The 72,089-nt window shown below is 41.6% G+C and overlaps 1 protein-coding gene across 1 annotated transcript; it reads left to right on the top strand.

Moving 5' to 3' along the window:
• The first annotated feature begins 21,447 nt into the window (after positions 1-21,447).
• LOC106599349 (cadherin-6) lies at positions 21,448-46,851 on the top strand. The gene is made up of 12 exons (XM_014190544.3): positions 21,448-21,591; positions 29,798-30,133; positions 36,896-37,190; positions 37,407-37,526; positions 38,412-38,585; positions 39,489-39,676; positions 39,869-40,125; positions 41,219-41,355; positions 41,531-41,652; positions 42,310-42,427; positions 42,930-43,181; positions 44,395-46,851. The coding sequence occupies exons 2-12, from the start codon at positions 29,915-29,917 to the stop codon at positions 44,892-44,894; spliced, it is 2,382 nt and encodes a 793-aa protein (XP_014046019.1). The 5' UTR covers positions 21,448-21,591; positions 29,798-29,914; the 3' UTR covers positions 44,895-46,851.
• Positions 46,852-72,089: the final 25,238 nt, after the last annotated feature.

Genomic DNA, 72,089 nt, shown 5'->3' with positions numbered 1-72,089 from the left:
AAAAGGAATAATAGCCTACTGTCTGTAGTCATAAAAACAATTTAACTAAATAAATTGATATTATTTTGTTGGGTAACGGATCGGCTCTCGGAACTCATTAAGAGGTGGCTTCTATCTTTAATATAATCATTCATTCAGAAGGTTAACCCCATAGGTCTTAGCCCAGCACTAAATTAAAATAGATTACCAAATTCATTTTTCATTAGGTTATAATAATCCGTGCCTTCTGGGAATGTTATGAAGTCCAAAAGTTATGGGTGGAGTTAGAAATTATTACAATGGAAATTAACATTTAATCCTTCTGTCTGCATTATTTCACGACTTGGCATATAAGGGTGCAGTGAGATACTCTATGGGTAGGACGATACTTTTCTCGTCAATCATCTTGAAAAAAAACGTATACTTAAGAACTGAAAATCAACCAATGCTTTATTATCCAAATGTTGAAAGTGCGTGTGGGCGACGGAGAATGAGGCCATGTGGAGGAGAGTGATGTGGGCACTGGAGATAGGGGTGTGAGCCGGTGGGTCTGGGCAGGTGTGATGTAGTTGTCGTTTGCATGTGTATGTTTTGTATTGTCTAAAAAATATGAAATAAAATCGTACAAAAAAATGTCATAAGGAAAAAAGACAAGCTTACAACACATCTGATTATTCATTATGAATAGTATTTATTTTATTTATTTTGTTTACATTCTTCATTGTAACCATAGTGTTACAAATAATTTAACACACACAACATGAGCAGATTAACTCGGTCAAAACATTGCCTTATTAATTAAAGACTATCAGAAAGAATGTTGGTACTTGTTTATTTTGATCCAAAGCCACGAATGAGTGAGTCACTCAGCTTGATTCTGACAAATATAGCTTTATGCTGCGAAATAGCCTACTAAATAGGCCAAGCCTCAACAAATACATTAAATTGCCAAAATAAACTAGTACATTTCATAAATACATGAAGTAGCTCAGGGCTGGACTCTCTTTTATTCAGTTTCTTCTTCACATCAGCAAAGGACTCTGTGTTTCAGAAACTCATTTTATATAGAGGGGCTATCACTCTTTCACACTGTGGTAAATAAAGCCAGTTTGTTATTAATGATTTATTTCTGTTTTTATGGTGAGAGAAACCAAAAGCCCACCGTGATGCAAGACTCTAGTGCCAGAGAAGAGAGACTCTCGGACTGAAACATTCACACCTCCTTTAATTTACGAAAAGATAGTACATTTGTGCCACAGTTTAGACGACCGATAGATCAGCGTTCTAACTCCTCTTTGTGGTAGTGTGGTGCAATGACAGAATGACGCAATTTACCACAATCTGCCACCATCTACCACAAACGGTCTAAACTTTTAATTGAGGAACCACTGTACAGAATGGAATTCATTAATACAACAGTCAAAATGCCCAAGGCCTACAGTCTGTGTTCCCAAATACTGGAAAAAGTCTTTCACCACAGTAACCCCACACGGCTATAAAAAATAAAAGATATGGCCATTAAATAACACACAACAGCATGGCATATTTAGATAGTGGAATAGGTCTAGCCTAAATCATATTTACTTTCTATTTTACAGTTTGAATGCTTTAGATGTTTATTTTGGAAATGAAACTGTAAACTGCATTGCAACTCTAACATCTGGGCTAGAGTACCTTGATATACTATCTACACTGCCTTGCAAAAGTATTCCCACCCCATGGCGTTTTTCCTATTTTGTTGCATTACAACCCGTAATTTAAATAGATTTTTATTTGGATTTCATGTAATGGACATACACAAAATAGTCCAAAATGGTGAAGTGAAATGAAAAAAATAACTTAAAAAAATCTAATAATTTTAAATGGAAAAGTGGTGCGTGCATATGTATTCACCCCCTTTGCTATGAAGCCCCTAAATAAGATCTGGTGCAACCAATTACCTTCAGAAGTCACATAATTAGTTAAATAAAGTCCACCTGTGTGCAATCTAAGTGTCACATGATCTGTCACATGATCTCAGTATATATACACCTGTTCTGAAAGGCCCCAGTGTCTGCAACACCACTAAGCAAGGGGCACCACCAAGCAAGCAGTATGAAGACCAAGGAGCTTTCCAGGCAGGTCAGGGACAAAGTTGTGGAGAAGTACAGATCAGGGTTGGGTTATAAAAAAAATAACCCGAAACTCTGAAAGTCCCACGGAGCACCATTAAATCCATTATTAAAAAAAGTAAAGAATAGGGGACCACAACAAACCTGCCAAGAGAGGGCCGCCCAACAAAACTCACAGACCAGGCAAGGAGGGAATTAATCAGAGAGGCAACAAAGAGACCAAAGATAACCCTGAAGGAGCTGCAAAGCGCCACAGTTGAGATTGGAGTATCTGTCCATTGGACCACTTTAAGCCGTACACGCCACAGAATGAATAGTTATGCACACTGAAGTTTTCATCTTTTTTTTTGTCTTATTTCTTGTTTGTTTCACAAGAAAAAATATTTTGCACCTTAAAAGTGCTAGGCATGTTGTGTAAATGAAATGATACAACCCCCCCCCAAAATCCACTTTAATTACAGGTTGTGAGGCAACAAAATAGGAAAAATGCCAAGGGGATGAATACTTTCGCAAGCCAATGTATGTCCTTTGCAGATGCCCCATTACTGACAAAAATTTGTACATATTAAAAAGATCTGTAGCTGAGTAAAATGAGACGTAAAGTAAGAATTGAACGTGTAAATGTTAATTCATAGTCGTAACATAGATTACAGATCTAATTTAAAGTTTACGTTTCATGTTTCATGCATGGCTCTTCTTACAATCCTAACAATTTACGTATGGATTTTCTTACGATCCTAACGACAAAATAATTAGGGCTCCAGAGTGGTGCAGTGGTCTGGTCTAAGGCATTGCATCGCAGTGCTAGAGGCATCACTACAGACCCTGGTTCGATCGTGGGCTGTATCACAACCGGCCGTATTGGGGAGTCCCGTAGGGTGGCGCACAATTGGATAGCACCAGGTTAGGGGAGGGTTTGACTGGGGTAGGCAGTCATTGCAAATAATAATTTGTTCTTAACTGACTTGCCTTGTAAAACAAAGGTTAAATTAAAAAATATAAAAACGATACGTACGTATAAGCTTTTGGCAGCTATCTCGATCAATACTTATTTTGGACAGATTTTGGAGAGAGTAAAACCTCTCAAGCCCCTCCCCCTACCACTCACAACAATAAAGACGAGAGATCGCTTCTTCCTCTCGGACAAACAGTTTCAACCTGCTATTTACATTTCAGGTTTGGACCAACATAATCGGTCATATGGACACCGAAACACATGGAGACATTATTTTACTGTAACAGGGGAGAAGTTAACCTTTTGAACCATACCCTGTTTATGTTTAGACTCCTCACATTTCTAGCAGAGAAGACACTACTAAAACGCATATACCAATGAACATTCACTCTGGAAAATGTATGCTCAGTTTGTCGCGCGCGCGCATTACGGTACCACATGTCGCTAGCAGCATTTTGGTCAAATAAAGATTGTTATACTAGCTGTTTAGTCTGTGTTTTAATGTTCAATAAGCGTAAAACAATTATATAAGGAATTGGCAACTCATTCTAAGAAATAAGGTAGGCCACTTGACTTCAACATCTGAACAAAGTGGACAGGCTAGCATGCTGTTTAAACAGTTGGAGACGGACAGAAGGTTGGGTTCATAACAATTAAACTGTTTTGCCTTGTTAGCTGAATTCAGAGCTTGTGAAATTATACCAACATCCAAGTTGGCTAAATTTGAAATCGAAATATTAGCTGGCCACTCACTAGGACGTGGGCTTGTGCTTGAGAGATTGTTTCTAATGTCTGCTACATTATTAGTGAATGTGCATTATGCATGGTTCTGGTAAACATTTTCACAAAAATGGCATTTTTATTGACAGACCTGAAAGTCAGATCAGTGATTATTGCAAAAAAAGCAGGATAGAATAATGTAATAATTAGTGGGTCTTATGGTTGTGGAAGGCATATATTCAGCCTAGGTATAATTTACCAAGCTCTGAATTCATTATATTATTGCTGAATGTTTTAAATGCAGTGCATTTTACCTTTAATTGTACAACAATTGTAAAACAAATCTTATTTAGTGAAAACATACAAAAATTGAGATATACTGTATATATCGTGAATCGCCCATGAGTTTTAGGCCATATCGCCCAGCACTAGTTGGAACGGGATGTGGTTATGATATAGTAGTAGTCACTGTTGTAAGTAAACCGTCTTTTGTTTTTGGCTGGGTAGGTAGAGGATTCAGGAAGGCTGAATGACAGTCTACCATAATAAAGGCTTGAGACAGACAAGAAGAGAAGAGCGAGACAGGAAGAAGTAATGTCATAGTGTCAGACCAGGGAGCAGTGAGTTTGCATTGAGTCAGTTGTAGAGTGCAGGATTGCATCATGTAGGTAGGCTACAGATGTTTTGTCTGATATGCCTTCAACACTAGGTGAATGTTATCACTTTAATGACATTCTGTGGAGATATGAATTTATCTTATGTTCCAAATGTTCACATATTTTAGCTCTTCGTGTTGAACTTTTCCCCCGACTAGTTTATAGTATGCATGTTATCTTTGCAAGGTACCATGCATTCTCTCACATTCATTTTTTTAGGGGTAAAATGTGTAAATCTTGAGCTCGGCTCTTATCAGTACATTTTAGATAGCACAGAGTATGCCTTTATATACATACTTATACTCTGTACTTGTCTTGTAGCCCTTTCCTGCAGTCAAGTGACCAAAGCACCCTCTAGTGGCCTCATTGGTGGAATGTCATTAATATTTTAAGAAACATCATATTTTTTTTAAGCAGAAAATCCGGTGTTTCTATGTCAAACGGTTTTGTTATATTTCAGTCTCTATGATGTATATAAAGTGTAATATTGGGATGCAAACTCAAAAGTGAATACATTTCAAACTCTATATCTGACATGGCACAGGTGTCTTTTAAGCCCATAACCATGTGAGGTGTATACTTTTGTTCAGAGTAGATTTGCTTAAGACTACCAAGAAACACTCTGTGTGACCCTGATTTAGCCCACCGCAGTAAAAGGTTCATTTGAGAAACAACTGTCGCCTTCACATCCCGCTAGACGATCAATTGAAAACTCTAACATTGTATTTGGAGTCCTTCTCCCAGTCATTGTTCCGCTTAGGATTGTAAACTGTGGTCCTTTGCGGTGCCTCATATTGTAGCCTATTATTGCCTTGCTGTTTTTAAACTGCTCAGTGGGGGGCCATTAAGGTGGCGTGTTAAGGGATTATATACCATGGATTTAGATTTACACCCCATCAACACCTCAAAGAACCTACAGAATACTATTTCTAAAAGGAGGACGTGTCAAAGCAATGTCAATTTTCAAATAGTTTTTTTCCTTTAGCTATTTTCCTTTGCTAAGCTGTACTGTATTAATACATTTTTGGGATGTGTTTACTTGCAGTTCTGTTCAGATTTTACATCAGGTCATGGGTCTTACTGTATGTCATTAAATCCCCAAACCACAGCACTGTGAAAGGGATTTTTATCTGACGGACAAGGGGGGTGGGTGGGGAAATGTTCTTGTTTTCTCTTAGGAAAATTCATCATCAACTTATTTATGAAATACTTGGCAACTGTGCAGTAAGGCCTATGTGTTAAGTGACAGGACCGTTTGGCTTTTAATAGATCCGCGGCTTAGGCGGCGCATTACATCTTTCGTTCCTCTTGAAATTGTCCCTCAGTAATCCCCTTGGCAAAGAGTATTGCAGCTAGATTAATGGCAAAAACCCCAGATTTCAGAATTATCATCAGAGGGCAAACTCAAAGACCCTACTAATGTGTTATACAGTGCTGAATATGCCACAGGCCGACAGCTACAGCCCCTCTTGTTTGTGTGTTGGTTCCATTGTAAGCATGGTGTGGGTCTGGTGTGAGTTCTCATGGATAGAGGCTTGGAGACGTGTTGATGAATAGTACAGTATGACACAGAGGATTTAATACCAGTTGGCTGGCATACAAAGTCCATCTGTGGCAGTGGAGGGGGGTCGATTAATCCCTGTCTGTGCAGTATGAGGAGGGGAAAGAATGGAGTTTTATAAGGCACCAATGGTTTGTTTGATGGGTACAGGAGTATATTTTAGAACTCCTGAACAATCAACATCTGTCTAAAAAAACATGGACATGAAACAATTTTGGACAAGTAGATCGAGCATGTACTGTGAAAGAAAATCAACTCTCTTGAGTTTCTCAGAAAAGGAATATTACTCTGGCTCAAAACAGACCCACTGCTGGGTGGCTGCACGCAGACTCAGAGACTCAGTTTTTATCAAAAAAGAGTGCTGACACATTCCTAAACAAGGTTTACTTAACCTTGTTCTTCCTTTGTAGAATGCCTTCCCCTGCCCCTGTTTTACCCCTGCATTCTCTTAGTAAATGTGACATGACAAAGTCTATTGAGATGCGTGTCTAATACATTTCTCCCCCTGCTGTAGTGATGTCGCCCCAGGTCGCTGCTGGCCACTGCTCTTGCTGACAGTGGAAATCACATTCTGTCTGAGGAGCCGGCTGCTGGGTCAGTTCCAGCGATTATCCACGCTCAGCAAGTCCCACTCGTCACCGAGTCCCACTAGTCACTGCCTCTCTCCTCAACGATGACTATCTGGGGAATTCTGGAGGGGATACAGCTTTGATACCATGCTTCAAACACAGTTGAAAAAAAACATCAGAGTTGTTCTAATGGTGGTGTGTACTCAAAACAATCCTCTGTTTACTGATATATGAGTGTAGGTTTCCATAGGCCTACATACAGTATAGATTTACAGCAGGCCTTCATTATGGTACATAAATAGAGTGCCTGTCAAGATCTGTGCTACTTATTCAGCCTTATCACACGATATACTCCTTGACTTGTCTTTGGTGGTAGAAAGCATAAACCCTAGCCAATATGCTGTTACTGATTTAAGGCGGATTATGGTTTGCTGTCCTAATCTTAGGGTGAATCCTCTAAAATATTCATGGAGAACAGACCTTTGGGTTGAGAAAAGCAACAACAGCCATTTTGACCACATTATGTAATATCTCTGTGACCACACCTTGGTTTGTACAGCCTCTTTGTTACTACTCACACATCATTACTGAGTTTTCATGTTTTTATTTATTTATTTCGATGTAAAACATATTATTTCTTATTTAAACAGGGAAATATCCAAAGCCTCACGTGTACAGTTGTCCGAGATAACATACCATTGGGTGTATGAATGGTTTTATAGCAGTAGTAGATAATGAACAGTCTGTGCAGCATATAAACTTAGCATACAAGTGTTATTTTCAATATTAAATAGGTCAGTAAAAATCTTGGCTGTTGACATATTGTATGTGGGTGTTTTTATAAATAATGGGGCCAATGTGTGACATTGGGATCAACATTTCTAAATGGTTTGAAACAAAAATGAAAAGGATTTTCATGCAGTTTCACATGTGTATTTAGAGGAATAAAAGTGAATATATGCAAATTGACCCATAACTCCACCAACTGTATACAACATAGGACTAGGACTATACATCATTTAAGCAGGGTTCATACAGACATAGGCAAGTCAAATTCAATGACTTTCAAGGACTTTTTCAAACACTTTTGTAATTTTTAAGGACCTCAGTCTAATACAATTGTATGATTTATATAATTGTACATAGGGCCCAATAAAAAAGCATGCCAAAAGTGTCAAAAAGGTAGGTCATTACCACTTTAATAATAATGTTTTTTTTAGGCTTTGCCAATGCATTGATATACAAGTTATAATTACATTCTAAAATATATAATAATGTGGACATTGCCTGACTAAATAGATTGGATGCATGCATGATGTGGCCGACACAGGCACACAGAGTAAAACCATGCATACCGGTAGCATTAATCTCACCATTTGAATCTCACCATCACTGTTTTTATAATGAGAAAGTGACCAAAAACCAGGTTCCTTTTTTAATGTAAGGATTTGTATGGAAAGCCAAGTTGAAGCCAACATTATATGTTGTCTTCCTCATAATAGCCGCAAGTGGTTTATCGCAAAACATTAGCGCAACCCCCTTTCAAATGAAGAGTCGGGGAACAAACTAAAGTGGCCACATCTCTCACAAAAACTGATCAAAAATGATATCACAGATAATTATAAGGGAGCAGTGTTACCTTTAAATTGGCTACTATAATTACAAGGACTTTTCAAGCCCCAAATTGAGCAAATGTAGGCCTATTCCAGTACTTGAATATCTGAGCACCAAAATTAAGTTAAAGTAGGCTACTTCAAGCCCCTTGTATTGTTTAGAATTGCAGGTGTAACAGAAAACAAAATGTGTCATTTTATTTCATTACCAGATCAACTACGGTCCCATTCCCATTTGCTTTTAACATTACCACGAATTAGAACAGGTCATGGTAGAAATATTTTTATTTACTCAGCTCCGTGGTCCTGGAATTCTCTCCTGAAAATTAAAACATTTGATGATCTTGTCTTGTTGGTGGAGTTTAAACACTTGATTGATGTCAATCTCACAGAAGAGTGTATTTGTCTTTAGGACAGCTGTTTCTTAGTAAAGACATTTGTGTTTCTTTGACGTAATATGTAATTGTTGTACTGTATGTGTGTCCATAGTTTTGTCTAACGTTGTGTTAGTGTATGTAAGCTGTTTTGTCTGAAACGTTGTTCCCCCTGCTGCTATTGGAGCATGTCTCTCTTGGAAAAGAGATGTTACAGTGGGGGAAAAAAGTATTTGATCCCCTGCTGATTTTGTACGTTTGCCCACTGACAAAGAAATGATCAGTCTATAATTTTAATGGTAGGTTTATTTGAACAGTGAGAGACAGAATAACAAAAAAAAAATCCAGAAAAACGCATGTCAAAAATGTTATAAATTGATTTGCATTTGGAGCTGGAGGTTCTGGACCGTGGACCGTCGCAGGAGGTCCCGGACTGTGGACCGTCGCAGGAGGTCCCGGACTGTGGACCGTCGCAGGAGGTCCCGGACTGTGGACCGTCGCAGGAGGTTCCCGGACTGTGGACCGTCGCAGGAGGTTCCGGACTGTGGACCGTCGCAGGAGGTTCCGGACTGGGGACCGTCGCCGGAAGCTCTGGACTGGGGACCGTCGCCGGAAGCTCTGGACTGTGAACCGTCTCCGGAAGCTCTGGGCTGTGACTGCGCACTGGAGGCCGAGTGCGTGGAGCCGGTACAGGTGGCACCGGACTGGTGACACGCACTTCAGGGCGAGTGCAAGGAGCAGGCACAGGATGTACCGGACTAGGGAGGTGCACTGGAGGCCTGATGTGTGGAACCGGTGCAGGGGGCACCGGACTGGTGACACGCACTTCAGGACGAGTGCGTGGAGCAGGCGAAGGACATACCGGACTGAGGCGCACTGGAGGCCTGATGCATGGGACCGGCACAGGTTGCACCGGACTGGTGACACACTGTTCAGGGCGAGTGCGAGGAGTTGGCACAGGACGTACTGGGCTGTGGAGGCGCACTGGAGACCTGGTGCATAGAGCCGGCACAAATTGTACCGGAATGATGACACACTTCGCACGGCGAGTGCGGGGAGCTGGCACAGGACGTACTGGGCTGTGGAGGCGCACTGGAGACCTGGTGCGTAGAGCCGGCACACATGGTACCGGACAGATGACGCGCTCCTCAAGGCGAGTGTGGAGAGCTGGCACAGGACGTACAGGGCTGGGGAGGCGTACTGGAGATCTGGTGTGTGGAGCCGGCACAGATTTTACCAGACTGATAGCACGCTCCTCAGGACAAGTACGGAGAGCTGACTCAGGTGGCATCAAACTGATAACACGCTTCTTAGGGCAAATGTCATGCATCATACACCAACACAACAACTCTCTCCGTTCACTCTCCTCCAATTTCTTCATCTTCTCCCTGACTGGCTCTGGTTCACTCCTCGGCTCCGCCGACCACCCCGTGTGCCCCCCCAAGAAACATTTTGGGGCTGTTTTTTGGGCTTTCGTTGTGGCCGCAAACCCCGGCGTCGTCGCTGACCTCCCTTATCTCAAGGAAGGCTTTCGTGTCCCTCCATGATTTCCTCGCATGTCCAGGATATCTTCTCCTCCTTGATCTCCTCCCAAGCCCAGGATACCTTCTCCTCCTGGGCACGCTGCTTGGTCCTGGTTTGGTGGGAACTTCTGTCACGATCGTCGTAATAACATTCGGACCAAAGCGCAGCATGATATGGGTTCCACATGTTTATTGAGTGAAATGCACAAAAACAATAAAGAAACAACGAAACGTGAAGTCATGACATGCACACAGGCAACCAAACACAAACAAGATCCCACAAAACACAGTGGGGAAATAGCTGCCTAAATATGATCCCCAATCAGAGACAACGAAAAACAGCTGCCTCTGATTGGGAACCATACCAGGCCAACATAGAAATAAACAACCTAGATTACCCACCCTAGTCACACCCCGACCTAACCAAAATAAAGAATAAAAAGGCTCTCTATGGTCAGGGCGTGACATTGTCATTGTAAATAAGAATTTGTTCTAAACTGACTTGCCTATTTAAATAAAGGTTAAATAAAAATATTATTATTTTTTATATTGTGAATAAGGGTTCTAGGCTATGTCATTTGTTGTCATTATATCCCGAATAATTCATAGGAATAGTCTGTCCTATACAATTGCGCACAGTAGACTCGGGTGTCCAATCCGAGGCCCAAAAACATAAACCCATTTACCTTGATGCTATCCCTGTTAAATCTAAATGAGATCCTGATGTATATCAAGCAGACCACAACAGATGATCAACATCAGGGATGGGCAACTTTGATGGGGGTGGGGGCCACAAAAAATCTGACCTCATCATGAGGGGCCGCAGTTGCTACCGGGTCTGCATACCCACATAGGGTGGAGAGAAATGTTTGCAGTTTAAATATGATATCTGAGTGAGACTGACTAAGATCTCTGTCTGGGTCTCAGTTTACTGTTGCGAGTTAGAATAGCAGAATACACAAGGTGCAATTTCGAAATTTGGTTCATCAGAAGTTTTTCTCTTGTTTTGTTAGTCATTGATAGTCCCATGTCAGCAATCATTATTTTTTGATTGCTACGTTAATTTAGTGGTTTTGGACAGATCCATAGGTTTTAAATCAACTCGTGAATTTGATTGAATATAACTATGATTATATCTTAACAAATTACATGAAAAGAATGTGCAGATTATGATCAATGACTTATCAAGAGCTGTAACAAGTTGTCCAGAATAGGAAATCCTCACTGGTATCCTAGTTTATAGAAAGACCCATGTGTACTATCAAACACTTATTCATAACTGCATGTTTACCATTGTATCCCTATCAGCACAGTAATCTAAGTTAAAACCATCAGGCTTTGGTTAATAAGTAGGTCAACATGGTGGTCACTTAAATATACGCTATATATACAAAAGTATGTGGACACCCCTTAAAATTTGTGGATTCGGCTATTTCAGCCACACCCGTTGCTGACAGGTGTATAAAATCGAGCACACAGCCATGAAGTCTCCATAGACAAACATTGGCAGTAGAATGGCCTTACTGAAGAGCTCAGTGACTTTCAACATGGCACCGTCATAGGATTCCACCTTTCCAACAAGTCAGTTTGTCAAATGTCTGCCCTGCTTGAAATGCCCCGGTCAACTGTAAATGCTTTTATTTTGAATTATACAACGGGTGGGTCTAATCCTGTTGGGGCAAGGGGGCAGTATTTGCACGGCCAGTTAAAAAACGTACCCGATTTAAACTGGTTACTACTCTTGCCCAGAAATCTGGATAGAAAACACTCTAAAGTTTCTAAAACTGTTTGAATTGTGTCTGTGAGTATAACAGAACTCATCTGGCAGGCCAAAACCTGAGAAGATTTCATACAGGAAGTGCACTGTCTGACAATTTGTTGTCCTTCTGTTGCATCTCTATCGAAAATACAGCATCTGTGCTGTAACGTGACACTTTCTAAGGCTCTCATTGGCTCTCTAAAGCCGCCAGAAAGTGGAATGGGGTGTCTGCTGTCTCTGGGCAAAGAACAGCAGGAGAGTTTGTGAGTGGTCAGCCTGGGGACAGTGAGACTGAGATGCGCGTTCACGAGAATTCTCCATTTTTTTCTTTCAGCCTTTGAATGAATACAACGTTGCCCGGTTGGAATATTATCGCTATTTTACAAGAAAAATAGCATAAAAATTGATTTTCAACAGCGTTTGACATGCTTCTAAGTACGGTAAAGGAATATTTTGACATTTTTTGTCACGAAATGCGCTCGCGCGTCACCCTTCGGATAGTGACCTCAACGCACAAACAAAACGGAGCTATTTGAATATAACTATGGATTATTTGGAACCAAATCAACATTTGTTGTTGAAGTAGAAGTCCTGGGAGTGCATTCTGACGAAGAACAGCAAAGGTAATCCAATTTTTCTAATAGTAATTCTGAGTTTAGTGAGTCCCAAACTTGGTGGGTGTCAAAATAGCTAGCCGTGATGGCCGAGCTATGTACTCAGAATATTGCAAAATGTGCTTTCGCGGAAAAGCTATTTTAAAATCTGACACCGCGATTGCATAAAGGAGTTCTGTATCTATAATTCTTAAAATAATTGTTATGTATTTTGTGAACGTTTATCATGAGTAATTTAGTAAATTCACCGGAAGTTTTCGGTGGGTATGCTAGTTCTGAACATCACATGCTAATATAAAAAGCTGGTTTTTGATATAAATATGAACTTGATTGAACAAAACATGCATGTATTGTATAACATAATGTCCTAGGAGTGTCATCTGATGAAGATCATCAAAGGTTAGTGCTGCATTTAGCTGTGGTTTTGGTTTTTGTGACATATATGCTTGCTTTGAAAATGGCTGTGTGATTATTTTTGGCAGGGTACTCTCCTGACATAATCTAATGTTTTGCTTTCGCTGTAAAGCCTTTTTGAAATCGGACAATGTGGTTAGATTAACGAGAGTCTTGTCTTTAAAATGGTGTAAAATAGTCATATGTTTGAGAAATTGAAGTTATAGCATTTTTGAGGTATTTGGATTTCACGCCACGCGATTCCACTGGCTGTTGAGTAGGTGGGACGCAAGCGTCACACCTAGCCCAGGGAAGTTAAAACCGCATTCCAGCCGGTGTCTATTCCACAAGTTACCACCGGCTAAATCTATGATGTTAAAATGCCTATTTACTCTGTTCCATCTGAGTCCACAATCCACTGTCTCATCAGCCCAGCCAGGCACTTTATAAACTTGATCTCCACTACAAAGAGCATCTAGACATTATCTCACATTTCTTTTAGACTAACATTTAGTTTTCAACAGCGGAGATCTTTATAAACCTTGCTGTCTATCTGTTTGACATTTGCAACATTGTTTCAATATTCAAATTCGACCTCCTGGTGTCCCATAGTAATGAACGTGTCGGGAGTCGGAACGAGGCAGAAAGGTAGGCAACGTTTCTCAGCCAGTTGAAATCATGAATCAGCTGGCATCATTTTTATAGATATATACAAAGAAATGTCAATAAAACATTTTTTGTTACGAAACAAAGTGTAGCTAGTTTGCAGTCTTTCCAGCTTCAGTTTGAAGTGATTGTGTTAGCTGTGTTGTTGGCTAGCTCCTCTGAACAACAGTGTCCTGAGGAGAGAGCACATTTTCTATGCCAGGATAAATCGCGCCTCATTAGCTCGTTGTTATGAATGTATCCAAATAAATGTCACTAGAAAAAAGATTAAACAAATGCAAATGCAGCTACTGTTGTTATTCTGGCTGCAGTGTTGAACATGACTGTAAGTCAGCTGTAGTTGGCGAGCTAGCAAGCAGGGGATAAGAACGTTGCCAGCCAGTATGGCAATGGAACATTCAGAACAAACGACTGGGTTGCGTCCATAGATACAGAACAAAAAGACTTAACGACTGGGTCGCATCTCTGGCAACCGAACAGATAGAACGAACGACCAGGCGGCTTAGGTAGCAACTGTAGATTTGTGTCGGGACTATATCTTGCGGCAGGATGAAATAGTATGAATAAATTCATCAAAATAATGTTTAAAATGAAAATATGTCAATCATTATTTGGATATGTTGGTAACCCGTCTCGGGCCTAACACCCGTGCCAATATATCCTCCAAACACCGGCTTCTCGGGCATTTTCACTTATTAAGTGGAAACGTCTAGGAGCAACAACGGCTCAGCCGCGAAGTGGTTGGCCACACAAGCCCACAGAATGGGACCGCCGAGTGCTGAAGCATGTAAAAATCATCTGTCCTCGGTTGCAACACTCACTACAGAGTTCCAAACTGCCTCTGGAAGCAACTCCGGCACAAGAACTGTACAAGAACAGCTGCACACAAACCTAAGATCACCATCTGCAATGCCAAGCGTCGGCTGGAGAGGGTGAAATCTCGCCACCATTCGACACTGGAGCAGTAGAAATGCATTCTCAGGAGTGATGAATCATGCTTCACCATCTGGCAGTCCGACAGGCGAATCTGGGCTTGGCGGATGCCATGAGAACGCTACCTACCCAAATGCATAGTGCCAACTGTAAAGTTAGGTGGTGGAGTAATAATGGTCTGGGGCTGTTTTTCATGGTTCGGACTAAGCCCCTTAGTTCAAGTGAAGGGAAATCTTAACGCTACAGCATACAATGACATTCTAGATGTTTCTGTGCTTCTTTGTGGCAACAGTTTGGGGAAGGCCCTTTCCTGTTTCACCGGGACAATGCCCCGTTCACAAAACAAGGTCCATAGAGAAATGGTTTGTCGAGATTGGTGTGGAAGAACTTGACTGGCCTGCACAGAGCCCTGACCTCAACCCCATCGAACACTTTTGGGATGAATTGGAATGCCAACTGCGAGCCAGGCCCAATCGACCCAACATCAGTGCCTGACCTGACTAATGCTCTTGTGGCTGAATGGAAGCAAGTCCCCGCAGCAATGTTCCAACATCTAGTGGGAAGCCTTCCCAGAAGAGTGGGGGATGTTATTGCAGCAAAGGGGGGACCAACTCCATATTAATGCCCATGATTTTGGAATGAGATGTTCGACGAGCAGCTGTCCACATACTTTTGGTCATGTAGTGTATTTAGGACACAACTTAGAGGAGCATATCTGTGATTACTTAATAATTACCTGTATAATGTGTATATCCTTAATTAGTCTGGATATACTGGCTGATGGCTTAATTGAGACTGTAATATGCTGCTTTGTGAATTCATTGATAAACATTTGAAGTCAACTCAAGCCATTCAACATACTTTCTCGAGTTTATAAATGCATGAGAAGGCTCTGGCCTAGCCAGTATGTTAATACCATGGTGTACGCATCTATTAACGTTCCACCAGCCCAACTGTTGTTCAGCCATCCGTATGTCTGTGTGTGTGTGTGTGTGTGGTGTAACAGTTCAAGAGCCAGTGACTCCCACTTTTAGGGTTTAAAAAACATATATTTTGGTACATGCAGCTTTTCTGAACTCACCCACCACAACGACTTCTTTGATTTAAGAAATTCTGTGTTATCAGAATGTGCCTCAGACATATCAAATAATGCATTTAGGTCACATCAAGATTAAATCACATACAAAAAATCTACTAAATGTTAGTTTAAGTTCAAGCATCAGCCAATTAAAAGTAGTACACGTGATCAAAGGCTAGATGTTAGCTGTTCCCATTACAAACTCAGCAAGAAAAGAAACGTCCCTTTTTCAGGACCCTGTGTTTGAAAGAGAATTCGTAAAAATCCAAATATCTTCATAGATCTTCATGGAAAGGTTTAAACACTGTTTCCCATGCTTGTTCAATGAACCATAAACAATTAATGAACATGCACCTGTGGAACGGTCGTTAAGACACTAACAGCTTACAGACGGTCGGCAATTAAGGTCACAGATATGAAAACTTAGGACACTAAAGAGGCCTTTCTACTGACTCTGAAGAAAAAACAAAAGAAAGATGCCCAGGGTCCCTGCTCATCTGCGTGAACGTGCCTTAGGCATGCTGCAAGGAGGCTTGAGTGATGCATATGTGGCCAGGGCAATAAACTGCAATGTCCCTACTGTGAGACGCTTAAGACCGCGCTACAAGGAGACAGGACGGACAGCTGACCATCCTCGCAGTGGCAGACCATGTGTAACAACACCTGCACAGGATCGGTACATCCGAACATCACACCTGCGGGACAGGTACAGGATGGCAACAACAACTGCCAGAGTTACACCAGGTATGCACAATCCCTCCATCGGTGCTCAGACTGTCCGCAATAGGCTGAGAGAGGCTGGATCGATTTGGAGGTGGAGGGTCCGTCATGGTCTGGGACGGTGTGTCACAGCATCATCGGACTGAGCTTGTTGTCATTGCAGGCAATCTCAACGCTGTGCATTACAGGGAAGACATCCTCCTCCCTCATGTGGTACCCTTCCTGCAGGCTCATCCTGACATGACCCTCCAGCATGACAATGCCACCAGCCATACTGCTCGTTCTGTGTGTGATTTCCTGCAAGACAGGGATGTCAGTGTTCTGCCAAGGCCAGCGAAGAGCCCAGATCTCAATCCCATTGAGCACGTCTGGGACCTGTTGGATCGGAGGTTGAGGGCTAGGGCCATTCCCCACAGAAATGTCCGGGAACTTGCAGGTGCCTTGGTGGAAGAGTGGGGTAACATCTCACCGCAAGAACTGGCAAATCTGGTGCAGTCCATGAGAAGGAGATGCACTGCAGTACTTAATGCAGTTGGTTGCCACACCAGATACTGACTGTTATTTTAGATTTTGACCCCCCCCCCCCCCCCCCCCTTAGTTCAGGGACACATTATTCCATTTATGTTAGTCACATGTCTGTGGAACTTGTTCAGTTTATGTCTCAGTTGTTGAATCTTGTTATGTTCATACAAATATTTACACATGTTTAGTTTGCTGAAAATAAACGCAGTTGACAATGAGAGGACATTTCTTTTTTCGCTGGGTTTATAACCTGGCACATTTAGCCCTATGCTAATCTCACCAGGTGGCAGTGATTATTTCCTGTAACAAATTTCGCATCAGATTATCAACGATTTTAAACTTCATCCACAAACAAATGGCATTTTTTATGGTCAACTTGGCCACCAGAAGGATATGTTTAAACGTCCAAATTCAAGTTTATGTTTAAGGTTTCCAAATTCAAGCTTTTGATCACGTGTAACTATGTCAACGATTTTAGTTGGCTGATGCTAAACTTAAAATGTTTCTAATGTTTCCAAGTATGGCCCCACTATTCGTAATCTACTGGCACTGCCATTTCCTGTTGAGACGATAACTGTTGATTCTCCACAGTGCGCTGGGGCATGGACCAGAGAGGGGTTTTGAAGAGCCAGTCTGTGGGCCTGGGGGTAGGGATCAGTAGGGGTGTGCTCTGACTTCAGACTATCCATTCAACAATGTAATATATTAGCCTGGCTCTGCCAGAGCCTGTGGTGGGCATCCTAATTAGAAAGACATTGATGTGTTTCAAATAGCACCCTCTTCCTTATATAGTGCAGTACTTTTCACCAGGGCCAAATAGGGCTCTGGTCATAAGTAGTGCACTATATAGGGAATATGTTACCATTTGGGACTCCACCATTGGGTAGGCTAGCTGGAAGGGAATTGTTATATCAACTGGTTATGTGTATTATCGATCTGCTACATGATCATTGAGTACACGTGTGACTGTTGAAGCAATAAAACAATAAAATGTTCACTTTGTTTTAGATGGATTTATTTTACAAGTTATCCAGGCAGGGTCACTGTGAGGCTTGCCTCCTATCTCTGCATTCACCTCACATGTCACACTTCTAACATATTTTCAGATAACACTAGGTAACATATTTTCAGATAACACTAGGTAACATATTTTCAGATAACACTAGGTAACATATTCTCAGATAACACTAGGTAACATATTCTCAGATAACACTAGGTAACATTCTCAGATAACACTAGGTAACATATTCTCAGATAACACTAGGTAACATATTTTCAGATAACACTAGGTAACATATTCTCACATAACACCAAGTAGCATATTTTTACTTGTTATGTAACCTTTTATTTAACTAGGCAAGTCAGTTAATAACAGATTCTTATTTACAATGACGGCCTACCCCCAGGGACAGGGGCCTGGAATTAAAAATAAAAACATGAATACAGTATAAATATAGGACAAAACACACATCACAACAAGAGAGACAACAGAAATCTACATAAAGAGAGACCTAAGACAACAACATAGCAAGGCAGCAACACATGACAACACAGCATGGTAGCAACACAACATAACAACAACATGGTAGCAACACAACATGGTAGCAGGTCAAAACATGGTACAAAGATTATTGGGCACAGACAACAACACAAAGGGCAAGAAAGTAGAGACAACAATACATCACACAAAGCAGCCACAATTGTCAGTAAGAGTGTCTGTGATTGAGTCTTTGAATGAAGAGATTGAGATAAAACTGTCCAGTTTGAGTGTTTGTTGCAGCTCGTTCCAGTCGCTTGCTGCAGCAAACTGAAAAGAGGAGTGACCCAGGGATGTGTGTGCTTTGGGGACCTTTAACAGAATGTGACTGGCAGAACGGATGTTGTATGTGGAGGATGAGGGCTGCAGTAGATATCTCAGATAGGGGGGAGTGAGGCCTAAGAGGGTTTTATAAATAAGCATCAACCGGTGGGTCTTGCGACAGGTATAAAGAGATGACCAGTTTACACGAGTATAGAGTGCAGTGATGTGTCCTATAAGGAGTATTGGTGGCAAATCTGATGGCCGAATGGTAATGAACATCTAGCCACCGAAGAGCACCCTTGCCTGCCAATCTATAAATTGTCTCCGTAATCTTTCATGGGTAGGATGGCGATCTGAATCAGGGTTAGATTGGTAGCTGAGGTGAAAGAGGAGCGATTACCATAGAGGAAACCAAGTCTAGATTTAACTTTAGCCTGCAGCTTTGATATGTACTGAGAGAAGGACAGTGCACCGTCTAGCCATACTCCCAAGTACCTGTATGAGGTGACTACCTCAAGCTCTAAACCCTCAGAGGTAGTAATAACACCTGTGGGAGGAGGGGCATTCTTCTTACCAAACCACATTACCTTTGTTTTGGAGGTGTTCAGAACAAGGTTAAGGACAGAGAAAGCTTGTTGGACACTAAGAAAGCTTTGTTGTAGAGCATTTAACACAACATCCGGGGAGGGGCCAGCTGAGTATAAGTCTGTATCATCTGCATATAAATGGATGAGAGAGCTTCCTACTGCCTGAGTTATGTTGTTGATGTAAATTAGAAGAGCGTGGGGCCTAGGATCGAGCCTTGGTGTACTCCCTTGGTGACAGGCAGTGGCTGAGACAGCAGATTTTCTGACTTTATACAATGCACTCTTTGAGAGAAGTAGTTAGCAAACCAGCCCAAAGACCCCTCAGAGACACCAATACCCCTTAGCTGGCCCACAAGAATGGAACGTTCTACCGTGTCAAAAGCTTTGGCCAAGTCAACGAAAATAGCGGCACAATATTGCTTAGAATCAAGGGCAATGGTGACATCATTGAGGACCTTTAAGTTTGCAGTGACACATCCTTAACCTGAGCGGAAACCAGATTGCATAGCTGAGAGAATACCACGGACATCAAGAAAGCCAGTCAGTTGAATGTTGACAAGTTTTTCCAACACTTTTCATAAACAGGGCAAAATAGAAATAGGCCTATAACAGTTAGGATCAGCTTGATCTCCCCATTTAAATAAAGGACGAACCATGGCTGCCTTCCAAGCAATGGGAACCTCCCCAGAGAGGAGAGACAGGTTAAAAAGGTTAGAGATATGTTTGGCGATGATAGGGGCAGAAACCTTAAAGAAGAAAGGGTCTAAACCATCTGACCCAGATGTTTTCTTTTGGGTCAAGTTTAAGGAGCTCCTTTAGCACCTCGGACTCAGTGACTGCCTACAGGGAGAAACTTTGTAGCGAGGCAGGGGACAAAGAGAGAAAAGCATCTGGGATAGTCACATTAGAAGTGGTGGGAGATGAGGAAATGTTGAATGGGCAAGGAGGCATGGCTGAGTCAAATAGGAATCCTGACTTAATGAGGTGGTGATTGAAGAGCTCAGCCATGTGGTTCTTGTCATTAACAACCACATCATCAACATTAAGGGACATGGGCAGCTGTGAGGAGGAAGGTTTATTCTCCAGGTCATTAACCATTTTCCAGAACTTATTGGGGTTAGACCCACAGAGAGAGAACTGCTCCTTAAAGTAACTAACTTTGGCCTTACCTGATAGCCTGAGTGCACTTATTTCTCATTTGCCTGAACGATAGCCAGTCAGCCTGAGTATGCGCGTCCCGAGCCCCTGGTTCAAAGATCACGGTCGAACCAGATGCTGAACCTGTTTTTAGAATGTATTTAATTGATGGCCTACCCCGGCCAAACCCACTGGGCCAATTGTGCGCCACCCTATGGGAGTCCCAATCATGTCCAGATGTGATACAGCCTGGATTCGAACCAGGGACTGTAGAGATGCAGTGCCTTAGACCGCTGCGCCAATCGGGAGCCCATATTCCCATTTTCTCAGGTAACACTACATTCCGTTGTTCTCATTCCTGTGTAGTAACAAAGTTATAACAAAAGTAACATTGTATTACCAGGTAGTTACATCTTGATTGTTTGGTGTGTGTATAATGATATATTAATCAAATACTTCAGAGAAAAGGTTAATGTGACAACAGGAATGTGTGTCTAGGTCACCAGAGGGAATCCTTCCTCCTCAAAGATTAACAGAGTTACAGAGCTTGATACCCCGGACATCACATGGAAGCTGTGATGAAGCCGCTGTCAGAGTGAGAAGCACATCCCTATGACCCTTTAGCCATTCTAACCGTCAGACAGTGACAGTGCTCAGGTGCCTTCCTCAACCACCCACCCAGTGCCTCACAAATGCTGACATTTTCCTCTCATTACAACATTTCATAACCAACAACCCCAGTCTATGTGGATCAAGACAGCTTGATTTAAGGCAAGTGGAAAATAGTGCATAGTGTGGGATATCTGACATTTAAGTGGCTAAACTTAGTGGTAGCAGCTGTATAGATATAGGCACAGGACAATAACAAACTGCATTATTAAAATGCATTATTAAAATGCTCTCAAAACATTATCAAAGCATTGTCAAGCTATCTTTGTATGTTTAATTGTTTCAGTGGTTCAGTGGAATATTATCTTATTTTCAGATGTTAATCAGCTTTGAAAGGCAGGAGAAGAACAGTATCCTGTTAAAATGGCTCAGAGGGAAAATATGTGCCCTTGTCGAAAATAGGTTGTAAAAACCCCTCATAAATATCGGTGATGAATTCGTAATTTTCACCTCAGCCTGTCCCTTTAATCGTGGACCAGCGCGTGACACCCAATCAGAAGCAGCTAAGGTCCGACAACTTCCAGAGGGAGAGATGCTCATCATGAGCCAGAGAGAGAGAGAGAGAGACCACTCCGTGTTCAGTGTGTCGGTCGCATACAACGGATTCACACAGGCGCACATTGATTGAACTTTCTGCTACGTCAAACCGTGGTAAGTGTCAATGTGTTTTATTTAACTGAAATAGCGGTCGTAAAATATTGTCTTTTTGACGGTCTTTTACAATAGACGAGCACTTTAATGTGTTAAATTGTTCGGTAAACTGCGCTTCCTCCAGTTTGTTAAAAAAAATAGCTGATAACTTCAACAAAGTTGCTTTCATTTGATACTTTATAGCTACACTATCTCATAAATTGGTCTAATTGATCTTATCAGGCTAAAACTTGAATGTTTTCTTGAAAATAAAAATGCACTTGCTATGTGTCGAAAAAGCTGCATATTTTCATGTTCCCTGAATAGTCTGTCATGATACAATCAGACCCCTTCATTTAATCCGATTTAAAGTTATCTATTTTATTTTTTATCTTTGGTGGCAATTATGTCTTTGGTGATAGTGTTGTTTGGCACCGGTGGCTCAAGGTGTGGGTTCCTATTTCATGTTACATGTCAGGGAATTAAATCAAGGCTCCCTTGTAAAATAGATTTTTGTTTATTTTTTTTAGATTAAATCGATTATGATGGCCATGTTTGTTGAATGGTAATGGAAAGTTTCATGATATAGTAGACTACTGTAGGTTACTGTTTATATTGGCATTGTATTAGTGGTAAAGCACTCATAGCCAACAGTGTAAACCTTTTTGTATGTCCTATTACAAATGCTTGGTGTGTTCTGTTTTATTTATTGTTTAGACACTGGCGCTTTATTGCTGTGGACCTGGACATACTCTAATGTAGATGTGGGTGTTACCCTAAATCCAAGTCTAGTCTACCCGTTAGTACAGAGCTGAGGCAAGACACCTGTATCTTACCGTTCTCAGACGGCTATGTCCTACGTGCAGAGCATGCCCCAGGAGTTTGTGAATGATCAATTATGTAAAAAATGAAAATACAGGCAAAACATCGCCCTTTATTTTTCACAGCAATAATTAGAATGTATTTAACCCATGAATTCCAGGTGGTTGCCAAATAGCATTTTTAATGACTAAAATAAATAAATAATTGTGTTAAAGACCAATTAGCCTGTTCAAATTAGTCAAACATTTTTGTGGTGTGTATTCATGAATAAGAAAGTGTAAGTATGACTGATTATTAACACACCTTCTTGAGCACATAGTACTTCATAGCCAACTGTACCAAGACAGGCAATGGGTCTAAATAATTTTCTCTGAATGTTAGTAGCCTGAAATACTGTAATGCTGTTGTAAGAAGCTTGCAATACTGTTGGTTGATGATGATTATCTTATAAATGACCTGTTGTGTGGATGTTGTAAATATACCCAACATTCAACATTCTGAGTGTCTCCAGTACTATACAAAGCCCAGCTCTAAGCTAGTTTCCCAGTTCCCACCCAGGTCACTGTGACCTTTGGAACAAACTGCTTTCCACTGATTACTCCAGTAGAAAAGGATTGGTTATCCTACTGTCTTAAACCTAGATTAAAACAATTATGTGACCCTTCACTATGGGGAATTAGGATTCATTTCTATGTCCACTATGTGAGGTGTTCCAATTGAGTCTCATTTGGAAAATTCACACATCTCTTTAATTGTGCCCTCATGTGGTCACAGAGGAACATGCACACAGGAACGGATGTTCCCATATGGGTTTATTGATCACACAGTACACACCTATCTGTCTCTTGGAATAGCCTTTTTCTTAACTACTTTCATCTTACATGTCTAAAAGTGTTATTGAGAGTGAGTGTGAATAGTACATGCCACCCACTGTATTCTCAGAAGACCTATTCTTTATTCACATCATCCGTCAGCAGTTTCATTTTACCACAACGCAATCCGAGTGCACTCACATTTGTCAAACAGTATAATCGAACTGAATTATTTGAGGTCTGTATGCAAATGTCACTAGAGTTTGTAAATAGTGTTGTATGCTAATTAGCTTGTGTGTCACCTCATTTGACAATGGGCCATTGTCCCATGTGTTTGTCAAGCTAGCGAGAGGTTGGATTGACAAGCACAGGTCTGTCGTCAGTTACACAGGAACTTACCTATAAAGGTGTTTGTGATATTTTTATAGATCAAACTCCTGAAATTTGGGATGACGCCATGAATACTGGTCTTCTGAGAGAACAATGTACTATATCCAAGCCATTGAATAGCATAGGCAGAGCTATAATGAGTTGCTGAATTGTTATATTCAAATGAACAATTACTTTTGACAACAAATCGGCTCTTCTGCCTGGAATAGAAGTATTAAATTGTCTTTCGAAGACAACTTAAGCCCCTTTTCAAACATTTTCATGCACTGTTTGACAGCCATGGCAATTATAGCTTACTTGAGAGGGAGCCTTATCAGCAGTCCGCATGTCTATAACAAGGCCTAATGTTGTCATTAAATCTCTTTTTGTTTTTTAACACTACTGTACCTGGAATAACAAGGACAAAAAGAGTCTAAAATAACAACTTACATTCCCATGATAATCTATCAATGGACTGAAAACACTACATTTAACACACACAAAAATACAATAAATAGTCTTCAAAGATCCGTGAAGGCATAGGAATGAATGTATTATTTTCAGATAGGTTGGTGTACTACCAACTATGAAAACAAGCCCATCGATTTGTTATTGATTGAGAGTTGCAACCTCTAGTACAAGTGTTCTTTGCCACAGGCCTTATTTTGTATCATTGAAGGATTGGCTGTAAATGTGAGTTTGGTGTTTGAAATAGAGAGGAGCTCTTTCCCTGTTAAAGCTAATAGATTGTTTATTTCTTCCCAGTGCAGAATCCCCACCCTGAGGCTAACACGCACGCTGGTGTCATACCCACACACAATCTCTTCTTTCCATTAGAAATGTTAGCTTTATTTGTTTGGTTAGTTCTCAGGCTTTGTCAAGCTTAATTGAAGGTGAAAATACTTCACAGAAAGAGATTTGAAAAGAGGGCATTGATGTAGGAAAGCTAGTTTGAAACATAATTGCTAATGGACCCAGTCGCTCTATTAGAACGGCAGCTTAGTTTTCAGAAACACTTTGCATCTGCCATTTCAATTATTGAATTTAAGAATTGTGGGAAAGAAGGAGAATTTGTTGGTAAAAATGAAAAGCAATGTTTAAATGTTTATTTTATGCTATAGTTTAACCCTTGTATCCATCATCTGCTATGTGTTAACTGAGGCAATAGAGGTATTTGCTCTCCTATTGACCATTTGCAAGACGTTTAGCTGTGTATACAGTTAGGCCTAACATCAAGTAGTTTATTGACCAAACCTGTGGCATAACTTAAGATGGCCAGTGCTTCTTTCACATACATCTTAACCATGATGACACATGTTGACCTCTGGGGGTCATCCAGTGCTTGACCCTGCCCTCTTCCCACTGCACTGCTTTCTCCCAGGGGATTCGTCTTAATGCTGCTCCCCCTTCTGACATGTGTGGGTGTTTACTGTTAACATGGAACAGGGAGTGGAAGGTCAAACATTTTAGACTTGAAATATTGAATATCTCTTCGGCCCAACTCCCAGCCAAATTCTTCTCTTGCATGAGGAAAGTAGGAGTTGGTTGAATATGGACAGTGGTTTTGAATTAGATAATATTATCTAATATTATCTAATTGTTTTCCTATGGTTATGGCAATGGCTAGCAGTGTCATGATTCCTTTATGGTTCATTAGAGAAGCTGGAACACGGCCATAGAACAAGCCTACTGGGCACAGACGTCAATTCAATGTCTATTCCACGTTGGTTCAATGTCATTTGAAACAGTGAAACGACGTGGAAACAACGTTGATTCAACCAGTGTGTGCGCAGTGGGAGGCCCTCTCTCTCACACACACACACACACACACACACACACACACACACACACACACACACACACACACACACACACACAAACAGTAGCTCCACCAGACGCTGGCACATTTGCATTGTAATAGAGAGGCAGCCACATTCCAGTTCCTGGCCACAATGGCGGAGGAAAGCTCTGACTTGAAGACTCCTGCTGGGTCTTTGCACAAGCAGACCATAAAGCTGCCGTTCTCACGCATTCTCCTCCTCCAAGGAGGAACCCAAACAGCCACCCACAACACACACTGGGATACAGTGGGTTACACAGGAAGCGCCATTGACGAAGACGCCATAAATGAAAGACACACACAGGTTAAGAAGGTGTCATCTTCTTTAGTATCCAACACTAAAGCAATGAACCACTACACACGCATGGATGATTGAGGAAACAAAACAGCTTTGGGAGGTCTAAACAACACAAACACACACAAATGTATTTATCTGGAAAACTGTTAGCCGACATCTATGTTTGAGGGGAATTTATTTGTCCTCAAAATGCAATCATGTAGGAAGAGCTTCTGTAGGTACAATGGTGTGGAACTGACATGTGTCCCGCCATTCAAAGACAATGATGGAAACAGGACCAATACATACAGAATCAGAGGTGGCACAATGTAATGAGCATTGCCTCCAAATCACATCATGCCTCTTTTCTGGTTACGTAATTAAGAGGTCCCATCTGGTATGAGCATGACAGCGACCGACGCTCCTTGACAGTAATTGTGTTGGGGCACATGGCAGTTCCATTCAGGAAAACGCACACACTCAACATCTATTATCTCCTCTTGTTAAGATTAGTGCACACATTTTGCTTGGGAGATTATAGTGGGAGTGGGGAGGGACTGGGACCCTTGTAAGTGATGGGAGATGGGAGCAGGGATTAGCACCCATGTTGGGTGACAGTCTTCTCTACTCTGAGAATGCACCATAATAGTTGTACAAGCACAAATCAGACTGCTCAATGCAAATAGGGTCCGTTTTCTTTCTGAAGGGCGGGTTGCTATATTGAATAAGATATGTCAGGTTATCATTCATCATTTAATTTCACTCATTGTTTTTGTTTTCAACGGTACAAAACAAAGAAATAACAGATGTTACCTGAGAGGAGGAAATCTTTATCATTTAGAGCAGACAAGTCAAAGAGTGTTACAAGCAGAGCCAAGAAAAGTGATAGATAATATGGCATCATGAAGTCTATAGTCTAGACAGACTCCCCTCCCTAAACAGACAGATCAATAGGTATTGATGGCCTACTGGTCCCTGGGGAATGACAGTCAGCTGCTTGGTTGCCTATCGCTCCGAGTGGTGGCAACCTGATAGCAGCCCCCCTCCTAACATCCACCACCCAAATGCAATTTACCTTCCAGACATACCTTTTTTATAGCGAAGTTGGATACTGTGGAATAGATATAGAAAAACATGTTTTTCTGGCCTTGGGTGCTTTTAGTGTGCTTCTATTATTTTATATCAGCCTTAGCTGCTGTACCATACCAAATTCATACGCTTTTGTAATACAGTACACATTAAAACTGTTCCAAAAGTTAGTCAACAGCTGATAGTTCCACCTCCATGACTTATTCATTAGCAGTCTGCAGACAGTGTGCATGTTTCTGTGACACAGGAACCCATTAGGTGCCTTTATAAGGCTGCTCTGCCCTGTTGTTGTAGCAGTTCTTTCACCTGTTGACCGCCTTCTCCCTCTCCCTCCTCACACACAGGCAGCCCAGGGCTGACATTCTCCTTTCTTCACCTCTAATTGCTCCTGTGGGACTCATTAGGCTGTGGCTGAGGCAGTCTCATCAGGCTCGCTGAGGCAGTCTCATCAGGATCGCTGAGGCAGTGGCTAAGGCAGTCTCATCAGGCTCGCTGAGGCAGTGGCTGAGGCAGTCTCATCAGGCTCGCTGAGGCAGTCTCATCAGGATCGCTGAGGCAGTGGCTAAGGCAGTCTCATCAGGCTCGCTGAGGCAGTGGCTGAGGCAGTCTCATCAGGCTCGCTGAGGCAGTCTCATCAGGCTCGCTGAGGCAGTGGCTAAGGCAGTCTCATCAGGCTCGCTGAGGCAGTGGCTGAGGCAGTCTCATCAGGCTCGCTGAGGCAGTGGCTAAGGCAGTCTCATCAGGCTCGCTGAGGCAGTGGCTGAGGCAGTCTCATCAGGCTCGCTGTGGCAGTGGCTGAGGCAGTGGCTGAGGCAGTCTCATCAGGCTCGCTGAGGCAGTGGCTAAGGCAGTCTCATCTGGCTCGCTAAGGTAGTGGCTGAGGCAGTGTCATCAGGCTCGCTGAGGCAGTGGCTGAGGCAGTCTCATCAGGCTCGCTGTGGCAGTGGCTGAGGCAGTCTCATCAGGCTCGCTGTGGCAGTGGCTGAGGCAGTCTCATCAGGCTCGCTGTGGCTGAGGCTAAGGCAGTAGCTGAGGCTGTCTGCAGGGTGGCAGAACAGAAGGGGCTGAGCTGCTGTGCTGGGTTCTCACCCCCACCACATGACACAATCTTAAGCCCAGCTCTTCACTCCTGTCACCCCCACAGGTGTTGCTAGTCTATTGGTCCTCGCTCTCCACCCGCCTCCCCGCTGACTCCCCACAGCCTGTCAGACCCCCTCTAACCCCCCTACCCCGCCCTACTCTTCAACACCCTACAGCACAGCCCTCCTACACTTTAAATCTCCCTGCCATGAAATGCAAGGCTTTAAAGGCAGCAGGGAGAGAACGAGTGTCGTGCCACCTGAAGGTCATACTAGATGGTCTAGTAGGTTTGTGTTGCAGTGACATGAGATGGCATGTTGTCCAGAATAGAAGATTGACTTTTCCCCTGTGTATTTCTGAGTCTGTATTATGAATGTAATACTAATCTATATGGTAATGTATATTGGATGCATTTAGATAGATATTGTATGTATCAAATCCAGAATACAGACTGAAATAAATATGATGTGTTATTAATATAATGATTATTCAGCTTAATGTTTAGTAATATTGAGCAGCCTTTGGATGGTTTTAATGTGTTATTTTATTAACGTACAGAGGTAGGCTCCAGTGAATCTTAACCAGTGGCTTGTTCTTTCATCTCACACAAGTTGATATTCAGGCTGTACTGCATGGACCCTTGTCTCTCAGCAGGACCTGTCAATGAATTAGCAGACATGTTGTAGTGGGAATGTATGGGAAGCTATGTGTCTGTGTCCTCTGATATAGTATGTAAAAAAAACATTCTAGATCCAGGTGACTTCCCCCAGCGAGAGACTGTCAGGGGATTTAACAGGTCACAAAGCTGAGGCAAATGGCTCCCGGCTGGTCTGGGGCCTTGACTAATGTGCTTCACTAGGCTAGTCCCACTACTCTACTTTGCAGTTTTCTAGGCCTCACTTCCACACTGATATACACAGGGATTAATCCCCTCAACTGAACTTATAGTAAGAACCCCCAGCCCACGGTCCCCAGTACCCTAGCACACAATTACAACCCCCTGGGGTCCTTTTAACCAGACTGATTCTGACAGCAAATCAATACACTTTAGTATCTGTTGGTACCTTATTCAATTAGTCTAATTCATAAAGCAGGCATAATGGCCCTAATGGAAGAGAGGTTGAAAGGTTGAATGGCAGCAGTAGAAAAGCAACGACATGATTGCAGGAGTTAATCCGCCCATCTTAATTATGTCTTTTAACTGATTCATGGCCTCTGCATCCATCCCTGTCACCGTCAGTGAAGCAGTGTTGATCCTTAGCTTTCTATGCTGATGAGTAGGCACACATTTAATGCCAGCACCGGCACTGTAGATCACACGTCGTAGAGGGGGAAACAGAAATGCACTGAATAGAAAATACATCTGCACTACCCCCCCCTTTCCACTGCAATCACGTTGGCAATTTCCTTGATAAGTAGAAAAGGGGCCGAGGCATGGCTTGACGAGTGAAGCAGCTGATGATTGCTGGTAGCAGGATGCTTCTGTCTGTGTGTGGTTTATATTTCATCTGGTCAGCATGGCATGTTATTAGGTTGTATAACACCAATGCAGATAGTGTTCACAGTAGATACAGAAAAGGACACTACAATAAGTGACATATTGGCTCTGTAAGTGTTCTGTTCTCTAAAATAGAGCAGTTCATGTGGATGTGGACTATCGATTAATTGATTAGTGTGCAAACCCCTTTTAGTTTTTTCTGTGTTAAAGGCTTATTGAAATCAAAGGCATTCCAGTTTTTTCAATTAAGGTTTTCAATAGCATTATTCGATTGTCTGTTTGTTTTCATGCATTGTTTGTACTATCTGTATTCACATCATGATACCCCCTCTTTTCAAAATGGATGGAAATTGGACGGGGAAAAAACTCAATGGGAAACAAAATGATCTCCAGAGTGAAAATTTGTCCCTATAATTGTTTCTCATCTTGCCCTCCACAAGGTTTCTACACAGCCATCAAGGAAGAGGACTATGAGGGTGAAGCCCAGCTCCCTTAAAGGACGTAAAAACCAGCGCAGATAGAGGATTGGCGTTCTGTGCAAATACCACAATTCCACCATGAGGACTTGTTTGCTGACCATGATATGGGCGTGCTTGTCCCTTTATGTGAACTCCACGTCTATTAGCAGGAAGACTGTGTTAGAGATGGGAGGAGAGGAGGACAGAGACGGAGCAAAGGGAGGGAAGCTACTGAAACGTTTCAAACGAGGATGGATGTGGAACCAGTTCTTTCTACAGGAAGAGTACACTGGGAGTGATAAGCAGTACATTGGCAAGGTATGTCCATTAGCCTTCCTTTTGTTTTATTGTTGCCATGCACTTCAGTGTGTGGGGAAAACTCCACTGTCTGCAACTGTTGAATTCCGGCCTTGACACAAAGATAATATGAATATTGAGAAATCTCCCAGAGCATCAAATGCCAATTAGGCTTGGGCGGTATACTGTATATAACGTATGCTGGGGTATTTTGAAATACCGGCGGTAAGATTTTAAAAACCGTACAAAAATTGTCAATTTATTTGACATTTTTGGGGGGTTAGGGGACCATTAAAGCTTGGCTGCGGGGATGCTGCTACACCACTGCTTAACGGTAACACTTTATTTGGATAGTCCATCTGTAGATGCTCTACAGACTATCAGTAACATTTTAACTAACTATCTACTTACTCCTTACCTTAACTTTAGTTGCTAATCAACAGATAGTTTTTTGATAGTATGACCATCTGTAGAGCATCTAGAGAATGAAAATCCAGACTATCCACATAAAGTTTGACCAAGTTAACTATCTATGCTCAGGGCTCCTGCTATGCATTTGGTTTGCTAACTTGCTAGATAAGTGGCTATCTTGCAAGATCAAGCTTCTTGATTACAGCAGAGACAATCAATCCCCTCCTGGATCAAGATCCCTGCTGCCTACATTTGTTTTGTGTGTAAAAAAAAAAAACATATTAAAATAACACCCCGTGTGTGCACTGCCGGTAATACCATATACCCCGGTATGGTACAGGAACGGTATGAAAATCTGGAAACCACCCAAACCTAATATCAATGTCTCAGGCCAGATAAACCTGAGACTATATCCCCCCACGAGGATTGGGATATTCTGATGTACAACAACAGCATGCATTGCCACCTTTACCTCAGATCTCAGAAGACAATAGATAGAGCCATGAATCAGAAGTAGTATTGTGGAGTAGGTAGATGTGGAGATGCCTGCAGCACTGCAGGGGGCCTGTTTTAGAAGACTAGAGATAGAAGAAATACTGGAGCTACTGAGGCCATGTACCCTGTAGTACCCTGTTGTACCCTGTAACCCTCCAGGCTCTTACAGCGAGACCCAGCTTCACAGAGCATGCAGGGAGAGGATCAAGGATGGAGAGAAAAAAGGGCACACGCAGAGTGGGAGAGAGAACGAGAAAGAGAGTGAGATAGGGAGAGAGGAGAGAAAGCCACCACCACCAGTCTTGCATTAGGTTACTCTGTGGAGCCCTGGGGAGTGGAGCAACGCAGTATGGTGGATTATTTCCATATGCCTTGTAGAAAATGATTCACCTTGTCAGGTCCCTCTTTTTCTCCACCAAGCCTGGCTCTGTGCTGCCATGCATATAATAAGATGTTATCTGTCACATGTGATGTTGACTGTTCTGTCCTCTCTGACGGAACTGAACAGCCTTGTTGTGTGTTATAGATGTTCAGGCTAAGACCGCGCGTGAGTCACCATAAAAATTAACCGTTATAATAAAGCATTCCATGCATCATCACATTTCCAGACTTGTAAGTAAGATAGCTTACTATTACTAATGTGATGAGTAAATTGGATAGTCAAAATTTAGGCTAATAATATAACTCAATCACTGTTTGCAAAAAAGACTGTTGCAGTGCATAGTGGAGTAGGCCTAGGCTACAGTGCACGTGGAAAGTATTCAGACCCCTTGACGTTTTCCATAGTTTGTTACATTACAGCCTAATTCTAAAATGGATTAAATACACATTTTTCCTCATCAATCTACACATAATACCGCATAACGACAAAGAAAAAACAGGTCCACCTGTGATTGGACATGATTTGTAAAGGCACACACCTGTCTATATAAGGTCCCACAGTTAACAATGCATGTCAGAGCAAAAATCAAGCAATGAGGTTGAAGGAATTGTCCATAGAGCTCCGAGACAGGATTCTTTCGAGGCACAGATCTGGGGAAGGGTACCAAAGATTTCTGCAGCATTGAAGGTCCTCAAGAACACAGTGGCCTCCATCATTCTTAAATGGAAGAAGTTTGGAACCACCAAGACTCTTCCTAGCGCTGGCCACCCGGCCAAACTGAGCAATCGTGGGAGAAGGGCCTTGGTCAGGGAGCTGACCAAGAACCCGATAGTCACACTGACAGAGCTCCAGAGTTCCAGATGGACAACCATCTCTGCAGCACTCCACCAATCAGGCCTTTATGGTAAAGTGGCCAGACGGGAGCCATTCCTTAGTAAAAGATACATGACAGCCCGCTTGGAGTTTGCCAAAATGCACCTAAAGGACTCTCAGACCATCAGAATCAAGATTCTCTGGTCTGGTGAAACCAAGATTGAACTCTTTGGCCTGAATGCCAAGCATCACATCTGGAGGAAACTTTGCACCATCCCTACGGTGAAGATTGGTGGTGGCAGCATCATGCAGTGGGGATGTTTTTCAGCGGCAGGGACTGGGAGACTAGTCAGGATCGAGGGAAAGATGAACGGAGCAAAGTACAGAGAGATCCTTAACAAAAAACCTGTTTCAGAGCGCTAAGGACCTCAGACTGGGGCGAAGGTTCACCTTCCAACAGGACAACGACCCTAAGTACACAGGCAAGACAACGCAGGAGTGGCTTCAGGACAAGTCTCTGAATGTCCTTGAGTGGCCCAGCCAGAGCCCGGACCTGAAAATAGCTGTGCAGTGACGCTCCCCATCCAACATGACAGAGCTCGAGAGGATCTGCAGAGAAGAATGGGAGAAACTCCCCAAATACAGGTGTGCCAAGTTTGTAGCATCATACCCAAGAAGACTTGAGGCTGTGATTGCTGCCAAAGGTGTTTCAACAAAGTACTGAGTAAAAGGTGTGAATACTTATGTAAATGTGATATTTAAGTTTTGTAGTCTTCATAAATTTGCCAACATTTCTAAAAACCTGTTTTTGCTTTGTCATTATGTGGTATTGAGTGTAGATTGATATGGGGAAAAAAACTATTTAATCCATTTTAGAATAAGGTAACGTAACAAAATGTGGAAAAAGTCAAGGAGTCTGAATACTTTCCAAATGCACAGTATATCAGAGACCTTGGTGTCAGTATTGGCTCTCTATCAAAGTAAAGGTTAAATCAAATGTATATGACTGGAGACATTAGCAGAATCTTTTTAATTACAGGGTAGGCTGTACTCTGCTGAAACTGACAAACAGATCAATAAAAATGACGTTGTCTGCAACTATCTAATAGGTTTACAGAAAAGGGAGACACAAATAAAATATGATCTAACCTGGAGGAGGAAATTATTGTCCAAGAACAAACTTTCAAATGGCACTGACCCAATAATAAAGACAGTGAATATGCGCAATCACCGGGGATATGGCCGATGCTCCGCGGGTGCCAATAAAATAGGCTACCATTCGCTCAATTAAGTTGATCATTTTGATAACTAAATGACAGATTAGAGTCTTTTCATTGTCTTCTCTCTAAAGCAATAGGCATTTGGTTTCCAAACTGTTTTCCTGCAATTATATTTTGAAATTTTGCGATATGCCTGGCTGGGCCTCTCTCAGCTTTTATTTCTTTCATCACATTCACAGTGGGTCAGAAGTTTACATACACTAAATTAGTATTTGGTAGCATTGCCTTTAAATTGTTTAACTTGGGTCAAACGTTTTGAGTAGCCTTCCACAAGCTTCCAACAATAAGTTGGGTGAATTTTGGCCCATTCCTCCTGACAGAGCTGGTGTAACTGAGTCAGGTTTGTAGGCCTCCTTGGGCTCATTCCTTGGGCAACAAGACCATTCAATTTCACCATTTTGTTGACATCCATATTTCTCTTCCTGCAGGCTGCTGATTAGCTGGTAGCTGACGGGCTGGTCCTAGGGCTGGCTGCTGATGGCTGGTCCTGGGGCTGGCTGAGGGTCAATCTCATCCTCTTCTTCCAACTCACTGTCAGATTCCAAATTGACAGAGACATGATCCTCATATTTGGAAAATTCTTCATCTTCCAAAGTGGAAGACGCTCCTTCCACACTAGTTTTTCTCTCTGCAAAATAATTTCTAAGGCCCTCTGAGCAGATATTATTTTTGCCATACTGATTGATTGTGGTAAAGAGCCACACAAGCAAAGCTATTTATTTGTTGTGTCCCTCCCCCAATTTGCACCTGGCCTTGGTAGAGTGTGGGAAAATACAGAATTCTTTACAATGTATCAACATAATGTATTGTAATAACATTTTGCAGGTCCCGCAAGACATTGTGTAGTTTCACACACTACAAAGGGTAAAGAGTGCGAGAAAAGCGGGAGACAGGCAGACAGGCAGGGAGACAGACAGGTTATTGGTGCTGTGTTGAAACAGCAGGTCCAGGGTGGAGGAAGACAGAGTGAAGGCACACAGCAAACCTTTTTGTTTCATTTTTACTTGTTTTCACCTACACACACACACACTTTTCCACACTTTTATTACCCTCGGGTCCAGTGGACCCGAAATCCACTTATGTAATATAAATGTGTAGGGGGGTGCACAGTGAAAGTATGTTATTTTACATGTTCTTCACAGAAAATGAGCCAAGGCCAATGAGTCTCAGGTTTAAAATATAATTCATTGTATCATTTTTATTTTCGTAAACACTGAAAATGGGTCCCACAGACCCGATCACTACACAATGGTTAAAGATAAACACATTTGCTAAGAGTATTATTACATTGATCAATTTACTATGACTTTTCAAATCACCCAACAGAGTTAACTCCAAGTAAATGTTGCATTTTTTCAGCCATTCCTGAACCTGTGACCAAAAACAAGCTACTTAAGGGCAGTACCAAAACAAGTGATCTAATGATTCTGTCTCTTCGCAGCAAAATCTGCAGAGCTGGGATGATTGTTTCCCCCATATATATAACATTCTATTGGTTGCAATAATTTTGTATAATAATTTTAATTGAAAAACTTGTTTTGAGTCTGGCGTCATTTTATGTATCAGTTCATAAACCATGTGCTATGGAATCGGTACATCGAAAATCTCCTCCGAACTATTTTGCAACCTGTATGGTGCAGCTGTAAAAAAAATTTTGGTCCTTAAATTAAACTTTTCTATTTATCACAATTTTCTTTAGCCAATTTTGGTCTTACATTTTGCCATTTAATTCAATTTACTTCAGGAGAAGCTTAGCTTCCCTTAGCCTTATGGAACACCGCCTATGTGCTTAGGTGTACCACCAACATAATTATAGCACTGTTGAAATGCGTATACGTGTGATGCAGTAAAGATGGGACACACACTGAGCATGGTAGAGAATAAAGCCCCATTCTATGCCCATTGCTCAAATTTGCATAATGTCTACTCAGAGGCATGGGAATAAGAGATGAGAGAAACATATGTGCTCAGAGGGGAATTGCAGGTATTATGTGTTACATGTTGGATTTAGGTGATTTTCTAAGACATCTGTGGGAGGCGTCAATCATTCATCCTTTGTCATATCTAGGCTTCATACCATCTTGGCTTTCTTCGTTTTCAAAGACTCTCTCCTTTCTTTCCCTCGATCATTGTCAACTCCTGCTTCATTCAAGTGTGCATGTTCTGAGACTGCCTTGTACTTTGACAATTACCTGGCTTGCTGTGTGTTTTCAATGACAGTGATAAGAGGGCATTGAGAGTGCACTGGGATGTTCACTAATTAATTCAGTGAATCTCTGTTTGGATTGGTGTACTACTGTATAATCTCTAGCAGTTTAGATAGACAAAGGGACCTGGAGAGGTAGATAATATACTGTTTGACAGATAAATGGGTAGGTATTAAATGTGTGTACTAAATAACATATAACCTTTATAAGCCAGGTATGGTGGTACAGAGAAACCGGAGCGTTACTTTTTAGATTTTTAGTCCTAATACAAATCAAGACGTTGTCAGCAAAGCAAGACCGTATTAAGGAAAGACAGAATGAGTCACTCACCATCAGCACCCGTCACCTACCCTACCTGTCTCTCACACTCCTCCTCACAACCCATCAACTGTCACACCATCTAATGCAAACTGTAAATCTGTTGGTGTTTTACTAGCTGAGTTGGGGTCAATTCCATGTTCATTCCTGTCTGTTAAATTAGATAGGGAGTTTCCCCATTGGCGTGCTAGTCCAATCCCTAAATGGACTTCAATATTTATATGGAATAAACCCTAGGTCTGTTGAACGCAATCCTGCAGCAACAGGAAATGTTCATTATTATGGGGCGTCAGGTAGCCTAGTGGTTAGAGTGTTGGACTTGTAACTGAAAGGTCGCAAGATTGAATCCCTGAGCTGACAAGGTAAAAAAATCTGTCATTTTGAACAAGCAAGATAACCCACTGTTCCTAGGCCGTCGTTGAAAATAAGAATTTGTTCTTTACTGACTTGCGTAGTTAAATAAAGGTAAAAAAAAAATGTTTTATGTAGATTATAATTAATAGTATAGAACATGAAGGCCTGCACACTGTTAAAGCTCCCAATTCACCGATTTATTGAGAACGTTTTGATCCGAAACAGATCTTCGTTCGTTGATTATAATTCATTTAACATTTTTGTAGGGGTTGATAGATTTTCCGCTAGGGCAAATCAAGTCTTACATTTTAAAGTTGAAATTAGACTTCAGAAGACTTTTTAAACCTTGAATACACTACAAGTTTGCATTTCCTGCCGTGCAGGAAAATTCTCAGCAACAAAAGAGTGATGAAATTAAGATCCTACATCTGTAGTATACATCTGGTATTTGCCTTGCTGAGTTCAGGCCCCATTTCTCCAAGGAGACAAATATGTTGACTATGCTTTTGATTTTCTATGGCAGCTTCAATCTGACATTGACAAGGGGGATGGAACCCTGAAGTACATTCTAACCGGGGACGGGGCTGGAGACATATTTACTATTGATGAAAACAATGGTGACCTCCATGCTAATAAGAGACTGGACAGAGAGGAGAAGGCCTTCTATACCCTCCGAGCCACCGTGGTCAACAAGAACACAGGCCTGAAACTGGAGCCTGAGACAGAGTTCATCGTTAAACTTCACGATATCAATGACAATGAGCCTAAATTCGCAAAGGAACTTTACACTGCCAGTGCACCTGAGAGGTCTAATATAGGTATGTGCTCTTTCACTTTAATTTGACTTTTGACATGACAAGGTCATGACCTTTCAATTTATGTTTTAACCTTTGATGATTAAAGATAAGTAACATTTCAAGGTCAATGGTGCCTTAAAGTGTCAAATATTTTGTTTGCTTTTCTTTGAACCATGAATGGTTTTGACAGTTGATGTGAGTTCATATTCATCCTCAGCTATTATCTTCCGTTCTCAGGTACTTCAGTCACCCAGGTAACAGCCACGGATGCAGATGACAGCATGTACGGGAACAGCGCTAAACTACGATACAGTATCAGCCAGGGGCACCCATACTTCTCTGTGGACCCAAACACAGGTCTGTCTGTCCGTCTGTTTGTTTGTTTGAACCACCAGCAATGCTCTTTTATTCCTCAAAGCAATTATTACTACAATGAAGAGAGAGAGAGACGGTAATGTAATGTTCAGAGTCAGACTGACAGAGCCATTGCTATTCTCTCAGCCCCCTGTGCATTTTCCAAAGTACACTGAAACATTTAATAATTTCTAATGTGCACTCTGGAACATCCTGTCACTCGTTCTGTGTTTAAACAAATGGAAACAATAAAAGCCTCCAACTGGCAGATTATTGTGTGGCTTAACAACGATATGGTTTATCCCTGATGTGACATGGAAGATGATGTCCCCATCACACCAGAGGACATGAAATCCCAAGCTTTGGAAAAAAAGAGATGTTTCTGAGAGTTTATCTGAAAACAGTCATATTGCAGATGATAGAACCCATTCACAGAAACAAAACGAGCCAGGCCAGATGGTCTTGTGTGCTATCTAATGGAAGGTCGGGGTGGTTGCCATTTTTTACTGTTCCATAAAAATAATTAGGTTACATACCAGTATTAAATGTTTCTCATTAAATCCAAGCACAAGGTCTTAGCCATGTGAAACGGTTGTGGTGACCATTTCTTTGCAAGAGGTGCTTCTTTTCTAACAGTTATTAGTTACATTATTCCCATTGGTAGTTGTAACTACAGTAGTTTCTGATGCAGTATTTAAATAAAGGACATGTACATAAATTAGGTCACTCTAGCTATACCCACATCACTTAAGTCTGTTTGGCATGGTGGCACCTTGAGCAATCCCTACAGGACCAGAGAAGGATAAATGTTCTTAGCTAACTCATTAACAATACATCTCATTATATTATATGACACATGAATATTGTATTCTTCTGGTTTGTCCTCAGGTATCATCAGGACAGCCCTGGGGCCTGGAGAGATGGACCGGGAGAAGCGGGAGCACTACCAGGTGGTGATTGAGGCCAAGGATATGGCGGGCCAAAGGGGAGGCTTAACTGGAACCACCACAGTCAATATCACCCTGACCGACGTCAACGACAACCCCCCACGCTTCTCTCAGAGTGAGTAGAAGACTAAGAGTGAGGCACAATGACTGGAATTATACTGGTGGTTGAAGTATTCATAGTAGTCCTAGTATAAGTGGTAGTGTCAGTGTACTGTGTGTGGAAGTGTGTCCGTCTTATATAGGGTTAGCTGTGATTAAATTGCAATGCCGGGTCCCACGAAGTGAATCATCTTGATAATCCTGATTAGATGAGCAGCGTAATACTGAGTGTCTCTCTCTCTCTCATGCTCTCACACACGCACACACACAAATGAGAAACATCCCGGAATCTGTTTGACTTTGACAGATTGCTTTCTTCATTGCTATTCTGTTAAAGTCCAGTGGTTGGATGGTGGATAACTAAAGGGGAAGAAACTTCTGATACACACACAGTGTGAGATATGCCTTCTCACATCTCTCTCTCCACCTTGTCAGTTGATGACACCTTACAGCAGGGGGCTTACACCCCCAGTCAGCACCATGCTAGGGGAAACAGAAACTGTCTAATTGGTCACCATGAGCACAAGGTTAATTCACCACTAACACTGCTGCAGGGTAGTGATACAGGCTCACAGGCTCACTAACAATCTGAATTGTTAAATGTGTTAGCATCAGAAACATGGTAGTGTTGAGGAGAAGCTGGCACCAAAAAAAACACTCACTCACCATGCCAGAGGAAGACAAACAACCTCTTCTATTTGTCACAAGCTTATGCAATTCTGTTCATGGTTCCAGGCTGTCTTGGCTCCGTTTCGTTAAGACACTTTCCTTATACTCTCCAACATAATTAGTGACACAAATGGTGAAATGGGAGTGAATGCTACAAATGCAAATAGTCTAATATGAAGTATCTCAAAGTTTAATTTGTTAGAACATCCGTTGATTTACATACAGTATGTGTGTCTGTTTGGGATTCCAGGTATATATCAGTTCAGCGTTCCAGAGTCTATAAAAACTGGAATCCCAGTTGGGAGAATCAACGCAGTAGATAAAGACCTTGGGAAGAATGCGGAGATGTACTACAGTGTTGTCAGTGGGGATGGCTTGGACATGTTCGATGTCATCACGGACAAAGACTCACAGGAAGGCATCATTACTGTTCTAAAGGTAATATCTGTTATCCCTGTGAATGACAAAGATAGTCAGCCAAAACTATAGGGCATATATACCCTATTATCAGCCCGGGATAGGCCTGAGGTCATTAGACCATCAGAAACGCTTTTATCAAAATACATTTGTACTGCATCATTACAAAACATGAGTCATCTTTTATGTTCTACTGTGTCCCTGTCCCTGCAGCCATTGGACTATGAAAAGACCCGATCCTACACACTGGAGATCCAGGTACAGAACACTCAGACCTTGGACACTCGCTTCCTGGGGTACCTACCCACCAAGGACATGGCCACAGTTAGGATCGGCATAGAAGATGTGGATGAGCCTCCTCTGTTTGAGAAAGCCAGCTACGTGATGGAGGTGAAGGAGGATGCAGCCATGGGTACTGCAGTAGGGTCTGTCAGGGCTATGGACCCGGATGGATACAACAGTCCAGTCAGGTTAGTTAGAGCACTGCTTTGTTTTCCCCTCCAGCCCACCCATTCAGTTCTCCTGTACGTACCACCCACACCAAGGTCATGGGGAGATTGGTTATAATCATTTGTATCAGGGGTCATTTGATGAGTGTTAAAGGTTGTGTTACAGTATTTTTTTTTAAATGTAGAAGGATTAGAGTTGAATTTGCCATCTCATTAAATTTGGAGTCGAGAATACGTTGTGTCCATAGAAAGACTAATGAGTGAAGGACAAGCTGTGTGTTTTGTTTATCTCCACACACACACACACACACACTTTTTTAGTGAGTTCTTATCAATGTCCAAAGTCCCTTAATTACCACTCCTCATGGAAATACACTGAAAGGGCATTCCAGGATACATTTAATTAGATCATTGCGTAATCCGCTGGATGATCAAACTGATGGGGCTGGTCTGTTCTGTGCCTCTGTTCAGGGCTGTTTTCCTTCCAGGCCAGTCAGGGTAAAGAAGAAAGGGAGGAAAATAGAGTGATTTAAGTCCCATTGGCTGTTTAGGGCAGATCCCCAGGGTGTGCAGTATTCAGAATAATTTTGTGAATACACAGAGAGGGCAGGAAAGACTAATTCCGTGCAAAGGGTTGTCAAGTGCAGCAGTAGAGGTTGTAGGGGTGTCATAGTCGTGTGTGTAGGTGGCAGGGAAGTCAGGCGCAGGAGAAATCAACTTGGTTAAACTGGAGTAGTTTTATTAACAAAAACTAACTCTAAAACCAACGTACAAAAATAACATGGGTAAAAATAACCCATCGCACACCGATACAACATACACGAGTACATAACATACAAACAATCACTGACAAGGACATGAGGGGAAACAGAGGGTTAAATACACAACATGTAATGAATGGGATTGGAACCAGGTGTGTAGGAAGACAAGACAAAACCAATGGAAAATGAAAAACTGATCAATGATGGCTAGAAGACCGGTGATGTCGACCGCCGAGCACCACCCGAACAAGGACGGGCATCGACTTCGGCAGAAGTCGTGACAAGGGGAATGGAAGAAAATACTCCATGCTTTTATTTGTTCTTATATCGATATTTGTATGCCTATTTTACAGGTACTCCATTGATCGTCGTACTGATCTAGACAGGCTTTTCAACGTGCATTCTGGGAATGGGTCCATATTTATCATAAGACCTCTTGACCGAGAAGAAGCTGCCTGGCACAACATTTCTGTTATCGCAACAGAGTTCAGTAAGTCTTAGCTTTATCATGCACATGAATTCACAATACAAACAATTCTACCAAGGCTATGGAGTTCAATGATTATATTCTGTCCTTTGTTGAAACATAAAAAAACTAAAATCATGCATAATTATTTATTGCAATTATTATACATTGTTGTGATGTGTATGTTTTCTACACACAGACAAACCTCTGCAGACCAGTTGGGTGCCTGTTTATGTCCGTCTTCTAGATGTCAACGACAACGCACCCAAGTTCGCCTCTTTCTACGAGACATTTGTTTGTGAAAAGACTAAGGCTGGGCAGGTACAGAACACGGATCCTCCACTTACGTCCCATGATAGAATAACATGATTTGAATATTCTAGCTGCTATAATTACGTCCATATCCTAGTGACATCTAGAGGTGCTACAATAGGTACAGTATATGCCCAGGAATACCCATGTATGTAAATGGTGATAAAGCATTGTGATGAGTACTGCAGTCCTCTGGGGTAGCGATTGGTCTCCAGGGTCTACTTTGTGAGGCGGCTGATGAGATAATCTATCATGGCAGCACAAGGCAGGTGACAGTAGCTGTCACACATCAAGGGCATGTTTAAATAGGTGCCCAGCACACGCCTTCTCCTCTACTCCCTCGCCTTTCATCCTTCTGTCATTATTCATAATCATAAATTCACTGAGGTGTTTGTGTTTGCTGTGCTCCTGTTTACCAAGCAAGATCCCTTGAGAGGACTCAATAAAATCATCCACAATATATCTTCCACAATGGTTATTTACGCCAGCGATTAAATAAACATATCAATCTGTTTGGTCTATATAGATGGTCTATATCCTAGAAGTTTAGCCTCCAATTTTTCCTCTGATGTCACAAACCAGGGGAACCAAACTGTTTTTGCTATCTGAGAGCACACAGATTGTTTGTTTGTTTTTTATCAATCTGTTTGTTTATCCCGTAAACAGAAGATCCAGACGGTGAGTGCTGTGGATGCAGATGACCCGGTGGGTGGACACAAGTTCTTTTTCAGTCTGGCTATGGAGGGGGCTTACAGAGGCAACTTCACAGTCAAAGACAATGGCGGTGAGTACTGTACTGTAGGATATTTTGGGGTCTCTATCACACCAGTCATCACCTGATATTATAGTGAAGAAGACCAAGAAGGAGAGTGATGAAGTGCTGCATCAGATGACCTGGCCTCCACAATTACCCGACCTCAACCCAATTAAGATGGTTTGGGATTAGTTGGACTGCAGAGTGAAGGAAAAGCAGCCAACAAGTGCTCAACATATATGGGAACTCTTTCAAGACATTTTAGAGAAGCATTCCAGGTGAAGCTGGTTGAGAGAATGCCAAGAGTGTGCAAAGCTGTCATCAAGGCAAAGGGTGGCTACTTTGAAGAATATAAAATATATTTTGATTTGTTTAACACTTTTTGAGTTATACATTCCATATGTGTTATTTCATAGTTTTGCTGTCTTCACTATTATTCTACAATGTAGAAAATAGTAAAAATAAAGAAAAACCCTTGAATGAGTAGGTGTCCAAACTTTTGACTGGTACTGTATGTTGTTTCCCTCCCTAGATAACACAGCTGGCGTCCTAACCCGGCGCTCCAGCTACAGCCAACTGCACAAGAGCATCTACCTGGTTCCTGTGGTGATCACGGACGGGGACTTCCCCATGCAGAGCAGCACGGGGACGCTGACGGTGCGCGTGTGCACCTGCGACCGCGAGGGCAACATGGAACTGTGCAACGCCGAGGCCCAGACCAGCTCAGCTGGACTCAGCACCGGGGCCCTGGTGGCTATCCTGCTGTGTGTCATCATCCTCCTCAGTGAGCATAGCTGTCTGTCTTTCTGTGTGTCGGTCCGTCAGTCTCTGACGCATCTCCATCTCCAATTTAGTCATTCATATTAATGTATGCAAACTGTTTGGAAAATATGTCTTTAATAAGAAATTCCACAGGTTATAGTGTAATTCAATTTGCCCCTTCTGTATATCACACACACACACACACACACACACACACACACACACACACACACACACACACACACACACACACACACACACACACACACACACACACACACACACACACACACACACAGGCGCTTCTAAGAAAAGCCCTACATTTCCCAGTAGATAGCCTATTTCACTCTTGGCTGTCTACAGTAAAAGTGTTATATATAGAGGATCAAAACAAGTCTGAGGGGATTGAGATTGTGGACAGGATAGTAATTCAACAGGACTGGCAGTAAAATTAACCTTTTATACACCAGGAGTTACTTTAATAAAACATGGAATGCAATTACCCCAATATATTACTTCAGCACCATTAACTACATATACAGTGTAATGGAAATGCAATTATTTAAAGGTGCAATATGCAGAAATCTATCCAACATTTCGTAGTTTCTAAAATACTAATAGTTAAACTGAAATGAGGCTATGTGACAAAATAAGCATTGTATAGTGTAGAGAATCATTGTACCATCTAAACCACTCTGAAATATATTTACAATAAACAAAAATATTGTATTTTCAGCTGTTTGAAGCTGGTCTACAAAAACAAAATTCAAAGACGCAACAACGAAACTTGAGAACGGGAAGCATAGAAATAGCACACATAGATCAGATCTATTACTTATTAGACTTGCATTCAATGAGAATGACATATCTATTACTTACATTTCTATATTTGGTCGGGTCGCCTAAAAAGTTACATATGGCAGCTTTAAAATGTGGCACTATTCTTGGTTATTTATAAGTTAGTAGTTGCAATCTCATTGCGATGTTGGAATTAAAACATTTTTCAGCATCTCTACTGCAGTCGTTTCTAAATTGTTACTGGGCTGTGGATGCATGAAGCAGGCCGTGTTCTAATGCAGTGTTCACTGCAGCATGAGCAGCAAGATAATATGAAATCCCCCAGCCCTGAACAGCAAACCTCTCTCTAACGCTGACTCTCCATCTCTCCCTCTTTCTCTATGTGTCCATCTCTGTCTCTGTCCCTGTCTGACTCTTTCTCCCTGTTTATCTCTCAGTGATCATAGTGCTGTTTGCTGCTCTGAAGAGGCAGAAGAAGAAGGAGCCTCTGATCATCTCTAAAGAGGACGTGCGAGACAACGTGGTCAGCTACAATGACGAGGGGGGCGGAGAGGAGGACACCCAGGCTTTCGACATCGGGGCTCTGCGTAACCCCGAGGCCATCGAGGAGAGTAAGCAGAGGCGGGACATCATCCCTTCGGGCACTCTGTACCCCCCTATCAGACGGACAGCCATCCCGTCGCGGGACAACGCAGACGTCCGGGACTTCATAAACCAGCGGGTGCAGGATAACGATAGTAACCCCACTGCCCCCCCTTATGACTCTCTGGCCACATATGCCTATGAGGGAACCGGCTCAGTGGCTGAGTCTCTGAGCTCCTTGGGGTCAGCATCCTCTGAAGGGGACCAGGACTACAACTATCTCAGTGACTGGGGGCCCCGCTTTAGGAAACTGGCTGACATGTACGGGGCTGAGGACAGCGACCGTGAATCCTAACACACCACCTGAACTGTTTCTGGGTGGGAGCTAGGAGGATGACCTATGAACTATGACTGACTGTAATCTGTCTTCTCAGAAAAGAGGATAAATGTTGCAGCCCAAGTTTTTTACAAAGTGCCCTTTTATTCCTTCCAACTCAGTAGGCCATAGTCCTTTCTGATGGCCAGACCAGACAGAGACTGTGCAGCTGTGTGGATTTTTTTTACTGCAAGGCCGACCTTTGAAGAGAGGATGAACTTTAGTCCCTCAGTTGAAGTTAAGAGCCGGAGTTCAGTGTCAAAAAAAACTATAAAAAGATACATTTATTTTTCATTTCTGTTTACGTCTGTCTCTCTATGCTGCATTGGAAGGAAATACAACACTGATTACACATTTCTCTGAATACTTCTGTGTATTCTTAAGTGATATCTCCTTTAGTTCCTCTGTACTGTTACTGAAGTGCAGTATGTTGTACTTGGTATATTTGTGTGTTTTAGTGAAATGGAACTTTGCTTTTCCAGGAACAAGGAACTGGAATTGAACATATCTTAAGATATTCTTCATACCTTTTTTTGAAAAGTCCAAATTCTTAAAAAGGAAGGAAAGCCCAGCACCAAAATAAAACATTGCTTCATGAATGTTTACGGAACTGAAGAATGGACAGCCACTCTGTACATATGCTCTATTCCTCTATCAAGCCTTCTGTTACACAGACAGTTCACTATCTTAGAGCAACTCTCTGAAGACGTGATTTGACACAAGAACTGTATGTATCTATCTCTGTACATGATGATAACTGAAGAAATGGAGGGAAATGAGGAACGATGCACCAAGATTTACAGTGAATTTCAGCAACATCTGACAACATTAGCATAATCCATCATCAGTCAATCATCATCAATCAATCATTGTCATATTAGACGCGATTGTTCCAACAATATACACACACATGTGGCTTACTTACATCAAGTTAGCACAAAAAAGCCTTCAAGGTGAATGAACATGTCATTCATATTATCTTACATAACAGTACTTACCAAGGAAAACAATCATTCTTAAACACAATATCCAAGTCATGCATTTGATTAGCTAAAACAACATGTAGATTCAGCATTGGATTGGAAGTGCTGTCACAAAGTACAGGGAGTTTTATCTGTAGGTGGGGAAAGATTACTTCATGTTATTATTAAATATGGATCTTAAAAAGCCATTGAAAAGGTCATTTTGAAGCAACTGCAGAGAAGGATGTTGCAGTGAAGAACAGATAGTCTACCTTTCTGTGTTCATAATACAGTTCATACCTACAGAGAGAAAGCATTTACATTAAGAATGAACTAACACCTTTGAAATGAACCAAAACTACAAAAAGCATCTGAAGTAAATATATTTCATTTAGCCATAATGTGTTGGCTAATTGTTCTGTTCTCTCTGTGCCAATATTGGATGGTAATGCTTTTCACTCTGAACTCATCACACTAAATAGCTAAGCGAACATAAGCAGTCACTCCAAAACAACTTAAACATTAAAGAAGCAAAGACGGGATCCAAAGGATCAATTACAGCTGATCTGTGCTTCAACATTAAAAGTTTGGCGGATAATGATGTGTTTTGTTTGGGCTACATCATTCTGATTTGACATCAGGACTTTTGTCAGTAAAATTGTTTGACTAAATAATGGTAAATACTGTGGTTGAAACAGTGCTTTGTTGCAGTGATTTGGGAGCGTAGCGGATGTTCATGATGTATTACTTTGCTTTTTATATTGTGATTTAAAAAATATATATATATTTATAGGACACATGCTGAATTAATGTTCTTGAAACACAAGCGTCCAGCCAATATCACTGTTTTTGATGTCTTTTGGAGGTGTACAATTGTATGTTGATACTACGGCTACAGTACATGTTATATTATGATGTATTACCAATTGTCCAATTTTATCATAATAAACTTTTCCAGTAAACTACAAAATAAATGATTTTATTTCATTATCACCTCTTAGCTGTAAAGTCCCCTGTTTAGGGGACCTGCATGGTTCTGGTCCGGGTTTCGACCAATATTTTTTATAATAAATTGATCTGTGGACACCGTAGATCGAAATGAATAGCCCTGCTTCCCACGGACACAGTCGTCTATTTGTTGTGCCTGTGTGATGTAGGATGGGAAATCTGTAACCACTTGAAGCTGTGATGTCCCTCCTACCATTTCAATCGCTCTTCCGACTGTTAATCAACTCCTGGCTGAACCCTACATCACAGCCACTGACAAAGCACATGCCTGCAATCCTTACATCGTAGCGCAGCAGGAGAGAGTGGTTTCGTCACTGTAGTACAGAGATCGATTTATAGCCATTAATCTAAAATAATCCATTGATTTTAAACAAAAAGCACTGTTTCTGTTTGTCATAGATGGACAAGATTAATATGATGGGGGGCAGATGTTTTGATCAAGAGAGACCTTCATAGAATATGCAAATGTTCTCTAACACTAAACATACAAATATGTATTTTACAGGTATAAGGATATTTAATATTTGTATTATATTTGTACTGTGTACTTGAGCTTGTCTCCTCGAAAGTGACTACACCTCAGTAATGCATAACAATTTTTAACAGAAAGGTGAGATTTGGACCTTTCTTGTAGTATGCAGCATTACTAGTTATTGTTTATGGTCCTCTCATGATAAATAAAGACTTTTGTGGATTACGTAGATTACATTTTAGATTACATGTTCATACATGTTGAGCGATGCTTTAATAGAAATGTTTCAAAACCCATTTCCCTACTGTCCATAGGAGCTCAAGGCATTTGCAACCTGCCAGTAACTAAAAGGAGAGAGAGACCCACATCAGTTTCCACCAGCTAAATATCATGCAACACAATGAGCTGGCCAAAAGCACATCAACTCTAGCCACCATATCACATTAGCACCGACATTAGTGCTAAGAGATGTAACTTTGCATTGGTAAAAGAACAGTGCATTGCCAGTCCAGTTTTATTAGGCCTAGCCATTTCTTCTCTGTTAATCTTTAACGGGACTGTCATGCGAGGATAAATGCTGAACCCTCCCTCTCTCTCTCATGTCTCTCTGATTTGTGACCTGAATGCATTTAATCTCAAAGGCATTATAGCACTATACCTCTTTTTTATATAAAGAATCACCTTGTGTTTTTTCCTGACAACTGGATATCTATATAGATGGAATCAATGCCATATACTTATTTGGAGATGAAAGTATTAGAGGCTTTGGTGCAATAATGAATACATTTGTATATGGACAGCATAGAGTCAGGTTCATGTCTTTCTCTTTGGATAGGATGCTAGAGGGTGGGACCATGTGACTATGCCATCGCTGTACATGGAGGTACATGACATCTGAACTTATGAACAAGTGCCAGATCACTAGATTTTGCAAGTTCACTTTGCATAATTCTCATCAGAACTCTAGGAGGAGCCATCACCTTACACCAAATTGTTCATTTCAAATTGATTAACAAAGTAGTGAAGTGTTTAGGTGCTTGATTTCTTTATGCAGTCCTCAGATCCTCACACACGTACGGTCAATGGTTTGCCATCGAATTCTTTCTTTTTTCTTGAATGAAAGGAGACTACTATTGAAGTGACTTCTGTGTGGTGGCAAACTATGGGATCCATTGTTGTTTTCTATTAATCGCCAGTCTCAATAGGACTGGCAGAATGTTTTGGTACCAACGGGCCTTCTGAAACATAGAATAATAAACTAATACCGTACAGTGAGGTTTTACACAGTAGGAGGTTTATTTTGGGGGGTTTAAATAGTGATAAAGTGCTTTGACTGTTGGTAAAGTGCTTTTTTTCTTCAAAAGGCTATTTAGAACGTATTTTAACTGTGTTCAGCATGGTTGCTCTGCTCATATTTTGGCTTTGTTAGGAAGACTAAAACATTTTAAAAAGTTAGATCTATTTTGCATTTATAACACATCTTGTTCACATTAAATTTTGACCAGAGAAAGCTGTATATGTTTTGGTGTTTCACTCTCATTCGAGTGAGCCTCAGATTAAGCCGCCTGTGACCAGTTTAGCTTTTAAACAACTCACAATGAAATCCATTATGCATTGTATTGTCACAGCTGCAAAATAATGGCGTGACTTTGCAAAGATAAATCGAAATAGGACTCAGGGAGAGGAGAGAGGAGCATTTCAATTCTATGACTGACACAGTTATCACTCGCCAGGAGCTTATGGATGGAAGCTCATCCAAGGAGAGGGATTGTTAGGCACTGTCATGTTGGCTACATTTGATGGATTACTTTAATTAATATCGGTTATGCCTTTCTTTCTCTAAAACACCACTGTCTCAACAGTCTTTCTCCTCAATTTCACACTGCTTTTTATTTCACTCAGCTTTGAAATGAGATAAAATCAAATCTGTCTGTGCATTCTGATTAAATGAAACAAGTAAGGTTTGGTGATTACACCAAATTGAAGAGCGGGATGGCATGTCACGTTTGATAAAAGATTGGGTCTCCTAGATGTTACTGAATCTATCAAATCATTGAAAGTAGTTACAAAACAGCTTTGATTGGTATGAATTTCCATTGTGTTTTGGTAAGCATAACATCCTGAGTTTTGGTAAGCATAACATACTGATTGAGTTCCAAATAGAGAGGTGTAGTAAAATCCAATTCTGTTGACCTTCAGACTTTCAAACTTTGACATAGAGTCAACCATCGCGAAGCTGGATTAGGGTTACTGGGACCCAGATCTATGTGGAATAAGATTATAAACTCCCAGGGTTGGACGCATGGCTTTAGGTTCTCAGAATATTGTCTGGCATGGGTTGTCGAGCACTTTGCAGTGTTTTTTTTCTTCCCATTTGTGTACATGTAGTGGCATGACAAGAATACTGTCAAGGCTTAGCACTTGTTTAGCCGAACATGCAGCCACTGACTGCAGTGTGTTAACATCCAGGGAACCCTGAGACACTGACTGTATTTGTCTACACCATTTTAAGAAGCAGCAAACACTCCATCTTGGGCTCCTTTTGAAGTTCATCTGTGTGTGAGAGCAGGTTGGTGGCCATGTATTGTGTTGTGTTGTGAATGTGTGCCGGAGCAGATAATAAATGGGTAAAACGGGGACAAATCAATATAAACATAGTTTGGTGTGTGTGGATTAACCACTGAAGTGCCATTGGAGGTGCTTCTTCAACTTTTGAACTATTTCAAGATCACTGAGCAAACACAATTTTCTGTCTGAACAGATCAGGCTTCGCCATCAAACTAAACACATTAAATGTGCTAACATCTTTCTCCAATGGGTTGGAAGATGGACTTTCCACATAGACCAATCCTAAAAGAAATAATTGGCATGTTTGCCACGGACCATCTTTCACAAAGGTAACCTTGTTGGCCTCAGTACAAAGTCTGAGGCTTTTACTATTTAGTCATAAATATTCATTAATTTGATGATACAAGAGAAACGTGTCCTCAGCATTGATACATCATTGTGTCTTTGTTTTTCTCTTCATTTCCTTTAAGTCTGCATAGAACATTCTCTCTCTCTATGATAATACAGAGATATTGCCAAACAAAACCAGAATGTGGCACAGTAAAATGAATTTTTGGTCTTAACAGTTCTGTCAAAATAACACTAATGCTATTGCTATTTTAGCTCAGTACAGTAATGGCACAGATGACACACTTATACTCTATATGTATAATTCAATGAAGAGAAAGGGATGAGCACAGATCACAGGGTACTTAGAGGAGATATGGAAGGGGTCACAGCCTCAAAAGGCATCCACACGAATAGCGAGCAGCCCACTCCATATTCCAGAGGGATATCTAAAAGCTGAGACTCCATTTCCATTAGTTATTTCTCAAGTTGGAAGCTGCTCTTCCCTTTTTATACTTATTCCTGACTATGTTTCATTGATAAAAACCATGTTAATCAATTAGCAGATTAATGAAATTGCTAATCAATGAGTCAATACGTGGAAAGACACTGTTGATTGAATTACTTTTGTTCTCGCTTAATGTGTAACTGGAAAACACAGCAACTTATATACATAAAGTTACATTTTACCCCCATTTACTGTAACAAAGTTATTTTGTAATTGGATTCTGAACTCTGAGAAAGTAAGGAGAGAAAGTGTCACATTTTCTGTATGGTTGGTCTACAAATAGAACCTTCTCTCTCAATGGGAGAACAATTCTAAAAAAAAACATATTGAACGCCGGGCCCAAACAGGATTGCTAATCTTTTTCAGGAGACACGGCCTTTTTAAGTTAGAGCATGTGTGGCCATTAGGGCCACTTAACTGATCCTCATGACAAGAGCTTCATTGATTAAGATGTAGGGGCCCTCTTTAACCTGCCTAGCAACCTATTTTATAATTTATCCTCCATTTGTTAAAGGAGGCAAATCTTAATGTAGCAATCCACTACAACCATCTTTAGGCACCTACCATCAACTATTGGCTGTAAGGGTAATAGATCAACATTTAATTTGTTAAATTTGTTTAGCATCTCGGCTTTTCTAGTGTTAAAGCTTAATTTAGCCGGATTAGTTGTTGGGAACAAAATGTATTACACTTACTTGTGACCCAGTATAAATAGACTAGCGATCATACATTCCAACTGCAGGTCACTCACTCTAAACATAAATTTGACATAAGCTTTAATGTGAGATGGAAATTGATCATAATTGGCATACTGTGGTATGACCCTTTTTGCATTAAAACAACACCTGATTTAATGGTAAGCGACACTAGTCACATAGCAATGTTGTTTTCTTTTGTTGGCATGGTTAGTAATATTCAAACAAACCAAACTAGTATAATCTGGATAGGAAAATATTCACTGGAGGATTAAAATTAACTTTGCAAAACGCTCAAATGGTGGTAACATACATGCCAAGGCCCCAAGTCAGAGCACATTTCTCCCTCTCACTGCGTGCACTCTCTGAGAAAGCAGCAAACACCTATTGGCACCAAACTAAAGTCCCTCTTTGTCCATCCTTTAAGAATTCTTCCAGGTACTTCAACCAAACCCCCAGACCGAACATAGCTTTTCTCTGTCTCAAAACTCTGGAGAGCTGATGACCTCCTTGGCCTCTTCAGTCAGTGTCTTCCGTGAGGACCCTCAACGTGGGACGCGGAGGGCTTTATTCAGCTGCTTCTGAAGATGCTTGTGTTCTTACCTTTAAGGGCCGTCGAGAGTAGGCCATCAGGTACTTCCTGACCAGTGGCATTATGGGTAACTCTCAAGGACATAATCCTTTGGCCTCCTCTTCAACTGTTGACAAGATGGAGGATGTGATATATAAAGGTTAGAAGGGCCTCAGAACCTAGACTTCTTTCTTTCTGGCTAATCCTGATGGCATGTGATGTTTTTAGAATTCATATAACTTTTAATGTATCTCTACCCGTCTCTATAGGTGTTGATTTAACATAGTTGGTTTGCCACCATGACCAACAAGGAATTAAAACCTTTCATCAATATGACTGTCCCATATTCACTAATGAAATCTAGTTGAATAAGGCAGTATATTCGAATTTTCCCTCTCCAAAGACGAACAAGATCATTAGGAGGCATGTGATGCAACAGAGAGAATAATAGATTAAAAAACATAACATGAAAACTCCCCAGATGAAAGAGATATCATTAAAAATGTCAGCCCAAAATTTATGAATCTGAACATTCAAAAAGTAACCACATTTTTCTCTGAGCTGTGGGGAGGTAGAGCAACAAAAAAAAAATATATATATACATATATTTTGTCTGTTGTTTTTGGAGAAGGGTGCAAACGCTAAACCCAATCTTTGGGATGAGGCAAGTTCCAGGTCCAGAAGGGAGTGTGGGTTGGGTTGGAAGGTTGTGATGGGAGAGAAGTGGAACCAAAGTCTTAATTCCTGGGTGACTTTGATCTAGAATACCTCTCCTATCCTCTGGGATAGAGGAGTCGTAGGAGTTATTGGATAGGTTCCATGTTATGATGCTTTCCAGCTGCAGGTCCCACATATGGGGAATTCTAAGATGTTGGACTGAAAATGTTTTGCCTGATTAAAAGCCCCTTTACCATGAAAAATCCCTCTATATTCTCGTTTGCACATCCATTCAGTTGAGTTTTAAGAGACAGGTGATTGATTAGCACAGAGTACCTGCTTGGAGAATAAAAGGTGAATAACCCTATTCAAAAATCTACAATACAGACATTCAATCAGGTCTTTCTAATGGATATTAAAAATAGAATGAGAGATGTGAGAGAGGTCTAACAACAGAATGATGAATGAAAAGAGACAAGTAGGCCTATTCATTTACAAAGGGGTAGTCATACTCTAGCTTGCTAATTAGGAATGTACAGTAAATACTATTGCTTTACATTGTTTCCACCAAGTGGGTAAACACAACTAAGCATAATTTACACTAAATGTGTTATTTAGATAATGTTGTCAATTAGATCATGTTGTTTCCTTGAATATCAAAACGACAAATTCCTATTTTCAGACATTTTGTATAGCAACAAGCCAACTCATAGGGGTTGAAAGTAAGAGTAAAGAGAATGTTGTGAAATGCAGCTCTATTCTCAGAGGAGCCACCAATTCTCACCTATGGAGGCCGAGTGAAGATGAGTAGGCCGTTCCTCCTCCAGCACGACAAAAAACCATAAAGAATATGGATGTGAGGGATATAGAGAGATCAACCTGAGGGGGAGCTGGAGCAGAATGCCAATTTATCACCACAACCTAGCCCTTTCTCAGTTTTATCTGACTCTAGAGAGCGTTTACCATTCACCTCCATTCTACTCCTGCTCTTTTCATTCCTCCCTCTATACTACTATACTGCATAGCTGGCTCAGTCTCTTCACTTCTCCTCCCTCTACCCTGGAAGGGATGCTGTCGTCTACAATTGTCTGTGCCGTTAACAGGGAATAGATCAAAGTTGTGGACGGAGTCTCAGGAGCAAGCAGATCAAAGTCAGGATATATTCTCATCTGGAATGATAGGCAGCCTGATCAAGGTTTCAGGAAGGGGGGTCTGATCTTACAGAGGGACATTCAACCATCAAACACCAAGGGAGGGACATGAGGCATGGTGCCACAAACAACACATTCTAGTTCACAAAGTGGAACTCAGCGCACATTTTTTTGAGAATTTAGAATAACAGTTGAATTCTGCCGTCTTGAACTGCATGCTCTTCATGATATCCCAAACTTGCTACAGGCCAGTGTGATCTGCTGGTCAAAGAAGAAGTGCTGCAGAGCGGAGGAGAGATAAAGGACTGGGAGATCTAGAGAGAGGATGGTAATCTTGATTAACATTTCTATTTGTATGTATAATTCACAGTATAAGATGTTGTTTTGAGCTCCCATAGGGCGGCACACAATTGGCCCAGCGTCGTTCGGGTTAGGGGAGTGTTTGGCCGGGGTAGGCCGTCATTGTAAAAGAAGAATTTGTTCTTATCTGACTTGCCTAGTGAAATAAAGGTTGAATAAAATAAATAAACAAAATACTCCAGAGTTCCAAGATGGAACGTTCCATCAACATAGTGCCTGTGCCTTTCATTATTAGTTTAGAGTGATTGGTCATATTTGTTGCGTGCATATATTTGCATATTTGTAATATAACATAAAAATACATTTCTCGAGTCTAGTGGCTTGGAATGGTAAAGCATCCACTTAAGGGTCCCCTTTGACAAGAAATGTGCTTCAGTTAGATGCAAATGATGGATTTCTATGTGATGTGTGATGATGGGGTTGGTCGGCTGCCTGGAAACTGTTCTGAATATGCTTTAGAATAGAAATGGTTGCAACATGAATTGCAATTTTATTTAATGGGTGAGTGCCAGCACTCAACACAGTCTCAGTAAGAGAAACAGGGTAGTGGGTGGCAGATTGGAGAGTTGAAGTGGAGTCTGGAGCATTGAGGCAGTATGTATAGGTGTAGCACCTTAATTTGACCTATTTTCTCACAGCAAAATGATCCTGCAGCAACATGATTTGAATGCTTAGTCCATATTGTTGCTTAAGGAGATTTCTAGTCAGTTGCATAACTGAATGCATTCAACTGAAATGTGTCTTCCACATTTAACCCAACCCCTCTTAATCAGAGAGGTGCAGGAGGCTGCCTTAACTAACATCATCAGCACCCAGAGAATTGTTGGGGGTTAACAGCTTTGCTCAAGAGAAGAATTGCACATTTTTCCACTTTGCAAGCTCAGGGATTCGAACCAGCAACTTTCCGTTTACTGGCCGAACGCTCTTAACCGCTAGGCTATTAGCTGGCTGAAAGTCTGCTCCATGAAAAGTGAAATACTGTTAACATCCAGTAACCGTGTTTAAGCGTGATTTTTTAGTGAATTTAGGTAATGAAGCTCATCTGCATTTTCTGCAGTGCAGGAAAATTCTCATCAACAAAAGAGTGACCATATGATGATCGTACACCTGTATTATAGTCAATCCCAGACTTCCTTTCCCTCTGACCATGACTGTCTGCCTCGGAAGAAAGACTAAAACTACATGTCTGTCTTTGATCCTTAAAACTGAAAAATAAATGTCATGTTGTTTGGTAGGCAGTGAAAAATGTCTGTGTTCAAATCCTGCCCATCCATGGTCTAAAGATTAGGGTGAAGTGTTTGATTGACGATACAGGAGAGAGCTCCACAGGCAGCTCAAATGTGAACAACATGGGGTTGGGAACAGTGAAATATAAGGGGGACAAATCTATCTGTCTGGGAGCCAACATGGCACTGACAGAGAGAGAGGAGAGAGAGAGAGGGAGGGAGATAAAGAGAGAAAATTAAAAAGAAAGCGAAAGAGAGTCCACCAGATTAGGTTAGAGAGAGAGAGAGAGACCAAACAAAGATTACCTCCCAGCTGTTCCCTGTGAGAGCCCTGCCCTGGTCTTTGAACACCTTAATCATGCTTCAGTTGAGGGGGATCTGATGGGTCAATACTGTAAGTGTAAATTATGCCCTGTGTGTTATGGATTGGATCTGTCACCCGAGCAGAGCATGGGGTGTATCTGCTCCAGCTGGGCAGCTAGGTACATATCAATCTTCAGTGAGTTGCGAGGGAGGTGGGTAGGGAGTGGGGCTGATAACAATGCATATTCACTCTAGTGTTTAATTGCTATATTGTAATTACTTCGCCACCATGGCCTATTTATTGTCTTACCTCCCTTATCTTACCTCATTTGCACACAATGTATATAGACTTTTTCTACTGTATTATTGACTGAATGTTTGTTTATTCCATGTGTAACTCTGTGTTGTTGTATGTGTCGAACTGCTTTGCTTTATCTTGGCAAGGTCGCAGTTGTAAATGAGAACTTGTTCTCAACTAGCTTACCTGGTAAAATAAAGGTGAAATAAAAATCTAATCAAATCTTTACAGTTCTGCTGTACACATCCAGTACATACACAAAGACTAAGAAAGACACAACAACACAGACAGACACAGGAACACACATACATCCACACACTCCAATGTGGCATAAATCGCAACCTGTCTAGGTGTGGCATTTCGCTGTGCCACCCCATGTCCCTCAGGGACCAAACTGGCAGTTCTACATGCTCCACTGTTTTCATCTTTTTACAATCGATCATCCCATCACCCTAACGCACAGTATGAAAACAGCTGGCCTAGCTGCATTAACATGAGAGAAATTGTGGTCTGAACTTTCATGTGTAGTTGAGGGAGGGAAGGCTACGGCAAATCCCTGAGACTATATGTATGAAGGGCAGCCATCTTGATACGAAATGTCTTGTTCAAGGACATTATCACAGATACTGTATTAACTTGATATAACAATTGCGGACAGTTATGTAGCTGTATAAAAACATGATTGAATATGAATATTTCCTATAGATGTCTATATTGAGCACTGAGCTAGAGAGATCACAAGAGAGCACTTGATCAATATAGGCCTAAACTATCTTGAACAGGAAAGAATAAGAGCTCATATTATGGTAAAAAATATAGCCTATCTAACACATCTTGTATAGTACCACTGCCATCTAAAAACACTTACTAGTCTTCCTGAGAATCTATTTGAAAATGAATAATGCAGCCTAGACTATTGCAAGAGAAGAATAGGAGAATTCAACAGTTTAGCTCTCTGCACATACAGAGAATAGAAATAACTTCCACCAGAGCAGATAGCCAAGGGTGATGTAGCCAGAGGCTAAACAGCTGTTTGCAAGGGTACGACGTCTCCAATCTTCCCCACTGCATGACTTAACGATGCTTTAAAGACAGGGCCGGACTACCCTGGGGCACTTACCCCTGGGGGTGACGTTATGTTGAGATTGCAGGATCACCCATCCTCCGCACATATTGATACTGTAGTATGAAATAGGGATGCAATTGCTGTTGATGATACTGTGCACTACAGTGAAAGAAGCATCTTAAAGCACATTTTTCTTCTGAAATTATATTAAGCCATGACCGGTCAAATAATGATTATTATTCTTTTTTCTAGAATTATGTTAATCTCAGGAAAATATTGTGCCAAATTCACTCTTTTCTCATATATCCCACCATCACACTGCCTACTGTTGCTTTGACTAGGACTAACATTGAGGGCAGTTGGGTTGTAAATTAAATTAAAATTAATTTCCAATACTCATAGTATTGAAGTGTCAATTTAACATGCAGCATGATGACGAAGTTGGGTGCATTGTGTTTGTGACGGTTTATTAAACCAGTTGACAGGATGTGTCCTCACCAAGAGTGTCCTTCAGCAGATAATTCAATGTCCTGTGGTGGAGAGATTAGTGAATGTTCTGTGACGCTGTATCCTGTCAAAATTAACCACCAAGAATGACCCAAGTACAGTTCTATATGCTGCTATTTCTACAACTGAGTCCAGGAGAACGCACATGACTGCACTGTAGAACTCAAGCCTTTTATCCACTCTGATAGTCCACCACAAATCCGATACATGAGCGCTGTTCACAGAGCACTGAAAATAATAACATTCATTGAATCAAATAATGCTTTTTCTGCTCTCTTTATTTGAGAAAAACTTAGAATGGCACACAGAACACCACCATCTACTGCATGAGAGCACATAGCACACCATAATCCATACATCAACCGCATATGGAAATTAGGGACATAAAAAAGAAGCAAGAATTTACTTTTTCCCACTTTCATGTTCCAGACAGAAATGGAAATGAATTACTTAGCAGAGTACAATGTAGTGAATATGCTTTGCGGAGAACAAAGGTCTATAAAAGGTTCAATAGTTCAGACAAGTGTGGAGAAGAAAGCGTTCGGGCGAGGATAAGATGAAACGGACTGCCTAGAGAGAGCTCCTTAATGCCACGCGAAGTTGCCCAGCTAGCACATAGAGCTTGGTGAGAGTGTGGTTGTCCTAGTGTTCTTTTGCATACAACCTTCCAACAATGTTGTGGGAATGGTACAGGATACCAAGCTAGCACATCATATTCTGAGAACCATATGTTTCTTAGGTGGGGATTTCAGTGCTTCAGCATAACTTTTTCTGCAGGTTTCTTCACGGTTCTATTGAAAGACATGTTCTCAGAACTTTCAGAGAATTTTAAGAAACAATGTTCTTCTGTGGGAATTTCAGTACAGAAGCATAACATTTTCTGCAGGTTTCCTCATGGTTCTCATGGCCCACTAATTGGCTACACCTGATCTTAATGAGTGCTTGTTTCCTTTGAAATGGAGTTTGTTTGAATAGACTAAAGTGAACACCTTTGTATGAGTTAAAAAACCATGACATGCTAGCTCCATCCTGGTGGTGCAGTAGACTAATTTCATGGTTTGACAACAAAAGAGCATACGTTCGAGACTGTGTGCCACAATAAAACAGAAATGTGTTTGCATGATTAATGCCTAAGAAATTGAATTTCTGTCTGTGCTTGGAGTTCAAAACAGTTAAAGCTGCAATATGTAACTTTTTGGGCGACTTGACCAAATTCACATAGAAATGTGAGTTAAAGATCTGTCATTCTCATTGAAAGGAAGTCTAAGAAGTTGTAGATCTGTTTTATGTGTGCTATTTCTATGATTCCCATTCTTAAGTGTTGTTTTTACATCTTTTACTTTCAGTTTAATCCACAGCTTCAAACAGCTGAAAATACAATATTTTGGGATATTGAAAACATATTTCACAGCGGTTTAAATAGTATAATGATTCTCTGCACTTGCTTGTTTAGTCGCATAAAGTGATTAGGAAAACTATTCAAATTTTAGCAACCAGGAAATGGCAGAGGGATTTCTGTATATTGCACCTTTCACCCAAACTAAACTAGCAGTGTTATTAAAAGTGTTATTGAAACATTCAATGAAAGTTTAGAAACTTATTCAAAAACTTCCAAATACCTATAATTTCCATTCTCAGAACGTTAATAAAATCTCCCAGGAAAACTTTCAGGGAACCATCCTAAAACGTTCTCAGAACCTCCCTGCAATCTAAACATTAACGTTCCTAGAACAGGAAAAATGTTCACTTCCGTCCTCAGAATGTTTGAAAATATAAGTTTTACCGGTCAGGAAATGTATGGCTTCGTTCCCAGAACCAATGCGAAATGAAAAATGTACGTTCCCACAACATCCAAGGAACCAAATGTGCTAGCTGGGTGACGAACACTGTCTCACATTTAGATTTGCCACTGAATTATTCCCTTCAGTAGGAATGGTACAGAGACCGTGTACTCTCATTAATGTTAGATGGTTCCTCACCCTGAAAGTAGTCTTGGCCGGGGTTTTTTTCTTAAAACAGCCACTACCAACTTCAGCTAACTTTAGTCACTGCTGGGAGAAATTGCAAGCTGCACTGCAAACATTAATTATAGCCCTACTGTTTCAGGAGTACAGTGCATTCGGAAAATATTCAGAACCCTTGACTTTTTCCAAATGTTGTTACTTTACAGACGTATTCTAATATTGATTCAATTGTTTTTTTCCCCCTCAATCTACAGACAATAGCCCATAATAACAAAGTGAAAACAGGTATTTAGACATTTTTGCTAATGTATTAATAATCAAAAACAGAAATGCATTATTTACATAAGTATTTAGAACATTTGCTACGAGACACGAAATTGAACTCAGGTGCATTCTGTTTCTATTGATCCTTGAGATGTTTCTACTACTTGATTGGAGTCCACCTGTGGTAAATTCAAGTGATTGGACATGATTTGGAAAGGCCCACATCTGTCTATAAAAGGTCCCACTGTTGACAGTGCATGCCAGAGCAAAAACCAAGCCATGAGGTCGAAGGAATTGTCCGTAGAGCTCCGAGGCAGGATTGTGTCGAGGCACAGATCTGGAGAAGGGTACCAAAAAACTTCTGGAGCATTTAAGGTCCCCACAGTGGCCTCCATCATTCTTAAATGGAAGAAGTTTGGAACCACTAAGAATCTTCCTAGAACTGGCCGCCCGGCCAAACTGAGCAATCGGGGGAGAAGGGCCGATGGTCACACTGACAGAGCTCCAGTTCCTCTGTGGAGATGGGAGAACCTTCCATAAGGACAACCATCTCTGCAGAACTCCACCAATCAGGCCTTTATAGTAGAGTGGCCAAACGGAAGCCACTCCCCAGTAAAGGCACATGACAGCCTGCTTGGAGTTTGCCAAAAGGCAGCTAAAGTACTCTCAGACCATGGGAAACAAGACTTTCTGGTCTGATGAAACCAAGATTGAACTCTTTGGCCTGAATGCCAAGTGTCACGTCGGAAGGAAACCTGGCATTATCCCTACGGTGAAGCATGGTGGTGGCAGCATCATGCTGTGGGGATGTTTTTCGGTGGCAGGGCCTGGAAGACTAATCAGGATCGAGGGAAAGATGAACAGAGCAAAGTACAGAGAGATCCTTGATGAAAACCTGCTCCAGAGTGCTCAGGACCTCAGACTGGGGCATAGGTTCACCTTCCAACGACTCTAAGCACACAGCCAAGACAACGCAGGAATCTCAATGTCCTTGAGGGGCCCAGCCAGAGCCTGGACGTGAACCCGATCGAACATCTCTGGAGATACCTGAAAATAGCTGTGCAGCGACACTCCCCATCCAACCTGACAGAGCTTGAGAGGCTATGCAGAGAAGAATGGGAGAAACTCCCCAAATACATGTGTGCCAAGCTTGTTGTGTCATACCCAAGAAGACTTGAGGCTGTAATCAATGCCAAAGGTGCTTCAACAATGTGTCTGAATACATATGTAAATGTGACTCACCACCTGGATTCGGTCTTATGTAGCAAAAATAAATTGGATTCAAGTATCTCGGAGCTAGAAAATGGTATATCATACACTGCATTTGAGAAACAATGGGAAAGTTATTCTGCTTTGAAACTTGATAAACTTGTAAACTCACTTTGAGAAAATGGCCTTTGAATGTTTTGGTATCTTGTGAAGAGCTCTTCTTTGTCTACACCCATTCAGCATCATTCACACCCTCTTAAGCTTTAGCCCCACCCATCTCGTTTCGCTCTCGGAGCATTCAGAGCGCACACTTGACGCTCTGGCCAATGATTTGTTTACCTCTAGACAATGAGCTGGCAACAATTTCATTACGATTTTTTGCCTACGTTTACTGACAGCGGCCATATTCAACGTGTGTTGTACACTTTAGCTTAAGACATGTAGCTAGCTAGGTAAACAATGTGTAAGATCACACATGTCAAGTAACGTTAGCTAATGAGCCAGCCAGCTAACGTTAGCTAGTTAAACAACAATGAACAGAGGGCCAAATCATGTCGTTACTACCCTGCATGAATCTACTGGGAGCTAACCAACCAGATTCAATGTAAGCTAGCTAACATAACCTCATACATGTAACATTAGCTAGGGAGCCAGCCGCCTAACGTTAGCTAGCTAGCTAACAGTACACTTTAGCTTAAGACATGTAGCTAGGTAAACAACGTGTAAGATCACACGTCACGTAATGTTAGCTAACAAGCCAGCCAGCTAACGTTAGCGAGTTAAACAACAATGAACATAGTGCCAAATCATGTTGCTACTACCCTGCATGAATCTGCTGGGAGCTAACCAACCAGGTTCAATGTTAGCTAGCTAACATTAGGCTCTAACTAGCAAAGCAAATGGTTCTGGGATACAAATAATAATGTCATGCACATACAGTAATGTTAGCTAGGGAGTCAGCCAGCTAACTAGCAGTACACTTTAGCTTAAAATGAAACCATTTTCTGTCAAAATTGGAAACGTGTAATATCAGAAAATGTAGCTAGCTAATGCTAGACTATCCTACCCATATACATCATCATGCATGATGGACGCGACTCCCTGTCACTGATGCCATGCCACGGTTGCCCCTAGTTTGAAGATGTAATCCAGAGACAGGTGTTTTCTCCATCTCTTTAGCTATCACACTCTAATTCCACTGAGTTCAAAAATTGATCCTCCCGTAAGTGGAGAGCAACACTTACAGTGAGGGAAAAAAGTATTTGATCCCTTGCTGATTTTTGGACGTTTGCCCACTGACAAAGAAATGATCAGTCTATAATTTTAATGGTAGGTTTATTTGAACAGTGAGAGACAGAATAACAACCAAAAAATCCACAAAAACGCATGTCAAAAATGTTCTAAATTGATTTGCATTTTAATGAGGGAAATAAGTATTTGAACCCCTCTCAATCAGAAAGATTTCTGGCTGCCAGGTGTCTTTTATACAGGTAACGAGCTGAGATTAGGAGCACACTCTTAAAGGGAGTGCTCCTAATCTCAGCTTGTTACCTGTATAAAAGACACCTGTCCACAGAAGCAATGGCCTGGGGCTCCATGCAAGATCTCACCTCGTGGAGTTGCAATGATCATGAGAACGGTGAGGAATCAGCCCAGAACTACATGGGAGGATCTTGTCAATGATGTCAAGGCAGCTGGGACTATAGTCACCAAGAAAACAATTGGTAACACACTACGCCGTGAAGGACTGAAATCCTGCAGCGCCCGTGAGGTCCCCCTGCTCAAGAAAGCACATATACATGCCCGTCTGAAGTTTGCCAATGAACATCTGAATGATTCAGAGGACAACTGGGTGAAAGTGTTGTGGTCAGATGAGACCAAAATGGAGCTCTTTGGCATCAACTCAACCTGCCGTGTTTGGAGGAGGAGGAATGCTGCCTATGACCCCAAGAACACCATCCCCACCGTCAAACAAGGAGGTGGAAACATGCTTTGGGGGTGTTTTTATGCTAAGGACAAGGACAACTTCACCGCATCAAAGGGACGATGGACGGGGCCATGTACCGTCAAATCGTGGGTGAGAACCTCCTTCCCTCAGCCAGGACATTGAAAATGGGTCGTGGATGGGTATTCCAGCATGACAATGACCCAAAACACACGGCCAAGGCAACAAAGGAGTGGCTCAAGAAGAAGCACATTAAGGTCCGGGAGTGGCCTAGCCAGTCTCCAGACCTTAATCCCATAGAAAATCTGTGGAGGGAGCTGAAGGTTCGAGTTGCCAAACGTCAGCCTTGAAACCGTAATGACTTGGAGAAGATCTGCAAAGAGGAGTGGGACAAAATCCCTCCTGAGATGTGTGTGAACCTGGTGGACAACTACAAGAAACGACTGACCTCTGTGATTGCCAACAAGGGTTTTGCCACCAAGTACTAAGTCATGTTTTGCAGAGGAGTCAAATACTTATTTCCCTCATTAAAATGCAAATCAATTTATAACATTTTTGACATGCGTTTTTATGGATTTTTTTGTTATTATTCTGTCTCTCACTATTCAAATAAACCTATCATTAAAATTATAGACTGACCATTTCTTTGTCAGTGGGCAAACGTACAAAATCAGCAGGGGATCAAATACTTTTTTCCCCCACTGTATGCAGCTCCACTACACGACACACTTAAAAAATAACTGCGTTCGATAGGATTACCAACACAGACTGACCAGCTCAAACATATAGAAGCCATCTATATGGCAGACCAATCTGAACTCCGAACTCGGCATGTCCAGGCCGCTCAACATATCTGCCAATCATGGCTAGTGGGAAGGTTGCTGCCTTTTTCTGTGGCTTAACCAACAAGGCTCGTAATTATGGAGTATTGTGTGTAGATTGATGAAGAAAAAAAAACATTTAATACATTTTAGAATGAGGCTATAACGTAACAAAATGTGGAAAAAGTCAAAGAGGCTGAATACTTTCCGAATGCACTGTATATACAGTACCAGTAACGTTTGGACATATCTACTCATTCCAGGGTTTTCTTTATTTTTACTATTATTATCTATCATTTTCTACATAATCGTGAAGACATCAAAACTATGAAATAACACATATGGAATCATGTAGTAACCAAAAAAGTGTTACACAAATCAAAATTCATTTTATATTTGAGATTCTTTACAGTAGCCACCCTTTGCCTTGATTACAGCTTTGAACTCTTGGCATTCTCTCAACCAGCTTCATGAGGTAGTCACCTGTAACACATTTCCAGGTGACTACCTGGAGTGATGTTTGCTGATAATGGGCCTCTGTACGCCTATGTAGATATTCCATTAAAAATCAGCCGTTTCCAGCTACAGTCGTCATTTACAACATTAAGAATGTCTACACTGTATCGCTGATCAATTTGATGTTATTTTAATTAAAAAACAAGCACATTTCTCAGTGACCCCAAACTTTTGAACAGTAGTGTGCATGTAACCCTTACTTAACTAGGCAAGTCAGTTAAGAACAAATTCTTATTTACAATGATTGTCTACCCCGGCCAAACCCAGACGACGCTAGGGCCAGCAGTACGCCGCCCTATGGGACTGCAGTGACGCTTATTGCACTGAGTTGCAGTGACTTAGACCGATGCGCCACTCGGGAGCCCTTGTACCGTTTCATTCATCTTATAAAATGCACACCCATTGCCCCGTGTGAAAAATGACATTCAATAACTGGTGTGTGCCACCTTTAGCTGCAATGACTCAAATGCTTCCTGAGTTGTTGATCCGTCTCTCACGTTGCTGTGGGGGAATTTTGGCCCAGCCTTCCATGCAGAACTGCTGTAACTCAGCGACATTTGTGGGTTTTCAAGCATGAACTGCTCGTTTCAGTTCCTGCCACAATATCTCAATTGGGATTAGGTCTGGACTTTTACTAGGCCATTCCAAAACGTCAAATTTGTTGCATTTTAGCCATTTGAGTGGGCCTGACATTCTCCTGTAGAATTCTCTGATACAGAGCAGAAGTCATCCAGGTCCTGAGGCAGCAAACCATCCCCAAACCATCACACTACACCACCACCATGCTTGACCGCTGGTATAAGGTTCTTACTGTGGAATGCAGTGTTTTGGTTTTCGCCAGGCATAATGGGACCCATGTTGTCCAAAAAGTTATACTTTTGACTCTGTCCATAGATCATTCTTCCAAGAGTCTTCATGCTCATCACTAAGCTAAGGATCCTGGGACTAAACACCTCCTTCTGCAAATGGATCCTGGACTTCCTGACGGGCCGCCCCGAGGTGGTGAGGGTAGGTAGCAACACATCTGCCACGCTGATCCTCAGCACTGGAGCCCCTCAGGGGTGCGTGCTCAGTCCCCTCCTGTACTCCCTGTTCACCCATGACTGCATGGCCAGGCATGACTCTAACACCATCATTAAGTTTGCAGACGACACAACAGTGGTAGGCCTGATCACTGACAACGATGAGACAGCCTATAGGGAGGAGGTCAGAGACCTGGCCAGGTGGTGCCAGAATAACAACCTATCCCTCAACGTAACCAAGACTAAGGAGATGATTGTGGACTACAGGAAAAGGAGGACCGAGCACGCCCCTATTCTCATCGACGGGGCTGTAGTGGAGCAGGTTGAGAGTATCAAGTTCCTTGGTGTCTCACAAACAAACTAGAATGGTCCACACACACCAAGACAGTCGTGAAGAGGGCCCGACAAAGCCTATTCCCCCTCAGGAAAATAAAAAGATTTGCCATGGGTCCTCCGATCCTCAAACGTTTCTACAACTGCAACATTGAGAGCATCCTGACTGGTTGCATCACTGCCTGGTACGGCCTCCGACCACAAGGCACTACAGAGGGTAGCGCGTACGTCCCAGAACATCACTGGGGCTAAGCTACCTGCCATCCAGGACCTCTATACCAGGCGGTGTCAGAGGAAGGCCCTAAAAATTGTCAAAGACCCCAGCCACCTCAGTTATAGACTGTTCTCTCTACTACCGCATGGCAAGCGGTACCAGAGTGCCAAGTCTAGGACAAAAAGGCTTCTCAACAGATTTTACCCCCAAGCCATAAGACTCCTGAACAGTTAGTTAACCCATAGAGGTTAATCAAATGGCTACCTGGATTATTTGCATTGTGTGCCCCCCCCCCAACCCCTCTTTTACGCTGCTGCTACTCTCTGTTTATTATATATGCATAGTCACTTTAACTATACATGCATGTACATACTACCTCAATTGGCCCGACCAACCAGTGCCTCCACACATTGGCTAACCGAGCTATCTGCATTGTGTCCCGCCACCCATCACCCGCCAACCCCTCTTTTATGCTACTGCTACTCTCTGTTTATCATATATGCATAGACACTTTAACCATATCTACATGTACATACTACCTCAATCAGCCCGACTAACCGGTGCCTGTATATAGCCTCGCTACTGTTCTTTTTCACTGTCTTTTTACTGTTGTTTTTATTTCTTTACTTACCTATTGTTCACCTAATACATTTTTTGAACTGTTGGTTAGAGCCTGTAAGTAAGCATTTCACTGTAAGGTCTACACCTGTTTTATTCGGCGCACGTGACAAATATACTTTGATTTGATTTGATCATCCAGGTGCTTCTAGGTGCTTTTTGGCAAACTTGAGTCAACTTTTTGAATGAGATGGGTCCCATTTATGTTTGGCGAAAATCAAGCACATTCCACAGTAAGAACCTCATACCAATGGTCAAGCATGGTGGTGGTAGTGTGATGGTTTGGGGATGCTTTGCTGCCTCAGGACCTGGAAGTCTTGCCATAATAGAAGGAACCAAGAATTCTGCTGAGAGTTCAGAGAGTTCTACAGGAGAATGTCAGGCCATCCGTCTGTGAGCTGAAGCTGAAGCACAGCTGGGTCATGCAGCAAGACAATGATCCAAAACACACAATCAAGTCTACATGAAAATGGGTAAAAAGCAAAACATTTGAAGTTTTGGATAGTCAAAGTCCAGACATAATCCCCATTGAGATGTTGTGGCAGGACTTGAAATGAGCAGTTCATGCTAGAGAACCCACAAATGTCGCCGAGCAGTTCTGCATGCAAGAGTGGGCCAACATTCCTGCACAGTCATTGCAGTTAAAGGTGGCACAACCAGTTATTGAGTGTAAGGCGGCAAATACTTCTTCAGATAGGGGAATTGGGTGTTGCATAACTTTGTTAATTAAATACATTAAATTAGAATCCATTTATTTATTTATTTTGTAAACTCAGGTTCCCTTTATCTAATATTAGGTTTCGGTTGATCCTCTGATAACATTCAATATAAAAATATATGCAAAAGTTGAAAAATCTGAAAGGGGGAAAATATGTTTCACAGCACTCTATAATGTTACACACAGCACACACACACACACACACACACACACACACACACACACACACACACACACACACACACACACACACACACACACACACACACATACACACATACATAAATAAAACAAAGACATTTAAATGGTTACATGCATTTGTTAAGGAATGGCACCACCACTCAGCGCTGCTGAAATGCAGCGGCGTTACCGAGCACGCCATGATGCAGACCCAGAGAGAAGACAAAAGTACCTTGAGCAAGAGAGAGAGACAGAGAGACAGGGAAAAAGAAGAGGATAGCAGATGTCAGTGAGAGAGAGAGAAGTGTGTTCTAAGGAAAAAATGGAGAGAGACAAAGAGAGAAGTAAAAGCCAGAGCAACAGTCGGGGCATCTTTTACACCTCCCCCATCAATCCCCCACTTCCTGAACATGACCCAATGCCAAGGCCCTCAAGCTTAGAGCAAGCTTGAAGTAGGGCACTTTGATGCTTTATTAGTCAGGATCTATTTGAGTTGTGTTCACAACATTTCACAATATTTGTGCTCTATTCTGTATTACTAAACATACGCATGCTATTTGTTTGTTTGTTTGATTGGTTTATTGATTGATTGATTTTATAACTGACATATTGATTAACTGATTGGGTGATTGATTTATTGAGGCACCCGAGTAGCAAAGCAAATAAAGGTAAAAAAAATATATAATAATAATAAAAAATAAATAAATATTGGATTTGTTTACTGATAATACTAATAGTGCTTACTGTGTTTTAGGCAAAGACATCAAGGTCAAAGAAAGACAATACAAAGAAAAGGCTCATGAAAGAAGTCAAGAAACTTCAAGCCGGCCTCTGGAGTGGCGCAGCGGTCTAAGGCATTGCATCGCAGTGCTTGAGGCGTAACTACAGACCCAGGTTTGATCCCAGCCTGCCATGACAGGGAGACCCATAAGGCGGCGCACAATTGTCCGGGTTAGGGGACGGTTTGGCTGGCAGGGATTTCCTTGTACAATCGTGCTCTAGCGACCCATTGTGGCGGGCTGGGCGCCTGCAAGCTGACCCCTATCACCAGCTGGAAGGTGTTTCCTCCCACACATTGGTGCGGCTGGCATCCGGGTTAAGCAAGCAGTGTCTCAAGAAGCAGTATGGCTTGGCAGGGTCGTGTTTCGGAGGACGCATGGCTCTTGACCTTTGCCTCTCCCGAGTCCGTAGGGGAGTTGCAGCGATGGGACAAGACTCTAACTACCAATTGGTGGTTAAAAGTAAAAGAAATTACTAAAAATACTAAAATAAACTTCAAGCCAAGAAGAAAAGGAAAAATGCAAAAAAGATTCCAACGCACTAAGGAGAACTCCAAATATCCTCGCTCAAAAGTGAATGCCATGCTGAGACATCATCCTGTCCATCTAACTATTAAAATAACCTGTACTCATCATTAGTCGAAGACATTAGAACGAAATATCACAACACCAGAAAAGGAGAGGCATAAGAGTAACTATTGGGAAAATAGTGAAGAAGTACCAACTGCAAAGACTCGCTCAGACTATTCTCGGTAAAAAAAAAAACAGGGCTGGATTTGATGGAGATCTTTGTAGTGTTTGTGTGGACGAAGATAAATCGGGCAACTGCTGAATCCAAGAAGAGTGTGAAAATCTTATTTTTTAGGGATGATGTGAGTCGCATGACTACAGGGAAGAAACAAACTGTTACCCCAAATAAAAAGAAGATGCAAAAAAAGGTTGCTGACAGACACAATGAAAAATCTACAAAGGAAGTTCCTTTTAGAAAGTCAAGACTCAAATCTCCCCCCCAAAACATTCTGCACATTTAGGCCATTTTGGGTTGTGGCGCCAACAAAAGCTGACTGAGATGTGCAGATGTAAAACCCATGAGATTCTCCAATTCATGGCTAATTGCCTTTACAGCCGTGGGATTTTATTGTCCACAAATCTTGAGAAGATGGCAGATGCCAGTGTGTGCAACACCAAGTCTAAAGCCAGTGTGTGTTGTGACTGTAAGAAGTGCCACCATACCACTCATATCCTTGTGAAACCCCCATCAAACAAAGAACTTGCCTTGACGCAACAGTCAGTTGAGAGCTGAAGAACAGAGGACCAACAACACAGTGAAGAGGGAAGTGACGACGACTGAGGACAAACTTGTCAGTCAGTTCCAGGACAGGCTCTTCGGATTCAGGCACCACCTTTTTAACATCAGATGACAGTATGCAGTGTCATGACGTGGCCCCCTTTGGGTACAGCGAGCACCATCCCCTTCTCTCTCTCTCTCTCTCTCTCTCACCACCTCTCTCTTCCCCCTACACCCAGGCTCTGTTATCGCAGGTCATAAATTCCTAGAAGAGTCTCTCTCCTCATGGCCACGCAGTATAGAGAGAGTGAGTTTCACAGGAGAACAAAGGAACCTCTTCCACGTCACAGAACTTGAGAACTGAACAATGTCCATGTTTTGGAGAATGTGTACACGGTCGGGGGAGAATCCAGCTACGACCAGTCCATTTTGTTTAATGTTAATGAAACTCATGAGAGAGAATACAGCCACATTACCATAACTCTGTTTATACAAGAGTCTCAGTTGTGAGGCTTGCATCTAATTGTTGTATAAAATGAATGAGTAAAGATGAAACTTTGTGAAATTATGTAATGTGATTTTAAACTGTTTAATGAAGGAAACTCCCATTCCCTTTGGAGTTTAACCCTTTCATGCGTGAGTTCCAAATATCTCTAACGGTCGCCCCAGCGTGAGTTTATTTATGCACGTGATGTTAGAACGTTCTCTCCATTCCAGAATGTGATTGTTACTTAACAGTACATTTAATATACGCTGCCCTCAAAACAAAGCAGACTGTTTTTATTTATAGTCTGTTTTCAACTTGTCAATTTTAAATAATTTTCTAACAAGTTTTTTATTTTCTAATAACAGTTTGAATTGAGGTGTGTTCCTACTCATTCATTCACATAAAAGTAGTCATTTTTACTTTTGCGGACCAATACATTTTTTGGACATTTCTGACCCGGACAAAATTCCCCAAAACACTTCTCAATTGTTTGTGCAGTTCAAGTCTGCAGACATTTACTCATCCGCCGTCCTGCATACACGTGTCCATATTTTATGTTTGTTGCCTGCATCGCAATCAAAGTTGTTTTCGTTACCAATAATAACTTTGGAAATGTGTGCGTTTCTATCAAAGTAAGTGCCTTATTACGTTATAATAGTTTCTGAATGTCGTGTTTTATGTCGTTTCTACTGTAGCATAATGTTTTTGTGTATATTCCTTATAACCGCGGACACGCGATGTAACGTTACTCATTTCATAACATTTATGGTGTTATACTCAATGCTTATGTAGCTAGCTACATTCTTCTATTAACTCTGGAAAACAATGCTAATTGCATCAGGGAAGTATTAGCATGTGTTGTATTTTGAAGCTACCTTGGCCTTATGACTCCCAAGTGGCAGTACGTCTCAGTGCTAGAGGCATCACTACAGACACCCATCTTCAAATCCAGACTGCGTTTCTATCAAAGTAAGTGTCTTATTACGTTATAATAGTTTGTGTGTTGTGTTATACCGTTTCTACTGTAGCTCACTGTGTGTATGGAGCACAATATATTTGTGTATATTCCTTATAACCGTGGACACGCGAGGTAACGTTACTCATGTTACTCACCATTTATGGTGTTATATTCAATCGTGCTTATGTAGCCAGTTAGATTCTTCTATTAGCTCTGAAAAACAATGGTAAATGCGTCAGAAGTACTGGCATGTTGTATTTTGAAGCTAGCCTGGAAAAATGGAAAAATATCTTATACCACTTGGTCATTTTCTGAGTGCATTCCACAAAGCTGTTTATCATGTCAGCCTTATCCACTGCCCCCATTTTGAGGTTATAGTCAAGCACGCAGTCTGGTTTGATGTTTCTCTGTCTGGTTTGTTTGTTTCTCTCTCCCGTCAGGTGGTCCACCTTCCCTGTGGCCGACATGGTTGCTGTATGGACAGTGGAGAGGACATGGACGTCTCGTTTGTCATGGCACTTTACTGCCAGCTGTTAACATTTCTTATTTTGTATAACGGGTCATTTAGGATGGCAGTAGCATTGTTGATGAAATGCAGTCATAGCAGCAGAACTAGAAAGCAGTCTTGGGAAAGAAGGGGCAAAGAAGGGAGTTGCAAACATAGGATCTCTGCTCCAGTATTCTCTTAGGGAGTTCTTCTTTACTATCCCCATGAGAAGGACTGTCACCAGGAAGGTATACATTTCACTAATTGTGGTTGTCCCCCCATTCCTGGCTCTCTCTTCTCCTGTAGCTCCAAGGCATAGCAATTGGTCTCCTCTACTATGTCTCCCACCAACTCCTCTGTCAGAAACAACTTGAAGCACTCTGCCTCAGATGGAAATGGCAAGGGGCGTTGCACTCCAGACTGGGACTCATCAACACAAACAGCAGGGCCAGGAGGGGTGAAATGGCTGACAACCTTCCAGCTACCACAGAACTCCTGTACTTCATCCACTATCGGTCTGCCTCCATCACCACCAGCATCTTGAAAGGGAACTGGGACTTTGTCAGTGGACAAGGGGTCCTCAGACAAGGGGTCCTCTGTCACTGTCAGAATCTGATTCCTGACTTTCATACTCAGACTCATTGTCAGAATTTTTTTTTAATCTCCAGAATTTCTGCATTTCTGAGTTGTCT

This window comes from Salmo salar, chromosome 03, assembly GCF_965601325.2.
Source record: "Salmo salar chromosome 03, fSalSal1, whole genome shotgun sequence".
Lineage (NCBI taxonomy): Eukaryota > Metazoa > Chordata > Actinopteri > Salmoniformes > Salmonidae > Salmo > Salmo salar.
The sequence above is the reverse complement of the archived record's forward strand: the minus strand, read 5'-3'. Positions and strand labels throughout refer to the sequence as shown.

Coding starts and splice junctions, on each gene's coding strand:
- LOC106599349 (XM_014190544.3), top strand. CDS start 29,915: ATGAGGACTTGTTTGCTGACCATGATATGGGCGTGCTTGTCCCTTTAT. Junction 38,586..39,488: donor CCCCCCACGCTTCTCTCAGA/GTGAGTAGAAGA, acceptor TTGGGATTCCAG/GTATATATCAGTTCAGCGTT. Junction 40,126..41,218: donor GGATACAACAGTCCAGTCAG/GTTAGTTAGAGC, acceptor CCTATTTTACAG/GTACTCCATTGATCGTCGTA.